Raw genomic sequence first — 72,089 nt, forward strand, 5'->3', positions numbered from 1 at the left:
CGTGTGGTATCCATCACTGACAAAAGGACATCATTTTACTAAATCTTCACTTGCCTATAGGTAATGACCTCGCTCTGATATTTTAGGCAGAAACATTGTCATAGTCTACCAACTTCCTAAGTAGGAATTTAAGCCTTTGTTTAGATCAGGATTTTTTTATTTTCTTGTTGGAAAAAAAACTAGAAGCAACTATTGGGGCCTGGGGGTAAGGCAAGACAGAACTTGAGTTCTAGTTCTCTAAAGGTGCTAGGAGCCTCGTACCATTTAAAACAACAAATAGAGCAGACATTTTCACACAATGCAAATCCAACGCCTGATTCGTCTACTCCATACCTTAGCATTACTCAAGTTTTATACAGGAAGTTCCAGGCTCACTATCAAATTCTTAGTGACAAGAAGAGCAAACAAAATGCAATGACAGGAAGTATTGGCAAATGAAAATTCCGTCAATTTACAAGGATGGGAATAATTAAGATGTGGTAGTGATGTGAAGGGCGCACTAACCTTCATTTAGAGCAAACCAAATGCAATGGCAAGCAGCATTGGCAAATGAATAATTATGATGTAGTAGTGATATGAAGGGGGCTCTAACCTTCATTCAGAACAAAAATATATCACAAATATCTTTGGATCGATATGGAACAGTGATGGCAGATTGATGCTCTGCAGCTGCATGAATCCCTCCCTGCTCGTTGCACCACATATTAAATCTTAAGTACTCAAAACTCATATCGATATGGTTGACCCAACCCAAAATACATTCAGCCATTGCCCAAACGAAACAGAGTGCCACCCTGTGGTGGAGCCGCTGGAAATTCTGATGACTATTTGACGGGCAAATGTTTCCTATCAAGCAAATTATACGCCTCCAAAGAACGGAACTTACCAGAATAATTATAAATGACAGTATACAGGACATCGTCCACGATTGTCGCTGTGTCAGACCAGTAACAAAATTTTTGTTCGAGGCAAACCTATGATTTACGATCATAGTGATTAGCGTAAAGAGTATCACTGGCATGGCAGTGCACCAAAATCCGAGATCGGGAAGAATCTAGAACAGGAACACATATATCGATAGCTTCCGGAGGGGGCGACAATGGTTCCCAAAAATCCCCACTTATATCGTAAACCTCGCCAAAAGATTCAGAAACCAAATATTGGAAGACGTAAATCTTTCATTCAGCAGCAAGAACCAGGGGAAAAACCCGAGGGAACAACATAGAAGTAGTTTTTCTCCACCCACGTTCAAGGTCCTTCAAATCTAATTGGAAAACATCGTTTACTCCATCATAACCACGAAAATTAGCATCATTTTCGCGCATTCCCCCAATAACGTAAACGTGATTGCCACAGGAAACGGCAGTGGAACATGAAGGAGCATCAGGTGGCATCGCCTTAATAAAGACTTTATTGCTTTCCAGATCAATAAAGTGCAAACCGTGCGTTATTTTACCACCGATATCCGGCCATTTCTGGACGAGGGCCCTGACCAGTTCATCTGGCTCTCTCCCATCAAAGTAACTGGAGGAATCACTAGTATCGCCGCTCATGGTTCCCCCTCAGCTTCGCCTTTCCAGATCCAAAATCGCTTTTAGTTTTGGGTTTCTAACTTCGGGTTATTTCTTTTTTCTTTTTTCTTTTTTTAATTTGGTTTGGGTTTAATAGTCATTGAGAAAAAAAGATTTATAGTTAAATAAATTTGATGACAAGTTATTCAATTATCTGTTTCAAGAAGTAAAAGGTTGATAACTTTTTTTTAAAAAAATTGTAATTTGCTTGTTTTAGTTGTTAATTTCCAAACTAAAGATATTCTCAATATGTGACTGTTTGTAATTTAAAATTATTTATTAATTATGATTATTTTTAATGAATATAAAATATTATTATTTTGTATCAAATGTTAGAGATTTGTTGAAATTTGATCAACCATTGGATTAATTGAATCGGGAGTTAATAGGTATATTAATTTGAATGAAACAAAAAATCGGTTCGCATGTTTTGAATAAGTTGAATCGGATTAAATTGATGATTAATTTCTTTATTATTTACTTAATATGATGATTTAGAGTATTAAAAAAGATGTGGAAATGGGAAGCTTAAAGTTTTGGGTTTTTTGTTTAGTGAGTAAATAAAAATGTTGACTTTTTAAGCTTATAGCTTTGTGTGTGTGTGTATATATATATATAAATTTGCATATGCTTTCTGTGATAATTATATTTGTAGGTGTTGGGCTAGCTTCCAAAATCTAACATTATTTTTTATACGAGTTTCCTTTTCTGACTTTCATTGCACTTTGTCTCTATTCACATGGTTTCCTTCAATTAGTTAGATGCGTTGAAGTTGGACTCCCGGCTTTGATAGCAGTGATATCCCAATCTCAAAATTTTGACAGCAGCTGGTGCTTATGATAATAGTGTTTAAAAAACTGAGTTCACTTGTTGTCCTGATCGTTCTAGCCTCATTAGTGTTGCATCTTGTCCTTCGGGAAAGCTAGTTCAAATCGAGCACCCTTGTCGGCAATCGAATCGGGTCAAACATCTCTTAGAATCAAAGCTGCTAATGGGTTAGTAATTGCTACTGAGAAGAAATTGCCTTCGATCTTGGTTTAGTTGTTAAAAAAATAGTGTCTGACACCAACTGTTGAAGTTATTTACAATGTTGGGCAGGTTTTAGCATTTTGGATCAAGTTAACATAAGGTCTTTCTAAACTCGAACAAAACTTCAGGAAGCAAAGTAAGGCATTGATTGGTTCTCTTTCCATTTAACAATCAATCCATTAAAGCTATTTTAATTCGCTCAAATAACATTCAGGTCGCCTACTTGAGAAGGCCACAATTACAGAGACCATAACAATAATGAGAAGGGAAAGGGAGTCTCAGTCTCAAAGTCCTATGTCCAATACGTTAAAGGACCTTTTCTGATATCAACCATGACATCTTCCAAAAGAACCAACAGTTGCTCCAAAAAGCACCGTTGTCTCTAAAATGAAAAGACACTAAGTTCGGACATCGGATTGAATAGGGAGCAGCAAAATGATTTGGTGAAGGATGTTATCATGTAAATGACTAATGAAATCATTCGAGTCCATACTATTATTAATTTTCGGGATATTGACATGTTTGTACGATTTCTCTTGATTATTATGCATGCACTTGCATATCTTGATATAGGATAAGATATAAATAGCCTTTAAAGTTGGATTTTGCGAGTATAACTATGGGTTTCGAACTACTGTCGAATCTGCACTTGTTGAGATAGTCATATTTATGTTGGTATCACTTCATGCAAATATGTTTTCCTCCTGCGAGTTTGATTATCTATCACGATACCTTGGATTGGAACAAATGGTGTTATTGTACGTGAGCAACAGGAAAAAGCTATTTGGAAAACTGCACAATAAGGAGCATCCTTGGATTTTTTGCGCCACACCTCTTTAGTGATGGCGTTTTCCAAGTACAATTCATTGAAAATCAGACATTTAGTAAACTTGTAGATTTCCTAAACATTGCACCAGAAGATTTCGATATGAATAAGCATTCATCTGTTGACGATGAGGTTTTTTATGAGATAGATCGCCAAAAGACATGGAATATCCATTTGAATTATTCGTCTTTTCTGTAATCCCATAAAAGTTTTGATACTATGAGTTTGCAGTTGGTGTGGATCTTTTAGAACATGGTCCCAAATATGATCTGATATCGATGTTATGTGCTACAGTTTGGTTCTCTTCGCCTTCCTAAGGGACATTAGTTTACTATTCATGGAGTATCTTGATGCTTTATTCTTGCATGCTCTATGTGTGAGTATAGATCTGACTTATATCTTTTGGGTTGTCAAGTTGATTTACTATCATGATTTTTGGTTTCTTATGGTTCGCTTGATTTAATATCACGAACTTTGGCTTTCTGACAACTTATGGACCTACACTCCTAACTGATTATTAAGGTTAGCAGAGTTAAGCTCGTAACCTCCGATCTTTTGAGTTAACAGAGTTAATCTCGTAACCTCCGATTTAATTTATAAACAAATTCTATCTTACAAGAAATACAGTTCGCAATATTCTGCAATATAATTCTTGACTCCTGTATCACACTATCAAACAACAAAACTCACTCGATAAAGCTTCAAGTTAAAACCTGTATGATTAACACAAATTTGCCGCAAGGCATTTGCCATGGTGGATCACTTGAATACATCACAACAGATGACAACCAGCTTACTAGGTTAATCCCTCAACGGTTGAAAATTTGCACCAGCTTGAAGAGAGCCCACCTTGAAAAAACTGACTTAGAGGGAATATATCTAAATATTTAAGTGTTTACCCGAACCTAAAATTCATTGACTTGACAATGAATTTCAAGGTGTAGTGTCTTCCCATTGTAGGTTGTGCAAAAGTTGACATCTTTGGTTTATCTTGGTTTGAATGGGAACAAACTATCTGGTAATGTACCCTTGGAACTAGGACTTATGTCCAAGCTTTCGTATCTAGACTTGTATGCAAACCAATTGAGCAAGTCCATCCCTAAAACTTTCAGGTTAAAATAATCAGCAAAATATCTCTACTAGTACTTGTATTTTATGAAAGCTGCGGATTCAGGCCCAATACTGTAAATTGGGTTGGGTTTATAAATTATACTAAATTAGGTTTATTTTGGGTAGGACTTAGGAGTGTTGGGGTGAGCCGTTGGTTAGGGATTAGGTGGGCAGTACGCTAAGCCTAATACATGTAATATATGATATTAGTTATTAAGTTCGATTAATCTGTTTAATTACTTGCTTTCGAGCTAAATTAACCAATAATTAAACTTTTTAAAAATTATTAACTAACTTCTAATCGAATTAAATTAGTAAACTGACCGATTAATTTTAACCGAAATTTAAACACCCTTAAATCTGTTACTCTAATATGATGATCTTTAAATTATTTTTTTTATAAATGTATTTGTTTTAATAGAATATATATTTAAAATGGTATAAAAAAGTATGAATTTGTCAAATTCATATATACCTGATGAACCCAAATCAACTGGTTAGTAGGAATCCAACAAATTCTTATTTTTAAGAAATAATCACTCAATCTATATATATATATATATTATATTTTGTATATATATGTTATCACTCAATCTGTATTTTTTTTAAAATTCAAATCCAAAATTTAAAACTAAATTCCCAAATCCTACATAAATTGAATAGTAAAATACTTCTAAATATTTCATGATTATTTCTAAATCCATCGATTTGTTAAATGCTTATTTAGTAGAAAATTAAAATTTCTTAAATTATTTTGGGCTAATATGCAAAATTAAGTGAAATTTAAAATTTACCACTATACATCACTTTCACCAATATTTTAAAATTTTAAAATTTTTTATAGGGCCATAACAATTTTCTATTTTAGAGGTTTGGCCCCCCGTCAATCCCCAGGATTCGCTTCTGACTACAAAAGTTTAATTTAATTTTCAAATACATTTATTTAATTTAAAAAATAAAAATTCAAACCACTTAATGGGTGTTATTTGAAGGGCAAGAGAGATGGCCTTAAGAGAAATGAATAAAGTGCAAAATCACAATACTATATTGTTTTAACTTTGTCAATATTTCGATATCCAAAAAGAAAGCACCCAATTACATGAGCAACTTCAAAGTTCTAACCAAAATAATTGACCGCGTCTTCAAAGTCTCTCTTCACCATCAACATGGGTCTTGACTCAACTCCATGCACCAACACGTTCCAGCTGAGGCCTAAAAGGAAGAGAAAAAATATCTGAGATTAAGAATATAATTTTATATCATTGCAGCGAAAATTGAAGGCTTAAGGGACAAAAACCAAAAATTGAACCCCTAGACGTTAGAATTATAATAAATTAAGCCATTTTATCATTACAGTTATCCATCAAAGTTACAAAGTCAAAAGTGCCATTTTTTTTGCTGGTTGTTTTCACCACATGGCAAAAACTAGTATTTAATGTATAAAACATTAAAAAAATCAACAAACATTTAAAAAAAGTTATAGAAAATCGTATACACACATATCCATCAGCAGACCACATCAACAGGCCCGAAATGAGCCATAAAAATCAACATTGTTAATAATAATAAAAGCTTCCATGACCTTTTACAACAATGAAAAGTAAGTAAGATTATTATTATTATTATAGCTCACAACTACCAACAAAACAAACACATCGGAGAAACGATCTCCATAATCTATTAATGGTTTTTCAGATATACATCTGCAGTCTGCAGCATTCTATCTTCATATGTAATTCATTCCATTTTCATTTTTGACTTCTTACGTGTTGGAGCTTCATCAGTCAAGCACGCAAGAACAAAATCAAAGAAATGAGGAAAAAATAATACAGATATAATTATCACTCCCAAACCTTTTTACTTTCCAAGAAAGCATACGATTCATATGATATACAAAACCGGAAATAGGATGGCAAAATATTTAACAAGAATTTCCAAATAAACATTTTTGTCCCCTACTAATTACTTTTTCTCTACTTCAAATTCTCTACTTATAGGACTAAGTAATTCCCATTTATTAGAGTTATATTCTTAAGTAATATTTTGTCCACTCTCTTGCTGATTTCAACAAGCTAATAGCTCACTTAGTAATCACATTCACTATCTCAAATCAAATTCAGCCTATTGAATAAATCTATCCTCACTTAGTAATAGTTATATTTTCTGCACTTTCATCTTGCTTCTTATCATATGCATGTTGCAAAAATTTCTGTTCAGTAAGATCAGGAAAACTTGTAAACCATTAAAATAAGATGTTGCACGAAGACAGAAAGGAAGACTAAAAGGAACAAGTGCGGTGATGAAGGTTGTACGTTCCCAAGACCAGTTAAATCATGATGGTCGTACCAATTGTACAGAATTTCTTGAGAGCCAAACCTTCATCTCTGGGACAACTGTATAGCCTCTTCGAGTGAAGTTAAAAGGGTTGGGAATTTATTAGGAAAGCACTAATATGAAAGTAACACCAATCATGAGTAGTGGGAGAGACGGAGGTTATCAAAAGTAATTTTTGTGGGGAGGGTCGATGTCAAGTAGAAGTTACAACCTAAGTAATAGTTTCGTCATAAGTAGGTCTGCTCACAAGTCGAGCCTAGACAGGATACTAACACCTTTCACGTTTGGCTAGGCCCCTGACCCAGCACAAAATATGGGCAATATCATTCGACTAGACCCAACACTAATGACCAAAAGGGAGCCATTCTTGGCCCAACACAACCCACCGAATTTCTTTTTCTAATTTTATGTAAGTGGCAGTCAAGCTTTACTTTGTTTACTTATTGTTCAAGATTATCATAGTCCTTATCAATATTGACATTTTTACTGTGGTATCCATCACCGACAAAAGGACATCATTTTACTAAATCTTCACTTGTCTATAGGTAATGACCTCGCTCTGATATTTTAGGCAGAAACATTGTCATAGTCTACCAACTTCCTAAGTAGGAATTTAAGCCTTTGTTTAGATCAGGATATTTTATTTTCTTGTTGGAACAAAAAACTAGAAGCAACTATTGGGGCTTGGGGGTAAGGCATGACAGAACTTGAGTTCTAGTTCTCTAAAGGCGCTAGGAGCCTCGTACCCATTTAAAACAACAAATAGAGCAGACATTTTCACACAATGCAAATCCAACGCCTGATTCGTCTACTCCGTACCTTAGCATTACTCAAGTTTTATACAGGAAGTTCCAGGCTCACTATCAACTTCTGAGCGACAAGAAGAGCAAACAAAATGCAATGACAAGCAGTACTGCCAAATGAAAAATCCGTCAATTTACAATGATGGGAATAATTAAGATGTGGTAGTGACGTGAAGGGGGCACTAACCTTCATTTAGAGCAAACCAAATGTAATGGCAAGCAGCATTGGCAAATGAATAATTATGATGTAGTAGTGATATGAAGGGGGCTCTAACCTTCATTCAGAACAAAAATATATCACAAATATCTTTGGATCGATATGGAACAATGATGGCAGATTGATGCTCTGTAGCTGCATGAATCCCTCTTTGCTCGTTGCACCACATATTAAATCTTATGTACTCAAAACTCATATCGATATGGTTGACCCAACCCAAAATACACTCAGCCATTGCCCAAATGAAACAGAGTGCCACTCCTTGGTGGATCCACTGAAAATTCTGATGACCATTTGACGGGAAAATGTTTCTTATCAAGCAAATTATACGCCTCCAAAGAACAAAACTCACCAAAATAATTATACATGACAGTATACAGTACATCGTCCACAATTGACGCTGTCGTAACCATTTTTTAGGAAAATCGGGTATCGACTTGGATTTTGATAATGAAAATGAATAGAGAAGTCGCCACCGATCCTTTTTGACGAGGTGTGATCGGGTCACCTTGTAAAAGTGGTTGTTTTTAATAAATAGTTTGATTTATTTAAACAACAATTTTGGTCTACGCAAATCAAGAAAACAGGTTCGGGAGTCGGTTATGCACGAGGAAGGATTAGCACCCTCGATACGCCCAAAATTGGTACCTAGTTGATTAATTAGTGTCTTAGTGTCGAGAATTTAAAAACTTGAAAGAATTCTGAAATACGATCCCTTTTTTTATAAAAAAGTTCAAGTGTTAAAGACCTTCTCGTCTCAAAATATGAAATGTCACATCCAGTGAGTTAGGACACGACATCTTGAATTTTGAGAGCGAGCTTGCCTTTTATATAAAACTTACGTTTTTTAATTTGTTAGAAGGGTATTCGTTTATTTAGGGTAAACGAGAAAAATCAAAACCCAGTAAGTTAGGGTACGTTTTCCCGAGTTCTCAAACACCGAATATTACCTTTGTTTTAAAACAAATTCATATTTCAAGGTGACGAAATGTCATACCCGGTAAGTTAGGGCACAACACTTCGTATCTCCGAGAACGAGCATTTTCAAAACTCGTATAGCAATTTAAAAGAGTATTCCGTTATTTAGATTAAATGAGAAAAATCGAAACCGAGTAAGTTAGGGCACGATTATCTCGAATTATCAAATACGGAATATCACTTTTATGAAAGAATTATTTTAAGGCATTGAGTAAAAACATAAAGTGATTCATAGTAATATATAAAAGCAGATCATGATATTATTAACGTATAATAGTGAGTGATAATAACGAGTAATTTTGAAAAGATGACGTAGAAGCAAGGTTAGTAATATATAAATATAAACAAATGCGTGAGAAAAATGAAATGATCGAATACATAAGTAAATTAACGAGTAAATGAATATAAAGATGGCGAAATAAAATGATAATGATGGCGGTAATAATAATATAAAAGCGCATACATATACGTATCAAAGTACCTACGTAATAATAGAAGTAATAAGAAATATAAAAAATATATATACATAACAATAATAGTACGATATTAAAAGACACATATGCATGGTATATATAAAAATGTACAAGTAATATAATAAAAATTACATGGTATATATACATGTTAGTAATAATAATTATGATGATACAAATAATGAATGATTTAAGGTTTGAGAGAATTTACAAAGGTATAAATAAATAGGTGACGAAACGATAATAATGAGAATAATGATATATATAAGTGACATAAGTACGTTAAAATACGTATATATATATTTTCAATTAGTTAATATAAAAACAATAGCATATAGTTAATTACATATAAAAATGGTTATAGTAATAAAAGTAATAATGCAATAGTGATAACAGTGAGAGGTACAATAGTAATTATAGTAAAAATGCAAAAATAATGATAATAATAATAAAAACATTACATAAATATATGGAAAATAAATATATGATAAAATCAAATGTATATACATAACATGTACGTGTAATACAAAACAAAATATACACATAATATATTAAAACATATACATGACATACATAATATACATGGTAGAACATAATATTATATATACAATATATAAAAATTATAACAAAATGACATACATGATATAACATTAATTTACATGGGCATAATGTGAAATATAATATACAAATATATTTTAAAAGTATGTATATATGACACAAATGTATTAACAAAATAATAATATCAAAATTAATAATAATAATATATAAGCGTATACGTATATATGTTAAATATATATAATAAAACATATATTGATATTAATAATAAATATAGAGGTAAGAATAGGCATAACAAAATGTACATAATAGAGTATTTGAATATGTATACATAAAACATATATTAGGAACAATAATAATATATATAAAACAACTATAAAATATATATATGTAATATTAATCTAAAAAAATGCCTAAATAATAATAAAATATGCTAAAAATAATAATACAAGAAAGGTAAAATAGAATAATGAATAATATTAAAATAACAAAGAGTAAAAATAATATGAAAACAGTATTAAATATGAAAAAGGGACTAAATTCGGAACAAATATTAAGTTTTGGGGTCGATTTTAAAATAAATATGAAAGAAGGGACCCCTTTGAATGCGCGCGCAACTGCAAAGGATCAAAAGGGTAATTTACCCGAACCCTTAAAACGACGTCGCAGGAGGTAGGATTAAATCACAAAACATGATGAATTTTGAGGCCAATTTGAAAGAAATAAGAAGCTAATTGCAAAACGTGTGAAAAGCGGAAGGACCGCGCGCGCAATTAGACCATCATACGAAAACGCGTGGATCTTGAGGCGGGTCGGAGCCGGGTCTCGGGTCGGGGCAGCTAAACGGAGCCGTTTCTAGATTGAAAAGGGTCGGGAACAACGGTGCGTTTTGCCGGCCTATATAAACTAATTATTATTTTTATTTCATTTCCTTTCTCCTCTTCTAAAAAAACTTCTAATCCTCTCTTCTCTCTCTGCAGGTACCAAAATCCGGCGAGGAGTGGGCCGGTATCCGTCGTGTCATCCGCCATACCGGCCGTCGCTCCGACCACCGTACACGGTGGCTGAAAATCACCCGTGGATAGATTTTTCTCCTTTTTTTATATTTTTTATTTATTTAATATATGTGTTGTTTTATTAAAATGGGGATAATATATGTGAATAAATTCAAAAAGAAAAAAAGAAAATAGACCTTAGATTTGCTGTTTTCGGTTTTCCGGTCTCTAATATGGGGCTATTCCTTTCTTTTGATGTTGCTAAAGTCTCTGTTTTTTCTTGAAATCGAATGTTGTTCGCTTTTTATTTTTAAAAGAATGCCCCCTACAATGGTTTTTGATTTGGCTTTTAAATAGCCATTACATTTCTTTTTCTTTTAATATTTGTCTATTCTTCTGTTGTTGCTGCAGGCAAACGGTGGTGGAGCAGAAGCCACTTGCAGGCGTTGGTGGTGGATGGGGTGGGGAGCATGTGCTGATGGCTAGGGTTTCCTTAGCTTTTTCTTTTGTTGTGTGTGTGGGCATGGGTAGGTTTAGGGTTATTGGCTTAGTGGGTTTAGGGGTTTTGGGCCCAAAATTGGGCTTGTACAGCTGCCCCTCTTTGCTTGTTGTCGTGTAACGAGAACAGAGCAAAGACTTAAGAAAGACCAATTTTGCCCGGTCTCACTGTGTCTGGACTTGTTTAGCGCTCCTTTTCTCCAGGTAGCTTTATTCCAATCTTGTTGCTTCGCTTCACTTCACTGCTCTACTGCAACTTCAAGAAGGTAAGGTTTGTTTTGATTTGCTCCACTGCAACTCCATGGAGATAAGACACGTGACTTCAATCAATTCCACTGAAACTTCAAGGAGATCTGTTGTAGCTTCGCTTAATCCACTGAAACTTCAAGGAGATCTGCTGTAGCTTCGATCAATTCCACTGAAACTTCAAGGAGATCTGTTGTGGCTTTTAGCTTCTCCAACGCCATTTCAGGGTGAAGATATTTGATTTTCAACCTGTTACCCTACTGCTTAGGGGGTTAAGGCTTGTCATCATTGATCTGTTTCCTTACTGCTTAGGGGTTTAGATCTGTAAACTCAACCTGTTACCCTACTGCTTAGGGGTTTAAAGTTTGAAAATTTGGCTTGTTACCCTATTGTTTAGGGCAATAATATCTATAAACTTCAGCTTGTTACCCTACTGCTTAGGGGGTTAAAGCTTAGTGGTTTGAATCTGCTTCACTGCATTCGAAGAGGCAAAATTCGATGTATTTGATCTGCTCCACTGCAACTTCAGGGAGGTGAGATCTGTGATTTTTAGCTTATTACCCTACTGCTTAGGGGGTTAAGGCCCATCTTCTTTAATTTGCTTCCCTACTGCTTAAGGTGATAAGATCTGCAAATTCGGCTTGTTACCCTACTGCTTAGGGGGTTAAAGCCCTTTGAATTTAATCTATTACCCTACTGCTTAGGGGTTCAAGGTCTGTACATTTAGTCTGCTCCACTGCGACTTCAAGGAGATGAGATTTGTAACTTCAATCTACTCCACTGAGACTTCAGGAAGACAGGATTCGCTGGATTTGATCTGTTCCACTGCAACTTTAGGGAGACGAAATCTGTAATTTTCAGCCTATGACCCTACTGCTTAGGGGGTTAAGATCTGTAAATTTAACCTGTTACCCTACTGCTTATGGGTTTAAGGCTTGGCGAATTCACTGATTCTAGGGACATGACCTGTAGAATCAGTTCCATGTATTTATGCTTATGCCAAAGAATTAGGATGCTATGATCAAAGTGAATCAAATGCTCCTAATTAGATGCATTACGAATGATCTATAAATGTATGGGTGCAACATGTGGTGAGCGTGAGTCCCTTTTAATGTTTAGGTTGCTATTGCTCTTTGTTCATCAAGGTTCTTTCTCTTAAAAGGTACTCTATCTTCTTGTTCAGCTTAAATTTTGAACAGAAAGCCCGAAGAGGTGGTCCCAATTTATACTCTTTCTTCTCAGATGCTTCCAATCTTTGAGTTTGGTTAGTTCTAAATAATAGTCCTGTTTTAGGTTCCTGTACTATTTAAAACTTTCAGAGTAATGTGCAGAACTCTTTTTGCAAAAATGGTTTTAGTCCATTAATCATCAATGCAAAATGCTTGAAAAAGATCATAACAATGACAAAACTGAAATTTATCAGAAACAACATTTGAAGGGAATATATTAATCACAGTCAACAAACATTACTGGAATACAAAATGAATAAAAGGGACTAGGTGCCCCAAATATCGCAGCGTGAGTTTCTCTGTACTGACTTCTTGAGGACTCCCCTTTTTTGCCCAATATGTGTTTAGGGGACCTAGAGTACTCTTGCAGATGCCCCAAGATGTAACATCTCTCGTTCTTGTTAATTTAGGTACCATAAGACCATCGCATGCCCCACATTCGATCAAAATTTGAATTGCCTTTTATGGGTTTTCAATTCAAAATCCCTTTGGTCTCAAGGTGCTCTTCGCGAGTTTTCACCCTGGCCTCTCCCTTTTTTTTTTAGGCGAAGTATTTCTTGACCGAATCTGAATTCACGGGATTGGATAAGGTCTTGCCATCCATTTCAGCCAATATCAATGCTCCGCGAGAAAAGGCTTTCTTCACCACATAAGGCCCTTCCCAATTCGGCATCCATTTTCCTCTGAAGTCTTTTTGTATGGGCAGGATCTTTTTCAGTACTAGGTCTCCCTCGTGGAACTCACTGGGACGAACCTTTTTGTCGTAAGCTCACATCATTCGCTTTTGGTACATCTGACCATGGCGAATAGCCCGTAGCCTCTTTTCTTCAATAAAATTCAACTATCGTATCGGGACTGGATCCATTCTACTTCATCCAACTTTACTTCTGACAAAACTCTGAGGGAAAGAATCTCGACCTCGATAGGTAAGACTGCCTCCATTCCATAGACTAATGAGAAAGGCGTTGCCCCAGTAGAAGTTCTGATAGACGTTCGATAAGCATAGAGGGCGAATGGTAGCTTTTCATGCCAATCTTTATAAGTTTCTGTCATCTTTCCTACAATCTTCTTGATGTTCTTATTGGCTGCTTCGACTGCACCATTCATCTTCGGGCGATACGGTGACGAGTTGTGGTGTCTGATCTTGAACTGACTGTAGACATCCGCTATCGTGTTATTGTTCAAATTCAATGCGTTGTCAGATATGATCCTTTTCGGCATTCCATATCGATAGATGATTTCCTTTTTCAGGAACTTGCTAACTGCTGATTTAGTGACATTGGCATATGAAGCGGCTTCCACCCATTTGGTGAAATAATCGATGACTACAAAGATGAAACGATGCCCATTTGAAGCTTTTAGCGAAATTGGCCCAATCACATCCATGCCCCACATTGAGAAAGGACATGGCGAAGTCATGACATGCAGAGGTGAGGGAGGTACATTAATCTTGTCTCCATAGATTTGGCACTTATGACATTTTTTGGCGTAGTTAATACAGTTTCCTTCCATGGTGGACCAATAATAACCGAACCTCATAATTTGCCTGGCCATTGTAAAACCATTAGCATATGTCCCTCAGACGCCCTCATGGACTTCCTCCAAGATTTTCTTAGCCTCAATGGCGTCTACACATCTTAACAGTACCTGATCCTTTCTTCTTTTGTATAGGATCTCCCCGTCTAAGACATAGTCACTGGCCAGTCTTCTCAATGTTCTTTTGTCGTTCTCAGTAGCTTGGTCGGGGTACTCACGATTCTTCACATATCGTGGTACCAAGGGTGATCATCATTTTCTTCTTCTTCTTCGAGGTTGTAACAATGAGCCGGGGCCTCGTAAATGCTCATTTAGATTGGTTTCACATTCTCTGTTTGGTTCACCTTAATCATAGAAGCTAAAGTTGCTAGGGCGTCAGCCATCTGATTTTCTTCTCGTGGGAGGTAGTAGAAGACAATATCATCAAACTCTTTAATTAACTCAAGGATCAACCTCCGGTAATTGATCAATTTGTCTCTTGTCTCCCATTCCCCTTTGAGTTGATAAATCACTAGAGCAGAATCTCCATATACCTCTAACACCTTGATTTTACGTTCTATGGCCGCACGTATTCCCATGATGCATGCTTCGTACTCTGCCATATTGTTCGTGCAGTCAAAATCTAATTTACTAGTGAATGGATAATGATCTCCGTTCAGGGACACCAGAACTGCCCCGATTCCGTTACCCACAGCATTTGATGCTCCGTCAAAGTTTAGCTTCCAAGGGTGACTTTCTTGAGGGTCTTCTTCCATGGTTGCTATGCACATTAGATCTTCATTTAGGAAATAAAAGTTCAGAGGCTCGTAGTCCTCTAGGGCTCTGCTGGCTAGGAAATCTGCTATCGCACTTCCTTTTACGACCCTCTGGTTCACATAAACTATATCGAATTCAGAAAGTAGAATTTGCCATCGGGCCATTCTCCCGTTCAAGGCAGTCGACTCCATCAAGTATTTTAGAGGATCCATTTTAGAGATCAGCCAAGTTGTATGGTACAACATGTATTGTTTCAGTCTTCGGGTTGTCCAGATCAAGGCACTACACAACTTTTCAATGAACGAGTATCTCGTCTCACACTCAGTAAACTTTTTACTGAGGTAATATATCACTCTTTCTTTCCTTCCCGATTCATCGTGTTGGCCAAGCACACATCCCATAGAATTTTCAAATACCGTCAAATACAGCATCAGTGGCTTATCTGGATTAAGTGGTGTCAACACTGGGCATTAGACAAATATTGCTTAACTTTGTCGAAAGTCTTATGGCATTCCTCGTCCCAACCACCAGGGTTGTGTTTCTTAAGGAGACGGAATATGGGGTCACATTTCTCGGTTAGTTGTGAAATAAATCGAGCGATGTAATTTAGTATTCCTAGGAATCCTTGAACTTCCTTCTGAGTACGTGGTGGAGGTAACTCTTGTATGGCTTTGACTTTGTCTGGGTCAATCTCAATCCCTTTTTCACTGACCACGAATCCTAACAGTTTTCCTGACTTGGCTCCGAAGGTACATTTTGCGGGATTGAATTTCTATTGGAATTTTCTCAACCTCAAAAATAATTTCCTCAAGACTTGCACATGCTCTTCTTCAGTCCGAGATTTGGCTATCATGTCGTCGACATAGACTTCAATTTCTTTATGCATCATATCATGAAATAGGGTTACCATGGCTCTCTGATATGTTGCTCCCGCATCTTTCAATCCGAACGGCATTACTTCATAGCAAAAGGTTCCCCACATGGTCACAAATGTAGTTTTATTCATGTCTTCAGGATGCATCTTGATCTGATTGTACCCCGAGAAACCATCAATGAAGGAGAAGAGTGAGTAACCTACTGTGTTGTCCACTAAGGTGTCGATATGAGGCAACGGGAAATTATCTTTCGGGCTGGCCTTGTTTAAGTCTCTGTAGTTTACACACATCCATACCTTTCCATCTTTTTTAGGGATGGGGACGATGTTGGCTACCCATTCCGAGTACTTAACTACTTGTAAGAAACCAGCATCAAATTGCTTCTTGACCTCCTCTTTTATTTTCAACAGAACATCAGAGTGCATCCTTCGAAGCTTTTGCTGAACTGGCTTGCATTCTTCTTTGATGGGGAGCCTATGTACCACAATGTCAGTACTTAGCCCAGGCATATCCTGATATGACCATGCAAAGACATCCTTGAACTCTTGGAGTAACTCAATAAGGTCCCGCTTTGTCTCTATGGTGATGCAAGCTCCGATCTTTACTTCTCTCCTTTCTAGTTCATCTCCCAAGTTCACGACTTCTACGGTCTCTTTGTGGGGTAGAATCTATTTTTCCTCGTGTTCTACCATCCTTAACAAATCAGGGGATAAGTTACAGTCTCCGTCATCCTCAAAGTCTTGGGATCCCTCCAGACACATATCTCGCTCAAAAGGAGATTCTGAATTAGTAGCAATGTCACTCGCATCATTGATATTTGGAGACCTATTGTAGGTGTGAAGGAAGATGCAAAGAACAAGAGAACCTAAGAACAATGATATGTGTGGTATGATCATGAATGAAAGAATAAAAGAATATTTGCACGGAATAAGTCAAAAGGATGCATTTCATTGAAATAACGATTTCGAACATAAGCCTATTTCACAAAAGGACACTTGTTACTCCTAGGCCTAGAGCAATAAGTGTGTTTTGGACATTACTCTGAGTTAGTTCTAAAGACTACAGGAATCTCTTCCGCAATCCAATTATTCAGAACACTTCCCGGCTCATAGGGGCGAATGCCTGACAAATTCTCTACCTCCGTCCCTTATTCATATGTGGCGTTGATGTCCAAACTCTCCATCATTCCTTCCAAGATTTCCTTTCCCGACATCTTCTGCTCGGAGTGAATGACCCCTCCAGACACAAAAGTCTTCGATATATGGGGGAAGATCATTGGTTCCCATTCGATTTCTCCCCCGCTCAATCGCGTTCTCCTTCTTTCTTGCTTCTTCTCAAGTTCTTTCTTTATTTGTTTCATGATCGGCTTAAACCCTAACCCAAAATGGTCTTGATTTTCCTTCATCATTGGTACATTAATCCTTCCTTGAAGATATCTCCCGAGTCCTCTTCCGGGTAGAGCCCCTTTTCCAATAGTTAGCCGTAGTCCCATTCTTGTAGTCTCAGATAACCCGGGCATTGGAATCTTATTTCCTTCGATAATGAACGTCGCGTTCACAAACTCTAAAGATTGAAAAGAGCACTCGATTGCTTCATCATTTGCCTCCAGATATGGGGCATCACTGGTTATTGCCGCGATGATGTCCTCTTCAGCATTGATTGTTACTAACCGACCTTCGGTCACTAATTTTAACTTTTGATGCAGCGATGAAGGGACTGCCCCCGTCGAGTGTATCCACGGCTCCCCAATAGGCAATTATACGAAGGATTAATGTCCATGACCAAGAAATCTACCTCGTATGCACTCGGCCCGATTAAGAGGGGTACTTCAATTCTCCCCATTACCTTCCTTTCCGTCCCATCAAATGTTCTCACTACATTTTGGCATGTCTTCATATGGGAACTATCCACTGGCAACCTACTCAGCGTAGATAGGGGTAGGACATTCAGTGCAGACCCATTGTCATTCAATACCCCCGGTAACGTGTACCCTTTACAACGAGTCGTGATGTGCAAAGCTTTAGTTGATCCTCGGCCTCCTGGCGGTACCTCATCGTCATTGAAGAATATGAAGTTGTCGGCACTTATATTGTTGACTAAGCGGTCCAGTTTGTTTACAGAGATATCATTAGCAACATAAGTTTCATTCAGCACCTTCATCAATGCGCTGCGATGGGTTTCGAAACTTAAAAGTAAGGTCAGTACCGATATACGCGCTGGCTGTTTGTGCAACTGTTCTACGACACTATATTTGCTGTGCTTTAGGAATTTTAAGAATTCTTTGGCTCATTTTTCAGTCACTGATTCATTAACAGTTGGTTCAGGCTCCGCCGGCTTCTCTTTCTTTTGCTCAATTGCTAATAATTTTCCTTTAACCTGTTCGACTTTTGTATTTGGGGTATAACGCCTTCCGCTACACGTATAAAAACCTTCGTCTTGAACTTTCTCTGATGCATTAATCGGGGTCTCCTCTCCCGGGAATGTCACATTGCAGCTATAGTTCCACGGTACCCTTTTGTTGTCTTTATAAGGAAAAGCAACAGGCTTTTGGATCATGACCTTTGGCGCAACTCGTGGCCCAGCTTCATTCATTCTCGGACGTGATATGATAACCACTGGGTGGTTGACTTTGTAAACATCCTTCGTCGACCTCTCTTCGGAGGCACACACATCTGCTTCTTCTAGGCTCCCATATATTCGAAGAATTCCAGCTCCTTATTATCCATCAATCCTTGTACTAAAGCCCTGAATTGGCTGTATTTCTAAATCTCATGACCCTCTTGATCATGGAACTCACAATAATTCTTCACTTCTCGAGGTCTGACCCCGAATTCTATGCTATCAAACCTCTTTCCACTATTTTCTTCCATACTTCTTTCAACGGGGTATTCACTTCTGCAATATTCATCTTAATTTCTTTCCCCGAACTCTCGATTATTGCATTTATTCCCTTATTCCCATGGTTAGGTAATGGATTCTCTGTATTGGATGCACCATCGAATTTCACAATCCCCATGTTGATGAGTCTATCAACCAATTTTTTGAAAGTGGTACAGTTTTCTATCGAGTGTCCTGTGGCTCCCGCATGGTATTCGCATTGGGCATTTGCGTCATACCATTTGGGGTATGGAGGTTGCATTGGCTTCAGATAGAAAGAAGACACGACATGTGCATCAAATAAACTCTAGTATAACTCCTTGTACGTCATTGGAATGGGCGTAAATTGAAGTTTCTCCCTATTTTGTTTTGTGTTGGGCTCTTGTCTGGGTGGGCCCTGCTGTCCAGTAGTTGTCGACCTTGGTTGGCTTACGGTGATCGATTTCGAATATGAACTCACATTATTCACCTCGTGCTCTTTCTTTCTCGGCGCTGACCTCTTAGTGTTTTCCCCAGCCTCTATTTTCCTACATCTTATGGCATTTTCTATCATTTCTCTAAACATTACTATGTCCGAAAAACTCTTGGTTGCGCTACCCAGCATGTGGTTAATAAAAGGTGCCTTCAGGGTATTGATGAAGAGCATAGTGGTTTCCTTTTCAAACAGAGGGGGTTGGACCTGTGTGGCCACTTCTCTCCATCGCTGGGTGTACTGCCTAAAGCTCTCATTATGCTTCTTCTCCATATTTTGTAAAGTGATTCTATCAGGGGCTATGTCTGCCACATGACCGTACTGCTTCATGAAGGCTTGTGCTAAATCTTTCCATGAACTGATCTGGGTGCGACTCAGCTGGTTGTACCATCTAGAAGCAGCCCCAACCAGACTTTCTTGGAAGCAGTGAATTAATAGTTGGTCATTATTGACATGGCCTGCCATTCGTCTGCAGAACATAGTGATGTGAGCTTCGGGACAGCTAGTCCCGTTGTATTTCTTAAATTCCGGAGTTTTGAACTTGGGAGGGATTATCAAGTCCGGAACCAAACTTAATTCCTTAGCATCGATTCCACCACGATAGTCGGTGCTTTCCATTTCTTTAAATTTTTCTTCCAACCATCTACACCTTTCTTCAAGCTCTCTCGGGAGTTCTACCCTTGCCTTTTCTGCTTCTGTTACTTCATCGAGATTGAGGACCACAGGATTGGTCAGGTTATCCCCTGGATTAGAGCCCGAGCTGGCCTGATAATTTATCGGTGCCGAAATACCGGCCTGAAATGGTTGGGGCCTAATTGTGACCGATGGCCTTCTTGGGTACATATCAGGTTGTATCTGAACGTCCGCTGGGGCAAAACCCGGAGGGTAGGTAGGATCTTCATTATCTTCTCCCGCATTGATCAAAGGGCTTTTCCCTTTTTCTAATCCACCGGCCAATAGACGAGTTAATTGGTCCATCATGCTTTTCTGAGACTCCAACATGTGGTCCATCATATCTTGCTGGATTTTGGCAAGCTGTTCTTGCATACGTGCTTGTAATTGATCCTGCATCTCTTTTTGCATTTGTTCCAATCTCTCTAGCCTTTGGTCCATTGCTCTTGTTTTTCCCCTTGTACTGTAACGATGTTCCAAGGTAACGGCCATGATTTTTAGGGTTCCTTGTGAGTTTTAGTGCGTATGATGCAATGCTGATGCATGAATGCAATGAATACGATGAATGCAAAAGCGTTGATTCCAATTCGATTTCATTAGAGTAACTTTTCTAGAAAACAAGCTGATACTTAAGGCCTTGACCTGCCTAAGAAGCCAAGCTACTTTTCGTCCTCGGTCCGATTCTGACTCGTATTTTAAACTCAGCACATCGGCTTGTACTGCTAATGTTTGCAAGTGATCAGCCACTTCTCGCACTTGAGTCAAAGCTTCGCCCATGACGTAGTCCCTGCTCCTGACTTGGTATTGAGATTGATGAAGTTGCTCCTTCCATCGCTCGTTATTTACCTCGAGGAGTTCTATCAGAAGTTCACGATTTTGCAGCGCTGTTTTGAGTTCTTCTATATTCTCTTTTAATTCTTCGATTCTGTTCTGACTAGCTTTCAACTCGATTGCAGAGTTACGCGAGCGATACTGATACAATGACCTCTCTAACTTTGATACTCGGATCTTTAACCATTCTTTCTCATTCTGGCTTTCTACCAAACTTCTTTTCAGAGCACCTTCTCGAGCTTGAGCATCGCGAAATTTTTTCTCCCACTGGTTGGCTTTGCTTTGTTCTTCTTTAACTTCATGTCGCCATTGTTTGGATGTTTTTCCCAACCCAGCGGTTCTTATTGATCTGCGCAGCTTCTTATAGTCCGTTTTCAAACTGTCTAAGTCCTCTTCAGCCTTGTTTTTCCCTTTTCTGAGTTTTTCAGCTTCTAATTTCTGGACATCGACATCTAACCCTAACTGCATCTTTTCTTCTTCTAACTACTCGATCCTTTTTTCTAGCTCCAGACTCTCTCTTGAAATCTTGCCTAATGATTTCTAGCTCAGATGGGATTACTTTCAAATGCTCTTCTATCGACTGAGGATTCCCTTGATCTGATGTAGGGATGTTGTCGTTAATCCTCTGATTCCACCATCGGTCGTACTCAGGAGTAGTCATGGGATTGGCAGCAAACTTCTTCATTCTACGAGTCTGGTTCCAGGCATTTGATATCTCGTGAACTTTCTTTTTGTAATTATTCCCCGTGAACACGAACTCGCACTGGGCTAACCCGTATGTTGGTGGTGTGAACTGTCTGGATCTGTATTGTCGCAATGCAAGCAGAGGAGCATACGCGACGGCCCCCCATACTCCTAACAAGGGAACCTAATCGAAGTCTCCGCATCGGTATAATATTTCATCAGGAACCATCCATGGGGCTCTCCATTCAACATCTTCTTCTTGCAGATTTTGGAGCACCGTCATCCAATTTTATTCTGTCACATCATCTTGCCTCGGTGTAGCCACTAACTCATTCAGCGGAGAGTAATTTTCAGAGAAGATGCGATACGAGACCTTTTTCACTTTCCAAAAATGGTTGTGGAACCAGGATAGCAAGAGCTGTGCACATCCAATAAATCTCCCTTCACCCGCTCTTCTACAAGCATTTAATGATCTGAAAGTCTCAGCCAAGATTGCGGGTACAGGTGTGGTTCCTTTACCAAGCCTGTCAAAAAGGTCGGCAACAGCCTCGTCTACATGCCCCAAAGCCTTGGGGAAGATGACCAGTCCATAAATGCTCAAGGCGAAGACATCTACCCTTTTCTTCATGTCGGGGTGCGCTAAGATTAGATCCCTCAGGTTCCTCCAAGGAATGCATTTACAATCTCCTTTTTGTTTGATCCGAGTTGTCACCCACTGTTCGCTTATCCCTGTGATGTTCATCATCTTTTTCGAAAATGCTGGGACGTTAACAGGTCTGGCATAAATTCTGTCAACCTAAATCTTTGGGCAATGGAGCAAAGTCGTGTATTCTTCTATAGTAGGTACCAAATCTACTTTCCCGAAGGTGAAGCAACTGTAAGCAGAATTTCAATATTGGGCAAGGGCTCGAAACAGATGTTCATCTACCTTGTCATCGAGCAGATAAGGTAAATCACCGTAATGACAATAGAATAGCTGTTTGACCTCATCATCCCACTGACCCCAAATTTCTTTCATCTCTTGGAGATTGTTCTGAGTTACGCTGATCCGAGTAAAATTCCACAATTCTGACACGTACCCCTCGGTAAGACTGTCACCTTTCTTTTGTTGTGTTGTCTCAGCCCATATCCGGACGGTCGCGTTGCTTCTACTTTATCAAAAAACTCATTTTCCATGATAAGCTATCTATTTAAGAACCGAATGCGAATCAACACCTTTTACAATGAAAATGCCATACAAATACAATCAAAGTAAAACAAAGCAAGTCAGTAATTTATACGCAGTTCAAAGCAAACAAAGAATAATAAATATAGCACTTGCTCAGGTGACCACTAGGGTTTCGAAGTGGCTCTACCTAGGGCGGGTTCTTAAGGCTCGCTACATGGGGTTTAGTTCTAGAGTAAGGGTACCTGAACCAACAGATTCCTCGATCTTCACCCATTATAGGCTCATACAGACCGAGTTCAGTTCAGGGGAATACATTTCCCTATGGCTGCACGGAGATGAAAATCTTACGAAGACATAGGTACGGATGTATCCCGAAAGCGATCCACTATCCTGCACGAAGGTGAAAACCTCACGAAGGAGTAGTTTCTCACTCCCACTTAAAGGGGTGTGACCACAGCGGCCATGCAATGCAATATGCAAAACTATTTAAAAACTCAAAACAACGCAACAGGTATTGTACCACAAAAATAGCAAATGAAATGTAATGAAAGGATCATGTTTCAAAACCAAATTTTCAATTTTTGATAAAAAGATAAGAGTTAATCAACTTGTGGCTTGACTCTCTCATTCGCATCCCCAGTGGAGTCGCCAAGCTGTCGTAACCATTTTTTAGGAAAATCGGGTATCGACTTGGATTTTGATAATGAAAATGAATGGAGGAGTCGCCACCGATCCTTTTTGACGAGGTGTGATCGGGTCACCTTGTAAAAGTGGTTGTTTTTAATAAATAGTTTGATTTATTTAAACAACAATTTTGGTCTACGCACATCAAGAAAACAGGTTCGGGAGTCGGTTACGCACGAGGAAGGATTAGCAACCTCGATACGCCCAAAATTGGTACCTAGTTGACTAATTAGTGTCGCACCCTCGATACGCCCAAAATTGGTACCTAGTTGATTAATTTGTGTCTTAGTGTCGAAAATTTAAAAACTTGAAAGAATTCTGATATACGATCCCTTTTTATAAAAAAGTTCAAGTGTTAAAGACCTTCTCATCTCAAAATATGAAATGTCACATCCAGTGAGTTAGGACACGACATCTTGAATTTTTGAGAGCGAGCTTGCCTTTTATATAAAACTTACGTTTTTTAATTTGTTAGAAGGGTATTCGGTTATTTAGGGTAAACGAGAAAAATCGAAATCCAGTAAGTTAGGGTACGTTTTCCCGAGTTCTCAAACACCGAATATTGCCTTTGTTTTAAAACAAATTCATATTTCGAGGTGACGAAATGTCATACCCGGTAAGTTAGGGCACAACACTTCGTATCTCCGAGAACGAGCATTTTCAAAACTCGTATAGCAATTTAAAAGAGTATTCCGTTATTTAGATTAAATGAGAAAAATCGAAACCCAGTAAATTAGGGCACAATTATCTCGAATTACCAAATACGGAATATCACTTTTATGAAAGAATTATTTTAAGGCATTGAGTAAAAACATAAAGTGATTCATAGTAATATATAAAAGCAGATCATGATATTATTAACGTATAATAGTGAGTGATAATAACGAGTAATTATGAAAAGATGACGTAGAAGCAAGGTTAGTAATATATAAATATAAACAAATGCGTGAGAAAAATGAAATGATCGAATACATAAGTAAATTAACGAATAAATGAATATAAAGACGGCGAAATAAAATGATAATGATGGCGGTAATAATAATATAAAAGCGCATACATATACGTATCAAAGTACCTACGTAATAATAGAAGTAATAAGAAATATAAAAAATATATATACATAACAATAATAGTACGATATTAAAAGACACATATGCATGGTATATATAAAAATGTATAAGTAATATAATAAAAATTACATGGTATATATACATGTTAGTAATAATAATTATGATGATACAAATAATGAATGATTTAAGGTTTGAGAGAATTTACAAAGGTATAAATAAATAGGTGACGAAACGATAATAATGAGAATAATGATATATATAAGTGACATAAGTACGTTAAAATACGTATATATATTTTAAATTAGTTAGTATAAAAACAATAGCATATAGGTAATTACAAATAAAAAGATTATAGTAATAAAAGTAATAATGCAATAGTGATAAAAGTGAGAGGTACAATAGTAATTATAGTACAAATGCAAAAATAATGATAATAATAATAAAAACATTACATAAATATATGGAAAATAAATATATGAAAAAATCAAATGTATATACATAACATGTACGTGTAATACAAAACAAAATATACACATAATATATTAAAACATATACATGACATACATAATATACATGGTAGAACATAATATGATATATACAATATATAAAAATTATAACAAAATGACATACATGATATAACATTAATTTACATGGGCATAATGTGAAATATAATATACAAATATATGTTAAAAGTATGTATATATGACACAAATGTATTAACAAAATAATAATATCAAAACTAATAATAATAATATATAAGCGTATACGTATATATGTTAAATATATATAATAAAATATATATTGATATTAATAATAAATATAGAGGTAAGAATAGGCATAACAAAATGTACATAATAGAGTATTTGAATATGTATACATAAAACATATATTAGGAACAATAATAATATATATAAAACAACTATAAAATATATATATGTAATATTAATCTAAAAAAAAAGCCTAAATAATAATAAAATATGCTAAAAATAATAATACAAGAAAGGTAAAATAGAATAATGAATAATATTAAAATAACAAAGAGTAAAAATAATATGAAAACAGTATTAAATATGAAAAAGGGACTAAATTCGGAACAAATATTAAGTTTTGGGGTCGATTTTAAAATAAATATGAAAGAAGGGACCCCTTTGAATGCGCGCGCAACTGCAGAGGATCAAAAGGGTAATTTACCCGAACCCTTAAAACGACGTCGCAGGAGGTAGGATTAAATCACAAAACATGATGAATTTTGAGGCCAATTTGAAAGAAATAAGAAGCTAATTGCAAAACGTGTGAAAAGCGGAAGGACCGCGCGCGCAATTAGACCATCATACAAAAACGCGTGGATCTTGAGGCGGGTCGGAGCCGGGTCTGGGGTCGGGGTAGCTAAACGGCGCCGTTTCTGGATTCAAAAGGGCCGGGCAAAACGGTGCGTTTTGCTGGCCTATATAAACTAATTATTTTTTTTATTTCATTTCCTTTCTCCTCTTCTAAAAAAACTTCTAATCCTCTCTTCTCTTTGTGCAGGTACCAGAATCCGGCGAGGAGTGGGCCGGTCGCCGTCGTGTCATCCGCCGTGCCGGCCGTCGCTCCGACCACCGTACACGGTGGGCAAAAATCGCCCGTGGGTAGATTTTTCTCCTTTTTTGTATTTTTTATTTATTTTATATATGTGTTGTTTTATTAAAAATGGGGATAATATATGTGAATAAATTCAAAAAGAAAAAAGAAAATAGACCTTAGATTTGCTGTTTTCGGTTCTCCGGTCTCTAATATGGGGCTATTCCCTGCTTTTGATGTTGCTAAAGTCTCTGTTTTTTCTTGAAATCGAATGTTGTTCGCTTTTTATTTTTAAAAGAATGCCCCCTTACAATGGTTTTTGATTTGGCTTTTAAATAGCCATTACATTTCTTTTTCTTTTAATATTTGTCTATTCTTCTGTTGTTGCTGCAGGCAAACGGTGGTGGAGCAGAGGCCACTTGCAGGCGTCGATGGTGGATGGGGTGAGGAGCATGTGCTGACGGCTAGGGTTTCCTTAGCTTTTTCTTTTGTTGTGCGTGTGGGCATGGGTAGGTTTGGGGTTATTGGCTTAGTGGGTTTAGGGGTTTTGGGCCCAAAATTGGGCTTGTACAGACGCTAAGCCAGACCAGTAACAAAATTTTTGTTCGAGGCAAACCCATGATTTACGATCATAGTAATAAGCATAAAGAGAATCATTGACAAGGCAGTGCACCAAAATCCGAGATCGGGAAGAATCTAGAACAGGATTACTTAGAGCGATAACTTCCGGAGGGGGCGACAATGGTTCCCAAATATCCCCACTTATATCGTAAACCTCGCCAAAAGATTCAAAACCCAATTGTTCGAAGACGTAAATCTTTCCTTCTGCAGCAAAAACCAGGGGAAAAGCCTGAGGGAACAACATAGAAGTAGTTTTCTCCACCCATGTTCAAGGTCCTTCCAATCTAATCGAAAAACATCGTTTACATCATCATAACCACCAAAAGTAGCATCAGTTTTGCTTATTCCCCCAAGAACGTAAACGTGGTTACCCGAGCGCTCTTCAAAAAACAGTTAAATTTTTGTTCAAACTGGATCCAAATTATATATGTTAAACTCGGGCTCGACCCAAATTTTTTTAAAGCTACATATACCAAATCAAACTATGTATTTGACTTGGACCTGTTATTATGAAATGCAACTAATATGATTTGGTCTGGTTATAACTCAACAGCTTTGTATTATGCTAGACAATAGCTGGTGGCTTTATAACTGTATACTCAATAGAGACTCAAGTACCAAACAATATTAAAAACGCCAAAAGTACCTAAAATTACTCAAGTAACAAGTTTACCAACCTAGTTACATACCTTAAGACTCAACATACAAAATAGTAACAAAATGACTTTCGAGTTGAGCTGGAGAAAATGGATGCTTGACCATGTATTTACTAAAGCTCCCATCCGATACCTACGCACAAAAATAAATATAACTGTACGCTTAGTAATATATACTCAATAGTACTAACATAATTTAAATTCAATTATAAACATAATAAAATTGAATAAACAAATAAGTAAGAAGATTAAATATATTATTAACATGCATGAAATTAATTAATATCAACATGCATGAAATTAAATCTTTAACATAGTCTAATTTCTAGCGACTTGTTTTAAGAAATCGAATTTCTCAATTTCAATTGAAGTAATTTGCTTCAATTTGATCCTCAATTGCAATTCTAATCTCACCTAAGCTAATCCAAAGTTCTAGTTACTACTCTCTAACCCGTATTTCTCTTACCTAGATTTTCTAAACTCATATTTTCTTTTCTTCCTCTTAATCACGTGATTTTTTTTATTCTTTTCTTTTTCCTACTTCTAGTCCAGACTTTGAGGTGTGATAGTTTCTAAATATATTTAAAGAGAAAACCAACTTGCTTACCTTTCATATATTTTCGGAAATAATTGATTTCGAAAAAACTGGGTGCCTATATCAAAACAATAAAATAACAATATTCATTTAATATGAATTAAAAAAACAATTTTGCAATGATAATATAATTTTTCTATATTCCTTACCTGCTTTTATTGCCTATTGCATAATTGATTAGACCTTCAAATAGATGAAGATACAGTTTTGGCAGTAGCGTACTCAACTCACTCTCAATGTTAATGATGCTAATCTATAAAATAAACAATTTAAGTATAAGTTAATAACAAAAGTAAATAGAATATCATAATAAAAAATATTGAAATCTTACTTCTACTGTTATTTGTCGTTGTAATGAAGGTAAACATTAGAGCAGTACTGTACTACAGAGGACAAGGAATTAGTTGGGTAATGAGATTCTGGATGCTCTAATACAGATTTAAGCACCGGATCACATTTCACCACCGACATCCATTTATATGAATATTTCTTTCGCAAGAGAAATAGGCATCTATCAATAAAACCCTGCATAATCTCTCCACGCTTCATCATGTGATCCAGATTTATAATAAAATGGAACTTATCAACAGGTCTCCAAAATAAAGGCACATCCAGTAGAAACACGGGACTCATCTATTTCCTGTCCATTTGGACATAGTCAAATAAGAAAACAAAAAAATTATAAAATTAATGAAGTAGAACATATGAGTTATTGAACTTTAAAATAAATATATGAAACATAACTTACAAGTTTTGAGATTTGAGCTAGTTAAGAAACAATGATAATTCATTCGGCATATTGAAATTCTCATAATTTCGGATAATAGATCCAAATGGCATATTGACGATGTAGTTCATCAAATATTTCAACTCATCAATATCACCTTCTATTGGTTGGTCAGATGCATTCAAATTGGGTAAAAACTTTACCCCCCACTGAAATTAGTGATGAATATAGGCTTCGTCGGATCTTGCGTGTAAATGCTCTTATTACTTTTAGCCCGAAACAAGCAATATCCTTTAAGATCTTAATGAAATCCTCACTAATATAGTTGAACCATTCATGCTGATTTAGATCACTACTTTCCCACACCTCCATCTTTTCTCTAAAATATGTTACAATATTTTTAGAATATTCTAGTCCAACCAGCCATTCATCTTGATACCGTACAAGATGATGGCAACTTAATATCCAGTTATCGTGATGCTCCACTAAATGTGTGTATAGCTCCAAAGCTTTCTCTTCGTCTTTAAACGGCAAGAAAGTGGAGCTAATTTCTTTTCCTGAAATCTTTAGCACTCCATAATACACACCAGCATCCTCTTTCATATTCTCACAATATGGTTCCGACATAACTGTTGCAAACCAAAAATAAAAATTAAACTAATAAAGGAGACAATCTTATGCTAATACTACTAAAACAGAATATATTGTAAACAGAAGAGGAATTGAAAATTTTGAGCAAAAAACCAAAAAGAAAATTTGATTTACTGGCAACTTCAAGGACAAGTAGCATTGAATATAGAAGGGATTGAAAAAAACATACCTGGAATTGGATGAGATTGACCAGCGGCAGGACGGAGACAGTTGAAGGTTGGAGCGGAGAAGGAGACGAAAGTAGTGAGCGGAACAACGAAACCTAGGAATTTTTGGTGAAAATAGAAACTGATCATTAAAAATATTTAATCCCGGGCTAAAAAATGCTTACATAAGAGTTTAGTAGAACAATTTATAACACTAGAACGCATTTCCCAGGATTAAGTTATGAGATAACAATATAGAATTCGCCGTACCACTGCACAGTCACGTTCCTGCTAACACAATTCGAACAATTTTTCGGCTTCTTAAACATAATTCAGGATCACATTAGATTGAGTATCCCCACTATAGATAATCTCAATACAGTACACATGTATACAGTTCGCAGAACACAATTCTAGCAGTAAAACAGAAAGAAAAACTTAAACACCCTCGTAATTCCTCCTTTTTGGCCGACCATCTCTATCTCACCACCATTCAGCCATGGCAATTGACTTTCGATAATGAGAAGAGGCTCCGTTTAATCTCCGTTTAAGGCCAATCCCGAAGGTCTCGGTGCTCACCACCCCAAAGCCACTCTTTGCTTCGATTTTAGCTAATACTACTAAAGCAGAATATATTGTAAACAGAAGAGGAATTGAAAATTTTAAGCAAAAACCCAAAAAGAAAATTTGATTTACTTGCAACTTCAAGGACAAGTAGCATTGAATATAGAAGGGATTGAAAAAAACATACCTGGATTTGGATGAGATTGACCAGCGGCAGGACGAAGACAGTTGAAGGTTGGAGCGGAGAAGGAGACGAAAGTAGTGAGCGGAACAACGAAACCTAGGAATTTTTGGTGAAAATAGAAACTGATCATTAAAAATATTTAATCCCGGGCTAAAAAATGCTTACATAAGAGTTTAGTAGAACAATTTATAACACTAGAACGCATTTCCCAGGATTAAGTTATGAGATAACATTATAGAATTCCCCGTACCACTGCACAGTCACGTTCCTGCTAACACAATTCGAACAATTTTTCGGCTTCTTAAACATAATTCAGAATCACATTAGATTGAGTATCCCCACTATAGATAATCTCAATACAGTACACTTGTATACAGTTCACAGAACACAATTCTGGCAGTAAAACAGAAAGAAAAACTTAAACACCCTCGTAATTCCTCCTTTTTGGCCGACCATCTCTATCTCACCACCATTCAGCCACGGTAATTGACTTCCGGTGATGAGAAGAGGCTCCGTTTAATCTCCGTTTAAGGCCAAGCCCGAAGGTCTCGGTGCTCACCACCCCAAAGCCACTCTTTGCTTCGATTTTAGCTAATACTACTAAAGCAGAATATATTGTAAACAGAAGCGGAATTGAAAATTTTGAGCAAAAACCCAAAAAGAAAATTTGATTTACTGGCAACCTCAAGGACAAGTAGCATTGAATATAGAAGGGATTGAAAAAAACATACCTGGATTTGGATGAGATTGACCAGCGACAGGACGGAGACAGTTGAAGGTTGGAGCGGAGAAGGAAACAAAAGTAGTGAGCGGAACAACGAAACCTAGGAATTTTTGGTGAAAATAGAAACTGATCATTAAAAATATTTAATCCCGGGCTAAAAAATGCTTACATAAGAGTTTAGTAGAACAATTTATAACACTAGAACGCATTTCCCAGGATTAGGTTATGAGATAACAATATAGAATTCCCCGTACCACTGCACAGTCACGTTCCTGCTAACACAATTCGAACAATTTTTCGGCTTCTTAAACATAATTCAGGATCACATTAGATTGAGTATCCCCACTATAGATAATCTCAATACAGTACACATGTATACAGTTCACAGAACATAATTCTAGCAGTAAAACAGAAAGAAAAACTTAAACACCCTCGTAATTCCTCCTTTTGGCCGACCATCTCTATCTCACCACCATTCAGCCACGGCAATTGACTTCCGGTGATGAGAAGAAGCTCCGTTTAATCTCCGTTTAAGGCCAAGCCCGAAGGTCTCGGTGCTCACCACCCCAAAGCCACTCTTTGCTTCGATTTTAGCTAAGACTACTAAAGCAGAATATATTGTAAACAGAAGAGGAATTGAAAATTTTGAGCAAAAACCCAAAAAGAAAATTTGATTTACTGGCAACTTCAAGGACAAGTAGCATTGAATATAGAAGGGATTGAAAAAAGCATACCTGGATTTGGATGAGATTGACCAACGGCAGGACGGAGACAGTTGAAGGTTGGAGCGGAGAAGGAGACGAAAGTAGTGAGCGGAACAACGAAACCTAGGAATTTTTGGTGAAAATAGAAACTGATCATTAAAAATATTTAATCCCGGGCTAAAAAATGCTTACATAAGAGTTTAGTAGAACAATTTATAACACTAGAACGCATTTCCCAGGATTAAGTTATGAGATAACAATATAGAATTCCCCGTACCAATGCACAGTCACGTTCCTGCTAACACAATTCGAACAATTTTTCGGCTTCTTAAACATAATTCAGGATCACATTAGATTGAGTATCCCCACTATAGATAATCTCAATACAGTACACATGTATACAGTTCACAGAACACAATTCTAGCAGTAAAACAGAAAGAAAAACTTAAACACCCTCGTAATTCCTCCTTTTTGGCCGACCATCTCTATCTCACCACCATTCAGCCACGGCAATTGACTTCCGGTGATGAGAAGAGGCTCCGTTTAATCTCCGTTTAAGGCCAAGCCCGAAGGTCTCGGTGCTCACCACCCCAAAGCCACTCTTTGCTTCGATTTTAGCTAATACTACTAAAGCAGAATATATTGTAAACAGAAGAGGAATTGAAAATTTTGAGCAAAAACCCAAAAAGAAAATTTGATTTACTGGCAACTTCAAGGACAAGTAGCATTGAATATAGAAGGGATTGAAAAAAACATACCTGGATTTGGATGAGATTGACCAGCGGCAGGACGGAGACAGTTGAAGGTTGGAGCGGAGAAGGAGACGAAAGTAGTGAGCGGAACAACGAAACCTAGGAATTTTTGGTGAAAATAGAAACTGATCATTAAAAATATTTAATCCCGGGCTAAAAAATGCTTACATAAGAGTTTAGTAGAACAATTTATAACACTAGAACGCATTTCCCAGGATTAAGTTATGAGATAACAATATAGAATTCCCCGTACCACTGCACAGTCACATTCCTGCTAACACAATTCGAACAATTTTTCGGCTTCTTAAACATAATTCAGGATCACATTAGATTGAGTATCCCCACTATAGATAATCTCAATACAGTACACATGTATACAGTTCACAGAACACAATTCTAGCAGTAAAACAGAAAGAAAAACTTAAACACCCTCGTAATTCCTCCTTTTTGGCCGACCATCTCTATCTCACCACCATTCAGCCACGGCAATTGACTTCCGGTGATGAGAAGAGGCTCCGTTTAATCTCCGTTTAAGGCCAAGCCCGAAGGTCTCGGTGCTCACCACCCCAAAGCCACTCTTTGCTTCGATTTTAGCCAAGGAAATGGGTTCCGACGGCTCAAATAAGAGGTAATCTCCTATTTCTCTTTTTTATTTTCGAAACTTAAAAGCAAAATAAAAAAAAAACAGAAATCGAAAAAGATAAAAATGCAACCTTTTTAAAAAAAATGCTTCTGTTTGTATTGTTCTTCTCTATTCAGATTTCTAACCTCGTTACATTCGTTATATTCGGTCTTTTATAGCCTAAAAGAAAAGGAAAAAATACAATTTGTTTTTTTTTCTCTTTGCTTTGCTATCGTTTGTCCTTTCGTTGTGCAGGTACGGAGGTTTTTTTCTGGCATCTGGTGGCGTACGGGAGCGGCGGTAAGGAGGTGCGCTGGAGAGGAAGAGTATGCCCACTATAGATAATCCTCAGACCAAGTTTGAACAAAAATTTAGCCTTTTGTTTTTTTTGCCAGGTCGAGTTGGGCTAGGCTGGACTTATATAACAGTCCAGAAATTTTGTTACAACTATCGCATAATCATTTCTAGTGCAGATTAAGTTAAATTCGAATTCTTTCAAACTCATTTGAGTTAAATTTGGGTAGAAAAGTAACGTTACGCTTTGAGTAAAGTCAAGTTCAATCAAATAACATGTTATATTTTATTTAAATTTGACCAACGAATAAATTTAATGTTTCAAGATTGGAGTGAAATGATTAAATGTAAAGGTGAGCAAAATTCGATTCGATTCGAAAAACTCCATAAAAATTTAAAGTTTTAGTAGAACAATTCAAGTTAATCAAGTTATTTAGATCAACTCGAATAAAATAAATGAAATTTTTTAGTTTAACTCGGATGTGAATTACACAATTCGAGTTATCCAAAAATTCGACTAAGAAAATGCAAAACTACGTCGTTTTGATAAATGTTTACATTTTTTAAAGTTAAAAGTCAAAACCATTAAATTAAAAGACAAAACTATTTCATTTTGATAAATGTTTATCTACTAACTTAAATGGTAAAATCATTATATTGTTTATGTAGTTAAATAATCATATACTTTGTCTACTAGTTAAATAATTGGTCTATATAAACACAACATTGAGCATAAATAATAGGATTTGTTAACTCGACTCGACTTGACTCAAAATTTTTTGACTCGACTCGACTGAATACTCACCCCTAGTTGAATGAACTCTAATAAAATGCAATAGAAGTTTATGCCTAATAAAATTAAATTTGTTAGTTTGGTATCCTATACACTCCAATTGAAATTGCTTTTAAAAGAAAATGTTTTAAAATTGTTGAGGCACTTGTAAGAGCAACGACACCAAGTATTTACAATTATGTCGATAACTACCCAAGGTTTTATAAGTTGTCGTGTTTGAAGTTAGCAATTTTTTAAAACAGTATAGTTGGGCCATGAATTAGTTGATATTATGGACATGTATTAGTTCATATTTGAAGATTGCTATTATGAAGCAACAAATTTTTAAAAATTGGATTTATTTAAATCAAGCAAATTAGATCTACTGTTTCGCGAAGATTAATTTGAATGGCTTCAAAACATATCTTAGAGATTTTTTATTTAAATCAACCAAAAAATATTTTTATAACACTTAATTAAATCAAATAATTAATCTATATGCAATAAATTAATATGGGAAGTCACTAAATTAAAAAATAGATAACAGCTACTTACCCATTTGAAGTTGTGAGAAGACCATTGCAATTGAGTTCCAGTGTAATGCCCCTAACCCGTATCCGTCGCTAGAACAGGGTTTGGAGTATTACCAGTAAATACAGAACATTTACAGAATAATCATGTCATTTACTATTCATTTAACGAGAACAATCATAACATCCCTTGATTGGACCCTCGAAGCCCAATACAAACATTAGAAGCGGGTCGGGACCAAATCTGAAACTCAAAGAATTTTTTGCAAAATTTTAAAATTTTTCTTATGAACAATACCCACATGCCTGTGTGGTCAGGCCGTGTGGCTAGTGACACGCCCATGTCTAGCCCGTGTGATGCGAGAGATAAGTCACACGGTCGTGTTGCTAGGTCACATGACCATGTTGTTGGTCACATGCCGTGTCGCTAGCCTGTGTAACTCTCTGACTTGTAAATATTAAGGTGCAATTTTCACATAGCCAGGCTACACGTCAATTTCTTTTTCAAAAATTAGGTGCAGACTTCATACGACCATGACACGGAAAACCATGACACATGCCCATATTCAAGGCCGTGTCATCCATACGGCTGAGACACACGCCCGTGTCTCTGCTCGTGTGCTCAATTTTGAGCATTCTGTTTTGCAAATTTGAAATACAGAGGACACACAGCCAGATAACATGCCCATGTATTGTGTCTACCCGTGTAGAAAAATAAGGCCATTCCTAGCCTCATTTCTCACCCAAAACTTGTCATTTTTCCTGCACCAATATTTACAAGTAGAATCCAACCAATTCAAACATAATTTTAATTAATATACATCAAACAAATTGTTTCATCATCTCATATATCCACACTTATAAGCTTACCTTATATAGTTTGCATCATTGATTGTCATGTTGAACTTACTTAACATGTGATATTTATCATATTAAGAACTCACAGCATACCAAAAACAACTATTACTAGCCATCCCAATGGCTAGTTTATATTCATCATTTACAATTTAGACCATATAACCTATACATGCCATTATACCAAAATCAAGTTTATCATTTATACCAAAATCAAAGGGTGGATAGTGTGATGATTTCCTCCGACCAATCTCCAACCTTCGCGAGCCTTAGAGCACTATAAAATAGGGAAAATAAAACCTAGTAAGCATTTCATGCTTAGTAAGCTCGTATAACAAGAATTATACTTACCATTTATATTCAACATATTAACCATACATTTCATGTTTTTCAACAACTTGGCAATTTGCCTAATCACATACACTCAACCAAATAAGTTAGTTTCAAACACCAATATGCATAGATGAGCTCATCATGCCACATTCACAATCCATTTCATCTTTTCCATGTCACTTATTTACTGTTTCCATTGAATTATCGACTTTCCGATGGATATTTCCAATTGTACAGATGAGGTGCACAATTTCATTATCCGTTAATTCATATCCAGTAGTACCTTTTAGGTACACTCTCGAGCCACATATTATATAGTAGAATTACCATCCAGGCTAAATTCTAACTGTAACACATATACTCTAAAGGCTTTGTCGGATTACCAGTCCAGGCTAAATCCTTGTATGACAATGAATTCCCTATAGAGTCCAATTTGGATTACCAATCCAGGCTAAATCCTCAGTCAATTAGGATTACAAGTCCAGGCTAAGTCCTAATTGAAACACATATTCTTGAGAGCCCATTTCAGAGGATTACCCGACCAAGCTAAATACTTTTAAATGATGAGAGCAATAGATTACCTGTCCGAGTTAAATCTTTTCTGCAACTCATGCAGGATCTCATTTCACATCAAGAATCATGTATCCATCGGGATTCTGTATTCAAACGGATTATAACCCTTTTTCAATCATTTTACAATCTCTTACATATTTCTTATCATTCCATATTCATGCTTCATGTACATATAATTCACATATCAAGTCATATACAATTCAACAATCAAACCAACACATTTTCATGCTTATTTAAGTTATACGAACTTACCTTGATAATTGTTCGTATCTACTAATCCGAAACTTTCTCTTTCCCTCGATCTTTCTCTTTATTTGGTACTTCTGGATCTATATAAATTAATTTAATCATCAATTCCATACATTTCACATTCAATTGAATCCAATTCACATTTTAGGCAAAAGTATCATTTTTCCGTTAAACTTTTAATTAATTCCAATAGGCTCGGAAAATAAAGTTCATGCAATTTACTCCTTATTCCAAGCCTAATCAAAATTCTAATATAACTTTTACAGCACATGTAACATCCCGAAATAGGGCCTAAACAGAATAGTGGTTGCGAAACCACAAATTCGAGATAGAAAAAATTATTTTATTATTATTTTGAGGTTCATGGTATGATTGCATGATTGTGTAAAAATTTCGTGATGAAATTCTATGCATAAAGTGCTTAAGTTGAGGTTAGGGACTAAATCGAATAATTTGCAAAACTTGCATTCTAGAAGTTTTTAGTATGAAATTACTTTGGAATATTAATTAGGAGGGTTTAAATAACAATTTGACCAATTTTAAGTTCATGGACAAAAATTAGGACATGGAAGGAATTTTTGAAAGTTTAGTAAGGAGGGGTAATTTGGTCATTTAGATATTAAATGAATTAAAAAGGGAAAAATAACACAAAAATGGTCATCTTCTCAATTAGTTTCTGCCGATTTTTGCTCTCCTCCATAGCTGGGGTTTCTTCAACTTTCAAGCTTCATAGTAAGTGATTCCAAGCCCCGTTTTTAATGATCTTTACGTTTTTGGAGTCCCGGTAACTTGATTAAGCTTATTCTAGCAATAATTCAACCTAGGGTTCATATTTGGAAAAATACCCATGGCTGAAATTTGTGTATTTTGGTGTTTTATGATAGAATATGAGGTTTTAAATTATGTTAAACAACTTATGCTACTCGGTTTTAAGTGAAAACGAGTAAAATGGCTTAAATTAGAAAAAAAAATACCAATAGTCATAAGTATATGTTAGAGTGTGATTTTGATATTGCCATAGAAGGGAAAAATGATCAGCATGTCATAAAACATAAGAAAATAGGATGAAGTTTAATTTACGAGCCTTGGGGAAAAAGTGCAAATATGTGAAAGTTTAGGGGTAAAAATATAATTTTGCAAAAGTTTGGGTCAAGGACTGTTTTAATAAATGTGAATATTAAATAAGTTAAATTTGCTATTATAGATCAAGAAGAATGAAATTCTGGAGTAGATCGGGGAAAAGAAAAAGTAAAGGACTAAATTGTAAAGTTTAGTCACATTTTGTATCAAGGTAAGTTACAGTAAATAAATGCAATATTCTTTTATTTTACATTATTATTGTCAATTTCCAGCATTTATATATTTATGTTATGAAAATATTTAAAGTTGAATTTAAGGTGAAGTGACAGAGGAAAAGTGTTAGAAAGCCCCGGTTGAACCTTAGGAATGTTAGGATATTAGGGTTGACAGGACAGAACAGAAATGAGCCATGTAAGTCCATATTATATATGGCATTGGAGACAGGAATAATTCATGTAAGTCCATGTCAAAGACATGGCATTGGCAGGATATTGATAGACAGGAACGACCCTAGTATCCTTAGTATTTCGAGTGGTTCAACGGGTCAGGATACGAGTTAAATTACAGTGAATTAACAGCAAAGGAAAAGTATATTATACTTATGAAAAAGGAAAGGTCAGGTAAGAAAGAAGGTAAGGGAATAAAGAAGAAGATAGAAATTGAGAAGTAAAGAAATTTATGGTGTTAGATGATATTATGCATAATTATCCATTATGTTGAATGTTGTGATTTATTTGCTTGTAAGCTTACTAAGCCTAGTGCTTAATCTCTTTATTTTCTTCTTCTTATAGTACTTATCTAGTCACTCGGGGATCGAAGGAAACGTTGGAGGCCAATCACACTATCAAAGAAATAACTCGATATAACTAGACGTTTTGTTTTGGATATGGCATGTATAGAAACTTAGCTACTTTTGGTATAATATGAATAATGAATGATGTGTAAATACTTGCTAGTGATTAGCTAATAAAATAGCCGATGATATACATGTTTATTAATATGTATAATTGAATGATGATTATCACATGAAAATTATGAAAAATGTGAAAGTAACCTAAAAACAAATTCAAGTAATAGAAATGACGTAACTTTGAAAAATCACTAAAAATTGTAGAAATATAGTTTTAAGATGAATAATATATTAAATTAAATATTATTATGTATATTTTCTTATGGAATAAGCAAAATAGGTAAAGATATTATATTTTATGAGATATTTGAGTTTTAGTGAAACAGGGTCAGAGCGATTTTTGGATCCCCTATTTCAACTTTGGAAATTCACCATAAATTGTAAAAAACTAATTAGAAGGTTTAATTTATATGGTTAGAATCCTTGTTGAATCTAGTTTTGAGAGAAACAAACGGCTTAGTCATATGAATTTTGTACAGGAATAAAAATTGTTTGTAGTAAGAAGAGGTCACTGCAGTTGAGTTTTGAAACAGGGGAAACTTTAACTAATAAACTGTACTAATTGGACAAGTCAAAAATTCTAGAAAAAAATTAGTAGATAGATATATTAGTCTAGTTTCAGGAAAAATTTATGGATCTTAATTTTGAATTTTGAAACTCAAGAAATGAATTTTTAAGCAACCATGACGCAGAAAAACAGTTTACTCCAAAAATTAAAATAAGTGGTTTAGAGTTGTTTAAAAGGTAAGATAAGTTTAGTAACACCTCAAGCCTGACTCCGGTGACGGTTTCGAGCGTGGGGGTGTTACAGCACACATATTTAATAAAATACAGAATTTTTCCATGAATTTCATCACTTATCAATTTAGTCTCTAAACATGTTTCCATAAAAAAAATCACTTTGGAAAAGTTGTTTATCTATCAACAACCTTTCAATTTCTACCATAAAATTTTTCTACCATAAACTTTCAATTTTCAGCATATTCATCCATGGAAAATTTTCTATACTTTAATTTCTTTTCAAATTAAACCCCAAAATAGAGAAATTAGACTTTCTCAATTCCAAAAATATGAAAATTACAAAAACCGAGACTAGAAACTTACCAATTCAAGCTTGAAAAGTTTCTTTTCTCTCTCCTAGGGTTTCCATGTATTTTTTATGAAGAATATGATATAAAATGATATTAATTTCATTTTAATCATTTATCAACTTTTAATTATTTTTATTTCCAATTTAGTCCTTGCCCTTTTTCTAATTTTCCATGGATGATTCACCAAAAATATCTATATAGTTTTCATCAATGGTCTAATTGCCACACAAGGACGTTACATTTTGAATTTCATAGCTATTTGATCCTTATAGCCACTAGAATTCAACTTTAACATTTTATGCAATTTAGTCTTTTTTGCAATTAGACACATAATCAATAAAATTTTCCTATCAAAATTTTCATGTAATCTTCTTATCATATTACCAATCATTTCATGAAATTAAAATAATTTTATTTTTTGGACTCGGATTTGTGGTCCCGAAACTACTATTCTAATTTTACTAAAATTGGGCTGTTACATCTAGCACACTAGGCTGGGCTAATTCCTAGATTGCTACAACTAAGTGGATATAAAGCTTTTAATAAAATCCTCAAAATTGTTTCTAAAAAATTTAATGGTTTTCTAATTGTGACATGGGAAGCAACACCAGAACATGGGGAGTTCATCTCACATTTATGTTTCTATTCTGTTATAAAGTTTTAATGAGTGTGATTATGGGTAAGGAAATGTAGTTGCCTCCGGCTATCAGACTCATTGAGCTAAATACTACATATGATGGTGAGGGGTGGGGCTAGAATAGTTGGAGTCTGGGTTGATTTTATACGTGGTATTAATATTATATATAACCATTTAAAAATATTTGGTTAGATAAACCTCAATTTATACTAAATTTGTCCATATCAATATATAATTAACACAAATTTGCCGCAAGGCATTTGCCATGGTGGATCACTTGAATACTTCACAGCAGATAACAACCAGCTGACTAGGCCAATCCCTCAAGGGTTAAAATTTTGCACTAGCTCGAAGAGAGTCTGCCTTGAAAAAAACTGACTTAGAGGGAATATATATAAATATTTAGGTGTTTACCCGAACCTAAAATTCATTGACTTGACAATGAATTTCAAGGTGTAATTCTGCCCATTGGAGGTTGTGCAAAAGTTGACATCTTTGCTTTATCTTGGTTTGAATGGGAACAAACTTTCTGGTAATGTACCCTTGGAACTAGGTCTTATGTCCAAGCTTTTGTATCTAGACTTGTCTGCAAACCAATTGAGCAAGTCCATCCTTGAAACTTTCAGGTTAAAATAATCGGCAAAATATCTCTACTAGTACTTGTATTTTATGAAAATTGCGGATTTAGTTCCAATACTGTAAATTGGGTTGGGTTTATAAATTATACTAAATTAGGTTTATAGTGGGTAGGGCTTAGGAGTGCTGGGGTAAGCCGCTGGTTAGGGATTAGGTGGGCAGTAGGCTAAGCATAATACATATAATATATGATATTAGTTATTAAGTTCGATTAATTTGGTTAATTGCTCGCTTTCGAGCCAAATTAACCAATACTGTATTTTATGAAAATTGCGGATTTAGTTCCAATACTGTAAATTGGGTTGGGTTTATAAATTATACTAAATTAGGTTTATAGTGGGTAGGACTTAGGAGTGCTGGGGTAAGCCGCTGGTTAGGGATTAGGTGGGCAGTAGGCTAAGCATAATACATATAATATATGATATTAGTTATTAAGTTCGATTAATTTGGTTAATTGCTCGCTTTCGAGCCAAATTAACCAATAACTGAACTTTTAAAAAATTATTAACCAACATCTAATCGAATTAAATTAGTAAACTGACCGATTAATTTTAACTGAAATTTAAATACCCCTAAATCACTTACTCTAATATGAAGATCTTTAAAATTTTTTTTCTATAAATGTATTTGTTTCAATAGAATATATATTTAAAATGGTATAAAAAAAGTATGAATTTGTCAAATTCATATATACCTTAGGAACCCAAATCAACTAGTTATTAGGAATCCAACAAATTCTTGTTTTTAAGAAATAATCACTCAATCTGTATATATGTTATATTTTGTATATATGTTATCACTCAATCTGTATATATATATATTTTTAAATTCAAATCCAAAATTTAAAACTAAGTTCCCAAATCCTACATAAATTGGATAGTAAAATAATTCCAAATATAACATTCATGATTATATCTAAATCCAGCGATTTGTTAAATGCTTATTTAATAGAAAATTCAAATTTCTTAAATTATTTAGGGCTAATATGCAAAATTACGTGAAATTTAAAATTTACCACTATACATTACTTTCATCAATATTTTAAAATTTTAAAAGTTATTATAGGGCTATAACAATTTTCTATTTTAGAGGTTTGACCCCCTGCCAACCCCTGGATTCGTCTCTGCGAACCCCTGGATTCGTCTCTGACCACGAAAGTTTAATTTAATTTTCAAATGCATTTATTTAATTTAAAAAATAAAAATTCAAACCATGTAATGAGTGTTATTTGAAGGGCAAGAGAGATAGCCTTAAGAGAACTGAATAAAGTGCAAAATCACAATACTGTATGGTTTTAACTTTGTTAATATTTCGGTTTCCAAAAAGAAAACACCCAATTACATGAACAACTTCAAAGTTTTAACCAAAATAATTGATCGCGTCTTCAAAGTCTCTCTTCACCATCAACATGGGTCTCGACTCAACTCCATGCACCAACACGTTTCAGCTGAGGCCTAAAAGGGAGAGAACAAATATCTGAGATTAAGAATATAATTTTATATCATTGCAGCGAAAATTGAAGGCTCAATGGACAAAAACCAAAAATTGAACCCCTAGACGTTAGAATTATAATAAATTAAACCCTTTTATCATTAAAGTTATCCATCAAAGTTACAAAGCCAAAAATGCCATTTTTTTTGCTGGTTGATTTCACCACATGGCAAAAACTAGCATTTAATGTATAAAACATTAAAAAAATCAACAAACATTTATAAAAAGTCATAGAAAATCGTATATACACATATCTATCAGCAGACCACATCAACAGGCACCAAATGAGCTATAAAAATCAACATTGTTAATAATAATAAAAGCTTCCATGACCTTTTACAACAATGAAAAGTGAGTAAGATTATTATTATTATTATAGCTCACAACTACCAACAAAACAAACACATCAGAGAAACGATCTCCATAATCTATTAATGGTTTTTCAGATATACATCTGCAGTATGCAGCATTCGTCTTCCTATGTAATTCATTCCATTTTCATTTTTGACTTCTTACGTGTTGGAGCTTCATCAATCAAGCACGCAAGAACAAAATCAAAGAAACGAGGAAAAAACAATACAGATATAATTATCACTCCCAAACCTTTTCACATTCCAAGAAAACATACTATTCATATGATATACAAAACCGGAAATAGGATGGCAAAATATTTAACAAGAATTTCCAAATAAACATTTTTGTCCCCTACTAATTACTTTTTCTCTGTTTCAAATTCTCTAGTTGTAGGACTAAGTAATTCCCATTTATTAGAGTTATATTCTTAAGTAATATTTTGTCCACTCTCTTACAGATTTCAACGAGCTAATAGCTCACTTAGTAATCATATTCACTATCTCAAATCAAATTCAGCCTATTGAATAAATCTATCCTCACTTAGGGTGTGTTTGGACATAATATGTCTATTTTAGACATAATATTATAAAGTAACAAATATGTATTTAAATAATGTTTAAATTAGTTAATATTATGATATTTTAGTAATAATATAAAATAATTTATTATAACTTATTGTTAAAAAATTAATATATAATATTAATTTTAAATATTTCTATATAATTAATATTAATTATTTATTAAATTTAATTAGAATATATAAACTATATTAAAATATTATTTGTAATTAAATATTGATAGAATTGTATTATTTTAAAAATTATTTTTTTATTTTTAATTAATGTTTTTAACACATTTGTATTATTTTATTTTAAAATATACTATGAATATATAATTCATATTAGATATTAACATAATATAGAAAACATAAACCTAACAAATTAAAATATTACATATATTTGGATTAAAGTTTCAAAAATGGATAATATTTATATACCAAATATAAATACTAAAAATTTTACAATAGCATCAATTTAAAGTGAATTCATTAAACTAGAAGCTATAGCATCTCTTGTTAATTCCATTTCAAAATCACTTGAATTGTTTGATTCACCGTCATCACCATCATCATCGTCGTCGTCATCATCATCACTTTCTCGACCATGCGCTTTTTCACCTTTCTTTTTTGCTCTATATTTGTGTTTAATAATAGGAAAGATAAAGATGGGAGCTCTTTAGACTTCAAATGATTTAAAAATAATATTCTTGCAGGATATCAAGACTAAACCATGGCCAGCTAGTCAAAAATCATGAAATTGCAGCACCACTGCTCATTGTCAAACAAACAAATCAAACGTATTTGAATTCCACAATGGTTAAGAATATACCTTTTTCCTCGTGTTCATAAACTGCAAAAACAAAAAAGAGGCACCTAAATTAATAGTGTACATTAGTTGACTTGTAAAATGAAGTTTTCCTTTGTTATTTTTAGTGCCATCATAACACTTACAAAAGCAATATCTTAGACACAGAGCACTAAAAATACACATCTAACCATTCCAGAAACCACAGTTTAACATTCAGGAGGTTATATTTGTATGCAGTCTAATCTCATGTCTCATTATAAACGCTTTTATGGATCATTACTGCTATATGATGGACACTGATAAAAGTTGGTAAGTGGTAAGAATTAGCAGTAATACAAAGCAAACAACCTAATGTGAACCATTTACTAGCTTAATTCCATCCTTACTTAGCTTAATCTTACAACATTTACTAGCAATTTCAAGGTCAAAGCAGATTTGGTCAAAAGCATTTTATCAATTTTCCTTTTAAGTTACAATTAGCATTGAAGCTGACAAGTAACACCTTCCGATTTAGTTAACTCAATACTCCCCTTAAATCCATACAATTAAACCATGATTTCAACCATTAATACGAAGAAATATACACATTAACAATTAAATATGAGGCATAAACTTTATCATATTAAAAATAAATCGAAAGAAAAGCAAAACAAAACTTCACCCACATCGTCAATCAACCCTACACTGCACCCTCGTCCTCCCCTTTTCTATTCAAAAAAGTGCCAAGGCAGTGACTTGTCGAGTAGCTAATAATAAAACAGAGCACAACAAAAAATAGCCAACATACTAGAGAAGAGTTCCAATACCAGTACCAAGACCATAACAGTGCAAAAGAAACTCGGGCTCTCAAATCAGAATGAAAAGGATGAGCTGCTGAGCAAGGGAGCGAAGGCAGAAGAAAGGTTTACAGAGAAGAAATATGCAGATCCCTTCGAGAAAGAACAAACGGATGGGAAATCCAACAAGTTGGTGAATAATAAAAACAAAATCACGCCCAATTTATTAAGGTGCCGACTCAAAAATCACAATCCCAACAACTTAAAAAAGATCATACAGCTGGGTGCCACGTGTTAGAAAACAAAAATATGGGTAAATGAAATCACCAGGAAATCGTGCCCTCCAGACCCCAGCAGTGCAGAAAATAAAAACAAAAGCATAATGAACAATTAGAAAAAGAAGAGAAGAAAAAGATAAACTCACCGGTGGAGAAGAGAAGAGGAACAAAGAACCAAACCAAAATGGGTAAAAGCAAAAGAGAAAAGCTGAAAGAAATGTGAAAAAATTAGAGTATATTTCATAATTATTTCATAAAATCAAACAATCAGAAAATAAAAACTAAAGCATAATGAAAAATTAGAAAAAGAAGAGAAGAAAAAGATAGTACCAGTGGAGAAGAGAAGATACAGAGAACAATTTCAGACAAAGAATTGGGAAAGTTCTACCGTGAAGGAGATAGGTTAAAACGGTAAAATACCAACCCAAATGAACTTCAGGCTTGGAAAAGCTAAAATAAATGGCTTTTTCATCTGTAAAAAAGGCCTTAAATTAAGTTAAAAAAGTTGCCAAACTGATAGTTGTTCTTCATTGCTTTTCAGATAAAAGCACTTTTTTGGGAAAAAGTTCATCCCAAAAGCAATGAAGAACAAGGCCTTAGTAATAGTTATATTTTCTGCATTTTCATCTTGCTTCTTATCATATGCATGTTGCAAAAATTTCTGTTCAGGAAGATGAGGAAACCTTGTAAACCATTAAAACAATATGTTGCACGAAGACAGAAAGGAAGACTAAAAGGAACAAGTGCGGTGATGAAGGTTGTACGTTCCCAAGACCAGTTAAATCATGATGGTCATACCAATCGTACAGAATTTCTTGAGAGCCAAACCTTCATCTCTGGGACAACTGTATAGCCTCTTCGAGTGAAGTTAAAAGGGCTGGGAATTTATTAGGAAAGCACTAATATGAAAGTAACACCAATCATGAGTAGTGGGAGAGACGGAGGTTATCAAAACTAATTTGGGGGGGATCGATGTCATGTAGAAGTTACAACCTAAGTAATAGTTTGGTCATAGGTAGGCCTGCTCACAAGTCGAGCCTAGACAGGATACTAACACCTTTCACGTTTGGCTAGGCCCCTGACCCAGCACAAAATATGGGCAATATCATTCGACTAGACCCAACCCTAATTACAAAAAGGGAGCCATTCTTGGCCCAACACAACCCACCCAAATTCTTTTTCTAATTTTATTTAAGTGGCAGTCAAGCTTTACTTTGTTTACTTATTGTTCAAGGTTATCATAGTCCTTATCAATATTGACATTTTTACTGTGGTATCCATCACCGACAAAAGGACATCATTTTACTAAATCTTCACTTGCCTATAGGTAATAACCTCGCTCTGATATTTTAGGCAGAAACATTGTCATAGTCTACCAACTTCCTAAGTAGGAATTTAAGCCTTTGTTTAGATCAGGATATTTTATTTTCTTGTTGGAACAAAAAACTAGAAGCAACTATTGGGGCCTGGGGGTAAGGCAAGACAGAACTTGAGTTCTAGTTCTCTAAAGGTGCTAGGAGCCTCGTACCCATTTAAAACAACAAATAGAGTAGACATTTTCACACAATGCAAATCCAATGCTTGATTCGTCTACTCCGTACCTTGGCATTACTCAAGTTTTATACAGGAAGTTCCAGGCTCACTATCAACTTCTTAGCGACAAGAAGAGCAAACAAAATGTAATGACAAGCAGTATTGGCAAATGAAAAATCCGTCAATTCACAAGGATGGGAATAATTAAGATATGGTAGTGATCTGAAGGGGGCACTAACCTTCATTTAGAGCAATCCAAATGTAATGGCAAGCAGCATTGGCAAATGAATAATTATCATGTAGTATTGATATGAAGGGGGCTCTAACCTTCATTCAGAACAACCATATACTAGAAATATCTTCGCGATATGAAACAGTGGTCGCAAATTGATGCTCTGCAGCTGCATGAATGCCTCCCTGCTCGTTGCACCAAATATTAAATCTTATGTACTCAAAATGCTCATGGAAAAGGTTGACCCAACCCAAAATAAGCTTGCCATTGCCCAACCGATACAGAGTGCCATTCGGTGGTGGATTCACTGAAAATTCTGATGACCATTTGACGGGCAAATGTTTCTTATCAAGCAAATTATACGCCTCCAAAGAACGGAACTTACCAGAATAATTATAAATGACAGTATACAGGACATCGTCCACGATTGTCGCTGAGTCAGACCAGTAACAAAATTTTTGTTCGAGGCAAATCCATGATTTACGATCATAGTAATAAGCGTAAAGAGTATCATTGGCATTGTAGTGCACCAAAATCCGAGATCGAGAAGAATCTAGAACAGGAACACATAGATCGATAGCTTTCGGAGGGGGCGACAATGGTTCCCAAATATCCCCACTTATATCGTAAACCTCGCCAAAAGATTCAGAACCCATACCTTCGAAGACGTAAATCTTTCCTTCAGCAGTAAGAACCAGGGGAAAAGCCCGAGGGAACAACATAGAAGTATTTTTCTCCACCCACGTTCAAGGTCCTTCAAATCTAATTGGAAAACATCGTTTACTTCATCATAACCACGAAGACTAGCATCATTTTCGCGTATTCCCCCAATAACGTAAACGTGGTTGCCACAGGCAACGACAGTGGAACCTGAAGGAGCATCAGGTGGCATCGCCCTAATAAAGACTTTATTGCTTATCAGATCAATAAAGTGCAAACCGAGCGCTGTTTTACCATCGGTACCTGGGGATTTCTCAACGAGGGCCCTGATCAGTTCATCTGGCTCTCGCCCATCAAAGTAACTGGAGGAATCACTAGTATCGCCGCTCATGGTTCACCCTTAGCTTCGCCTTTCCAGATCCAAAATCGTTTTTAGTTTTAGGGTTTCTAGCTTCGGGTTATTTCCTTCTTGTTTTTTTTTTTGTTTTTTTAATTTGGTTTGGGTTTAATAGTCATAGACAAAAAAAGATTTAACACCATGTTTGGTTTGATGTATTGGCATAGCCAATACACCCCTAATCGGTGGGCCCCACCTAATCCCTTTCTAATCTGCCGTTTGGTTCAATGCATTACTAATCCCCCTCTAATCCGTTACTTTCCTAATCCCCGAAATTCTCTGTTTTTCAATCCCTGCCTTCTCCTCAGTTTACAGCCGTTTTACATCTCACACCCTAATTTGCCCTCCCAACTTGAAATCCATCTCTAGCCTCTCCCTCCCAACATCAAAGAGAACCTGCGAGCAAATTCACCTCCACCCTCCACCGTCTCAGGTCTCCGGCCCATTGTTTCGGTTAGTTCTTCTTCACTGTATCTTTCCATCCCCATGTTTGGTTTGGTTCAAAGCCTATTCAAAGCCTAGATTTCGCAAAGTAGTAGTAAAGCCAGTAGCTTTCATATAAATGATTCTTTTCTCTGCTTGGCTAAATGCAGTATTATTCGAACTCGTGATTTTAGAAGGGTTTTCTATTAAAAGTTTAAGAATCTATGGATGGGGTTTTCTTGCTGAGCCAAAGAAAAAAGAATTGGGATTTTTTGTTTTTCAATATTTCTTTAATAGCTTAATGCAGTATCTTTGGCTATCAATTTATTCCAAGAAATGGGATTTTTATATTCACTTTCTTCTTTCTGTCCAGATGGTCTTTGTGAATTTCTATTTATTTATTTATTTTGGTTATTTTTGTGAGAACTTTGCTATCATTATTACACTGCTCTGTTGAGGTTTACTGGTTTTGCTTTTGTTTCGACCCCCGGCCGATCGGGTATTTCACTTTCCTGCACCACATCACACAGCATTGTACTGGTATGCTTAGATATGCCAAGAGTGTTAAGTCCTGGTATTTGTTGAACATTGGCTGGAGTGACCATTGATCCTACTTGGTTGGATGTAATTCCTGGAATGTTGAGCCCTGAAATATATTGCAAAGATAAAGTTTCAAAGAAAACAAAGAACTAAAGAACACACCACCATCTTTAGTATCATTAAGTACCAAACCTAAGCTCGATTAGATTCTTCTAAGAATTGTTAGTTTATGAGGGGTGAGAAATCTAGTTCGAAAGCATGTCTATTTATAGATTCTAGCCACACTGCAGGTCCATTATCATTTTCATTCTTTAATTCCATTTTTAAAAATGGAAACAGATGAAAGATTCGCCAAGGCTGTAATGAATTACTGTTTTCTAAAGAAATGTGAATGACTCATTCTTCGATCACTATGTCCCATTATACATTGCAATGGAACTGGTCTTCTTTGTTCTCTAAATACTCTATTGACTTAAAAAAATCCAATTATGGTGTTTCCACTTTCTAGCTTAAGTTTTTGAACTGGATTAGGGTGTCCATGTATATCTTTAGGTTGAACGGTTCATAAAACCACAAGTATTGAATCTTTCTAAGGTCCTTTCCTGCAAATACTTCTTAACTCAATCCTGCTATTTTATTTGAATTAATTAATAGATCCCAAATGTGGTTAATAAGTAGGCCTGGAAACACAATTTCTCGAATTCGTTGTTACAATAAAATAGAGGTAAATATACGTTCATACAGTCTTGCATGCATGAAAATCCTTACAGGGCAGCATCCTATCGTAAGAATGACAGTAAAATATGCAAATTCTGTATTTGAATGAAGGGATTATGTTTGAACACTGCCAAATGGCAAAACGTAGTCAACCTGGACGTGTTAACATTACTTAAATTACATTTTTATATGACCTGGAGTGATATTCTTGCTAGAGCCAAAAATGGAACTGGAAAAACTGTAGCATTTTGCATTCCTGCATTGGAAAAAATTGACCAAGATAACAATGTTATTCAAGGTTAGATTTCATCTACATTTAATTTCTTGATTGTGTGTGTTTGTGTTACCAATTCAAGCCCAATAAAATGGTAGTGGGTACTGAAAGTAGGATTCTTTGGCCATTTCAATTATTTATTGTTCTTCTAGTTGTCTGATCTGCTTGTCAATCTGATATTGGAGAAGTGTGAGTGTCATTTGTTTCATTTCTTTTAACTGATATTTGAATTATGGGCTTTGGCATGGACGGACTTAGTTGACTGACGATCAAATCTTTGTAGCAGTTCCTTAAACATGTGCATTAGGTCCTCCATTTTGTAAGTTGGTGCAACTTTTTCCATCAGTCCAAGCAGAAATTTTCACTCATCTTTCTGAAACCTTCCAAATTAAGTTCTTTGTTGACTCTTATGCTGTAATTTGAAATATGAGTTATATTAGGTGCAATGCCGAGGGATGTTTTCAACACACTACCATCGTTTAGCTGTGGACTATAGGAACAATTCCAAGGTGTGTCTGCTTTCTGTTGGATAATATATTTTTTAAACTGAAGTTTATAGCATTTATAATTGGCAAATTATATTAGGTGCAGAGAGAGTGAATGAGATATTTTGAGTTGTACAGCATCAGTTTGAAGTCTTATCTGCCAATTTGTTTAGTGAAAATTTGTAAAATGCAGGGCTCATTGCTATTTTAGTGTTGATTTTTCCTTGAATTTAGTTCATATTCTCAGATTATTGAAATGTGCATTAATCAATACCTTCTGTCATTGAGAACCTTTAGGACAAAAAGATGTAGATATATTTTGTTGTATTTATCTACATCTTTGTTTATAGAGAATCGACTGAATTGCAAAATTTTAGCATCTGCTATGATGAATGTCACCTGACTGGTAATCATTTCAGGGCTTCCTGACTCAGTACTACGAACAACTGCCAGTAAGTCTAGAGAATTTGAGGTTGTATAAGGGAAACACCGAAGCAAGGGATCTGAAGACAAGTTGCCAATGCAAAGTAGTCTTGTAGTTTTTATTCGGGAACTAATCAGCCTTACACGCTTAAAGACATGCGAGGAGGGCACTTGTATTAGGTCATTGACTCAACTTCAACAGAGGGCAAGGATGCTTCTACATCAACATTGATTGAATGAAATCCATGTAATATTTGTAATTTTTCCCAGGGTCATTCATTTTCGGATATAATTAGTGATGTGAATATCATTGTGACTAATATGCTATCTAGCATTTTGTAAAGTTTGGGTGGGCTAGAAAATTGGAAAACATATTAGTTGGTAGCTGGAAGGTTGAAATGATCTGACCGGCATTTTGTACAATGCAGTTTGAATTAAGTAATTAACAGTATTTGTGAAAATTTGGGTGATCAAGTTCAACATTGCTTAAAGGTCATAATGCTTGGCACTGGTTAAATGTATAAATTATATATTATTATTAAATTATATTTAATATTAATTATTTTAAATTATATAAATTCATATAAGAAAATTTATTATCAAGAATTTTATGAAATTATATATCATTATTAAATTATATTTAATATTAATTATTTTAAATTATATAAATTCATATAAGAAAATTTATTATCAAGAATTTTATGAAATTATATATCATTATTAAATTATATTTAATATTAATTATTTTAAATTATATAAATTCATATAAGAAAATTTATTATCAAGAATTTTATGAAATTATATATTATTATTAAATTATATTTAATAATAATTATTTTAAATTATACAAATTCATATAAGAAAATTTATTAGGTATAATTATTATAAATTTTATTAAATCATATATTTTAATTAAAATATATTTAATATTAATTATTTCAAATTATATTTTATAGTATCATATATTATGATTTGAGTAAATTCATATAAGAATATTAATTATTAAGAATTTTATTAAATTATATATTTTAATTATAATATATTTAATAATAATTATGTTTAAATATGATTAAATTATTTATTATTGATAATAATAATCTTATTAAAATTTAAATAACAATAACAATAATCATTTACCAAAACAAATTTATGCTAAGGGTATTCTAGTCATTTTAGTTTTTTCCATTATGCTATTACACCTCTATTCCATTCAACCAAACACAAGATTACTATTACGCCTCTATTCCATTACATTCAACCAAACAGTTGATTTGCTATTACACCTCTAATCCAAAACACCTCTAATCTAATACATCTCTAATCCAATACACCTCTAATCCAATACAGCGAACCAAACGCACCCTTATAGTTAAATAAATTTGTTGACAAGTTATTCAGCTATCTGTTCCAAGAAGTAAAAGGTTGATAATTTTTTTTAAAATAGTAATTTGCTTGTTTTAGTTGTAAATTTCCAAAGTAAAGTAAAGATATTGGCAATATGTGACTGTTTATATTTTAAAATTATTTACTAATTATGATTATTTTTAATGAATATAGAATAATATTATTTCGCATCAAATATTAGAGATTTGTTGAAATTTGATCAATTATTGGATCAATTGAATAAGGAGTTGATAGGTATACTAATTTGAATAAGATAAAAAATTGGTTGGCATATTGATATGAACAAGTTGAATAGAATTAAATTGATGATTAAACCAAGTTTTATAATTCTTTATTATTTACTTAATATGATGGTTTAGAGTATTAAAAAAGATGTGGAAATGTGAAGTTTAAAGTTTTGGTTCTTTTTTTTGTTTATTCAGTAAATAAAAATGTTGATTTTTTAAGTTGATAGCTTTGTATATATATATATTGCTTTGCATTTGCTTTCCGCGATAATTATATTTGTAGGTGTTTGGCTAGCCTCCAAAATCCAACATTATTTTTTATACGAGTTTCCTCTTGTGGTTTTCACTGCACTTTATCTTTATTCACATAGTTTCCCTTAATTGGTTAGATGCGTTGCATTGGACTCCCATCTTTGATAGTAGTGTTATTCCTTTCTCAAAATTTTGACAGCAACTGGTGCTTATGATAATAGTGTTTAAAAAACTGAGTTCACCTGTCATACCGATCGTTCTGGCCTCATTAGTGCTGCATCTTGTCCTTCAGGAAAGCTAGTTCAAATCGAGCACGCCTTGTCAGCAATCGAATCGGGTCAAACATCTCTTAGAATTAAAGTTATTAATGGGGTGATAATTGCTACTTAAAAGAAATTGCCTTCAATATTGGTTTATCTGTTTAGAAAATACAATGTCTAACTCCAAGTGTTGAAGTTGTTTACAGTGTTGGGCAGGTTATAGCATTTTGGATCAAATGTAACATAAAGTCTTTCTAAACTCGGACAAAACTTCAGTAAGCAAAGTAATGCATTGATTGGTTCTCTTTCCATTAAACAATCAATCCACCAAAGCTCTTTTAATTCGTTCAAATAACATTCAAGTCGCCTACTTGAGAAGGCCATAATGATTTCTTTTACAGAGATCATAACAACAACGAGAATGGAAAGGGAGTCTCAGTCTCAAAGTCTCATGTCCAATGCGTTAGAGGACATTGTCTAATATCAACCACGACATCTTCCAAGAAGAACCAACAGTCGCCTCAAAAAGCACTGTTGTCTCTAAACTGAAAAGACATTAAGTTTGGACATCGAATTGAATAGGGAGCAACAAAATGATTTGGTGAAGGATGTTATCAGGTAAATGACTGATGAAATCATTTGGGTCCATACTATTTTCACTTTTTAGAATATTGACATGTTTGTACGATTTCTCTTGATTATTATGACTGCACTTGCATCTCTTGATATAGGATAAGTTATAAATAGCCTTTGAAGTTGGATTTTGCAAGTATAACTATGGATTTCGAACATTGTCGAATCTGCACTTGTTGAGATAGTTATATTTATGTTGGTATCACTTCAGTCAAATATGTTTTCCTCTCGCGAGTTTGATTATCTGTCACGATACCTTAGATCGGAACAAAATAGTGTTATTATACGTGAGCAATCGGAAAAAGCTACTTGGAAACTGCACAATAAGAAACAACCTTCGATTTTTTGCACCACACCTCTTCAGTGATGGCGTTTTCCAAGTACAATTTATTGAAAATCAGACATTTAGTAACCTTATAAATTTCTTAAATATTGCACCAGAAGATTTCAATATGAATGAGCATTCATCTGTTGACGATGAGGTTTTTGATGAGATAGAATGTCAAAAGATGCGGAATATCCATTTAATTATTCCTCTTTTCTACAATTTCATAAAATTTTTGATACTATGAGTTTGCAACTAGGGTGGATCTTTCAGAATATATGGTCCCAGATATGATTTGATATCGATGTTATATGCTACTATTTGCTTCTCCTCACCTTCCTAAAAGACTTTAGTTTACTATCTGTGGAGTATATTACTGCTCTATTCTTGTATGCTCTATGTGTGAGTACAAATCTGACTTATATCTTTTGGGTTGTCAAGCTAATATATGATCACTATTTTTGGCTTTCTTATGGTTCGCTTGATTTAATATCACGACCTTTGGCTTTCTAACAACCTGTGGACCTACGCGCTCAGTTGATTATTAAGGTTAGTAGAGTTAAGCTCGTAACATCTGATCTTTTGAGTTAGCAGAGTTAATCTCTTAAACTTTGATCTTATTTACAAACAAATTATATCTTACAGGAAATACAGTTCGCAATATTCTGCAATATAATTATTGGCTCCTGTATCACACTATCAAACAACAAAACTCGCTTGCTAAAGCTTCAAGTTAAAACATGTATGATAAGTCATAAATTACATAACTTTCATAAATGTCAGATTGTTTGAAAAGAGTCATTTTATAACTATTATTCGATCATATGGGAGACAAATTCTTATATATTTATAATTAAAATGACCCGACTTAAAATCCAATTTGGAATCCGACCCTATATAATAAAAGTTTGAAAAGAGTTTTTGGGATTTGCTGGTTACTACAGACGGTTTGTAAAAGGTTTTTCGATGATAGCTACACCAATGACGAAGCTACTTCAGAAAGATGTTAAGTTCAAATGGTCGGAAAAGTGCCAGAAAAGTTTTGACCAACTAAAGATCTATTTGACTGAAGCTCCAGTGGTAGTACAGCCTGAATCTGGTAAAGAGATTGTCATTTACAGTGATGCATCTTTAAATGGGCTGGGTTGTGTGTTGATGCAAGAAGGTCGAGTTGTAGCTTACGTGTCGAGGCAATTAAAACCACATGAGAAAAACTATCCGACCCATGATCTCGAATTAGCTGCCATCGTATTCGCTTTAAAAATCTGGCGACATTACTTGTTTAGAGAGAAGTGTCATGTGTATTCAGATTACAAAAGCCTCAAATATTTGATGATTCAAAGAGATTTGAATCTGCGGCAAAGACGTTGGCTTGAGTTGTTGAAAGACTACGAGCTTGTCATTGACTATCACCCGGGAAAGGCCAACGTGGTTGCCGATGCTTTAAGTCGTAAAACACTGTTTACTTTACGAGCAATGAATGTACACCTGTCCGTGTCATCCAATAGTGTGTTAGTAGCAGAATTAAAGGCCAAACCATTATTAATTCATCAAATTCGTGAATCCTAGAAAGTTGACGATGAATTGGTTGCTAAACGAACTGAATATGTTTCAAATGTGGAATCAGAGTTTCAAATTGATGATGATGATTGTTTGAGGTTCAAAAGTCGATTGTGTGTTCCAAAAAATTCGGAAATTATTTTGATGATTATGAATGAGGTTCATAATAGTCGAATGTCAGTTCACCCGGATAGTACAAAAATGTACAACGATCTGAAACGCCGATTTTGGTGGTCCGGTATGAAGCGAGACATTTTGACTTTGTCTCGAAGTGTTTAATATGTCAACAAGTGAAAGCGGAACATCAAGTGCCTTCAAGATTACTCCAGCCGATCATGATACCCGAATCGAAATGGGATCGTGTCACGATGGATTTTGTATCTGGGTTGCCATTGTCATTAAGTAAGAAAGATGCGATCTGGGTTGTTGTCGATAGATTGACAAAGTCGGCTCATTTTGTTCCCGTACGTATGGATTATCCACTTGACAAGTTAGCCGAACTGTATGTTTCTCAGATTGTAAGGTTACACGGAGTACCTGCTTCTATTGTGTCGGATAGAGACCCGAGGTTCACATCGCAATTTTGGAAGAAATTACAAGAAGCATTGGGTACCAAGTTGCATTTTAGCACCGTTTTTCATCCCCAGACCGATGGTCAATCCAAGCGGATAATTCAGATACTCGAGGATATGCTGAGATGTTGCATCCTTGAGTTTAGTGGTTCGTGGGAACGGTATTTACCTCTGATTGAATTCGCTTACAACAATAGTTTTCAGTAAAGTATTAAGATGGCACCTTACGAGGCTTTGTATGGTCGTAAATGCCGTGCACCGTTGTTTTGGACCGAGCTTAGTGAAAATAAAATCTTCGGGGTTGATTTGATTAAAGATGCTGAGCAGAAAGTAAAAGTAATCCATGAAAGTCTGAAAGCAGCTTCAGATCGTCAGAAGTCGTATGCAGATTTAAACCGAAAAGACATTGAATATCAGGTCGGAGACAAAGTGTTTCTTAAAGTTTCACCATGGAAAAAGGTGCTCAGGTTTGGCCGTAAAGGCAAATTGAGTCCGAGGTTCATCGGGCCATATGAAATATCCGAACGAGTTGGACCGGTCGCATACAGATTGATTTTACCCCCTGAGCTTGAAAAGATTCACAACGTCTTTCATGTCTCGATGCTTCGACGTTATAGATCCGATCCATCGCACATAATTAATCCATCAGAGGTTGAAATTCAATCTGATTTGAGTTATGAAGAAGAACCAATTCGTATCCTAGCTCGCGAGGTAAAAGAGTTGCGAAACAAAAAGGTTCCGTTAGTAAAGGTATTATGGCTCAAGCATGGGATCGAAGAAGCTACTTGGGAATCCGAGAACTCTATGAAAGAACGATATCCTAACTTATTCACTGGTAAGATTTTCAGGGACGAAAATTCCTTATGTGGAGGAGAGTTGTGACAGCCCTAATTTGACCCTAGTCAGAAAGTGGTTTCGGGACCACAAACCAAGTCATAAAAATAATTAATCGTTATATTCTATGCTTATAGTATGTGTACATGCAAGTGTAAAAGTTTCATGTTTTAATTTTGTCATTTGTATGTGAAATTTATTAAATAGGACTTAGGTGAGACAATTGTGAAATATGTTAGGTTAATTTTAAAGTGGCCTATTAATGCATAAATACAAAAAGATGGACTTGCATGTCAAATATCTATTTTTGTTGTGTAATGGCCGGCCATGATGTGGTTTTATTTAGAATATATGTATTGTTTATTAGTGAAATGGCTTTATATTTTATAGTATTAATGTATATAAAAAAATAATAGAAAAAGAAGTGATGAAAACAAAGCTTCATTTTTTGGTTCTTCTTGGTCGAATTGAAGAAAGAAAAAGGGGCAAGATTTTCGGTCACTTTAAGCTTAGGGAAGGTTAGTAAATTATGTTAGTTTTTGAAATTTTAAGCTTGATTTAAGTTAATTAGATAGTTTCATACATAGCCCATGACAAAATTTTGAAATTTGGTGATGATTTGAGCATTCGGTTTTGGTTATTAAAGGAGGAGATTGGATTATAGTCTTTATGTTTTATGAAGAATTGTTGAAGAGAAAGGTTGGAGGTAGTTAAGTTATAAATTTTTAATACTCATGAGTACTATAGCCGAACATAAATTTACTTAATGACTTGAACAAATACCGTGTGGATGTTTGAAATGAATGAATTTGAGGTTTGTTCATATTAGGGGCATAACTTTTAAGAGTTTGATTTTGAATAATATGAGTATTGGAATGTAAGTAATGTTATGCATAGGTTAAATTTCTGTATTCGGCTTTTGTAGTATATATGTATGATTAATCCATTTTTCTTTTCTTTTGCAAATGATATATATAGGGTGATAAATATTAAGACTATTGTTGACTTGTGTTTAGTGATATTCGGCCAAGGACTAAATGTGCTTGCTTATTCGGTTTAAGTGAAATAAATGTGATTGGTGGATATGATTAGGTTGTGGTTTATTATAGACTTGTTTTGATTGTATAAATTAGCTTATAAATTGGTTTGGAAATAATAAATAATGAGCATGCTTTGTGGCCGTAAGGATTATATGATAGTGTTTCATGACATTAACTTAGCTAGTCGAATGGATGAGAAATGAATTGGATATATAGATAGGTAACATTGACGAGTTGTTTAGCATATGGGTTTTGTATATTGGTTCGGCAACTAAGCTAGAAAATAATTTTTGGTAACATGGTATCTATGCACATATATAGATATATATATATAAGGTATCTTAAGTATATTTGTCCATTTGATAAGGTTGACTAATAGTTCAAGTAAGGATTACTCCATTCGATATGTACATGAAGTGAAGTAATAGGTTCGGTAATCAGCTTATGACATACGGGTCATATCATATGTTCGATTATAAGTTAAATACTCGATAGTTGTGGTTCATTGGATATAATGTTTGAATATCGTTTTGGAAAAAAAAAATATGATCGGTTGCCTATTAATTAGTTTGAAATGAATCATAAAAAAAATTTTGATATTTGTATTTAGTAAAGTTGAATAAGTCATTAAATAAATCTATTTGTTTTAATTAAGCTCAAGAGCAAAGAGGGTCTAAATCAGATAAGGGAAAGGAAAAAGCAGTCGAGTAGCCTATCCGCAACTGTTCAAAATATCCAAGGTAAGTTTTGAGTAGTTTCCTTTAATATATAATTGATGCTGGTTTATAAGAGTATAATAGGTGAATTGAAATTTAGTTAGAACTTGTACAAAGTTGTTTAATAAACAATGCGTGTATATGACTTTGAGGTCGATGGTAACTTTGAGTTTAAGCTTGAATGGCGAAATGATTGTGTGATATTAGGTATAATTTTTGAGTTGAAATGTTAATGATGATGTGCCTATTGAACTTATATCCGAATGTATTAAATAATTACTAAGTGATAGGTTGATTGAGATGTGTTAAATATATAACTAAGTATGCATGGTATTGGAAAAATATCCGGACTTAAAGTCCGCAGGCTTTATGCTGGAAATATATCCGGACTTGAAGTCCGCAGGCTTTATGCTGGAAATATATCTGGACTTAAAGTCCGTAGGCTAAGTGCTGGAAAAATATCTGGGCTAAGAACCCGCAGGCTCATGCTAGTAAGGTATTCCGAGCTCTGAGATTTGACAGAATCGATGCCAGCAATGTAAGTGAGATTGTAAGCTCGAACGTCCGTGGTAAAACTCGTTGCGTAGGTACATGTATTTTACAAGTTAATATTCGCGTTACGTACTCAGATTTGAATTGATTTCTATGTGAATAACTAGAATCAAAGTACGGTATAAATATATATATGTGTGTGAATGAATTCGGTATTTGAGGATAAGGCAATGATATAATTGGTTAATGTAAGTTATCATATGAAAGAATGTGGTTAAAGGTATTAGTATAAGCCTTATAAATAATGGAATATGTGCTAGAAGTTTTCTTATGTGTATATATATAGACATACATATTCGGCCAAGAGATGACCAATTAGAATATTAATAGGTGAATTTATGTACTCGATTTTAATAACAAGTTTCAAATTTTTTGCATTACTTAAAACTTATTAAGCATCAATATGCTTACTCTGTTGTCTTAATCATTTGTTTTATAGATCCTGCTCGTTAACTATCGGATTCAGGAGTTTCAAAGTCAAAGTTGTCCATACTATCTAAGCCCTTTCGGTAGTTTTGTAGCTGAACTTTGTTAATGGCATGTATAGGATTGACTTTTGATGTTAATTAAGTATCTTTTTGATAATGTATATATGTATAGCCATGCGAAGATGGCTTGTTAAATTATTATATGTATTCCATATAGTTGATGTGTATGTGTGGTTGATATTCAATTAATGTTTTAAAATGTTTTGATGTGAATTGAACTTAGGAACTATTGGTATAGTGTTAAATGAAAATTTCGTGCTTGTTTTGTAACACTCCTTAATTCCTCCGGCGATGGGTACGGGTTAAGGGTGTTACAAAATATGTAACACCCCTTACCCGAGACCGTCTCCGGAATCGAGTACGAAATGTCATCCAATTTAACTTATCGATTCGGAGCATAAAAATTTGCTTTTAAAATTAAATTCACTGTTCATAACAACACTGTCCATCTGCGCAACTGTCACTAATTTAATTATAACTTGAGTTACGAAACTCAAAATTTAAATCCGTAAATTTTCCGTGAAACTAGACTCATATTCCTACTTACCATAAAATTTTCAGAATTTTTGACTTAGCACATTAGTACAGTTTATTCATTAAAGTATCCCCTGTTTCACAGCTCGACAGATCTGACCTCTTGGCGCTAAAAATCAAATATCTAATTGTATAGAATTCATATAAGGTTACCATTAATTTATTTTGAAAATAGACTCACTATGGAATCTAAACATATAAATTATGACCTATAATTATTTCTGTACAATTTATAATGATTTTCTAAAGTTAGAACAGGGGACTTCAAAAACCATTCTGACCCTGTCTCACTAAAATTTAAATATCTCAAAATATAAAATTCCTTTGCCTACACCGTTTCTTTCATGTAAAAATAGACTTGATAAGATTTAATTCTATATATCATTCACCCTCTAATTCCATTTCTACTATTTATGGTGATTTTTCACATTCACGTCACTGCTGCTGTCAAAGAAACTGCTTCTTTGAATTAGTTACCATTTAAACATACATAACTCCAAAACATATTCTTTAATAACTACTTCAATAGCTAACATTAGCCATATCATTTGGACATGCTCAAAATGATTAAGACTCTATACATGCCATAGTTTAAACATTTTGAAAAGCACATAATACCGAGATGGTTATGATAGTGTGATACGAGCTCCGACGGTCCACTATTCGATCAAGTTCAAATCACTATAAAACAAAGGAAAGAAAGAGATGTGTAAGCTATAAATAGCTTAGTAAGTTACATGTAAACAATAATTACTCAATTAATAATTAACACTTTTAACATATAACTAATCAAAACATTTCTTAGCAATTTCAATCACTTACACATACACAATCTTACCAATTCACTTGCATATACATTTTCACACTTAACATTTCATATTCACTTTAATTCATTATTAATCCCGTTGAACACTTGGAATATACACGGATACGTAGAGATTTAGCACATAAGTGCCACACTGATATGTAGCCGAAGCTACCACTGATATGTAGCCGAAGCTACCACTGGATGTAGCCAAAGCTACCACTGAAATGTAGCCGAAGCTACCACTGATCAATAACACTGGAAATGTCCACGGGCCTGCTCACACAAGCTGTCAGGTGTCTGCAACACATGCTAGATCACCCAGCACCCGGGACTCACTGTAACACTGTAACACTGGTCTCTAGTGACATGTCACTTGTATCCAATTCTATTCCTAAGTTCAACCGGGAATTTATACTTAACACTTTATTTTCAACACTTTATCACTTAAATAATTCATGAACAACTTTCCTTCCACATTCAATATTAATTCACATATCAAATATAATTCACAATTTATACAAATATAACTATTATTTACATATAACTTACCTCGGATGCAAAACAACTATTTTTGTAATTTAGTCGATAACTTTCTCTTTTCCCCGATCACTTGCACTATTTCTTCTTTCTTGATCTATATTAACACAATTTAATACATTTTATCAATATTCCATTCAAATACAATTCATACACAACATTTTGACACATTTACATTTTTCCCCATAACTTTTCAAAAATTCCACTTTTGTCCCTAAGCTCGTAAAAATAAAATTCTCTAAATTCTTAAATTTCAAACTTCACTAAATCATATTTCATGCTCATAACGGGCCTCAATTTCACAAAATCACAACTTTATGCACACTTTACCATCTTTCACAATTTAGCCCTTTTTCAACATTTTTCATTGAAATTCATCTAGTAAAACTTGTAATTAACACTTCAAACATTCATTATCTAACATCACTAATCAATTTACAATTATATCATGAATGGGTCAATTTTTAAACTTTAATTTCATTTAAATTAAATGGTAGAAACATGAAATTCGAGCTTCAATAAGCATAACAATACGAAAATAATTAAAAACGGGGCAAGAAATCACTTACAATTGAGCTTAGGAAAATCAAAACCCTTAACTATGGTAACCTGAAACTTTCGGCAGCAAGCTTCTGATTTTTTTGAAGAAGATGGACACTTATTTTCTCTTTATTTTGTCTTTTACCCAATTTGGACAAAAATGCCCTTGACCCATTACTTAGATATTTTTCTAGAAATACCCTTTTGTGTCCATAACACTAATTTATGGTCTAATTGCCACATAAACACTTCCAATTTCATGCAATAATTCAATTAAGTCATTTAATCACTAATTAGACACACTTTGCATTTTTCTCAATTTAGTCCTAAAAATTCAATTAAGCACTAAAGCATTAAAATTTCCTATCCATATTTTCACACAATATTTCAATAAATCAGTAACTAATAAAAATTTATAAAATTAAACTATTTCACTTCGGATTTGTGGTTACGAAACCACTATTCCGATTAGGCCCTATTTCAGGCTATCACAATTCTCCCCCCTTAGGGATTTTCGTCCCCGAAAATCTTACCAGTGAATAAGTTGGGATACTGTTTCCTCATAGCCTCCTCGGTTTCCCATGTTGCCTCCTCCACCCCATGTCGTTGCCATAACACTTTCACTAAAGCAATTTCTTTGTTTCTCAACTGTTTCACTTCTCGTGCCAAGATTCGAATCGGTTCTTCTTCGTATGTCATATCCGATCGAATTTCCACTTCAGTCGGTGAAATCACATGTGATGGGTCCGATCGATATCGCCTCAACATAGAAACATGAAACACATTATGAATTCTTTCCAATTCCGGTGGTAAAGACAATCGATAAGCCACTGGACCAATTCTTTCTATCACTTCATACGGACCAATAAATCTTGGACTTAATTTGCCTTTACGGCCAAATCTCAAAATTTTCTTCCATGGAGACACTTTCAAAAATACTTTATCTCCCACTTGAAACTCAATCTCTTTTCTTTTCAAGTCCGCATACGACTTCTGTCGATCCGATGCAGCTTTCAAACAATCACGGATTATCTTCACTTTTTCTTCGGTTTCTTTTACCAAATCGACTCCATGTAACTGATTTTCATTAAGTTCAGTCCAATATAATGGAGTCCGACACTTTCGTCCATACAACGCTTCATAAGGTGCCATTTTTATGCTTGACTGATAACTATTATTATAAGCAAATTCCACCAAAGGTAAATATCTTTCCCAATTACCTTCAAATTCCAATACACAACATCTCAACATGTCTTCGAGTATTTGAATTACTCTTTCAGACTGTCCATCGGTTTGGGGATGGAATGCTGTACTAAAATTCAATTTAGTACCCAATGCCTCTTGTAATTTCTTCCAAAACCTTGAAGTAAATCGTGGATCTCTATCAGATATAATAGACATAGGTACACCATGTAATCGGACTATCTCAGCAATATACAATTCAGCTAACTTGTCAAGTGAAAAACTCATTCGCACAGGAATGAAATGAGCCGACTTAGTCAATCGATCAACTATAACCCAAATTGAGTCTTTCTTTTTCGGTGACAATGGCAATCCATAAACAAAATCCATAGTAATTCTATCCCATTTCCACTCGGGCACCATAATAGGTTGAAGTAATCCTGAAGGTACTTGGTGTTCAGCTTTTACTTGTTGGCACACTAAACACTTTGTCACATACTCGGAGATATCCCGTTTCATACCCGACCACCAATAAAATTTCTTCAAATCATTGTACATTTTTACACTACCGGGGTGAACTGCCAAATGACTATCATGTGCTTCTTGCAAAATTTTCTGAATTAAATCAACATTTTTTGGAACACATATTCTATCACGAAACATTAAACATCCATCTGAATCAATCTGAAAATCAGAATTATTGTCCACTGCACACTGAGTCTTTCTTCTTTGCAATTCATTATCCACTTTCTGAGCCTCACAAATTTCTTGAAGAAACAATGGTCTAGCTTTTAACTCTGCAAACAATGATCCATCTTTAGTCAATGTTAATCTCGTATTCAAAGCTCTCAAAGCAAAGAGAGACTTTCTGCTCAAAGCATCAGCAACTATATTAGCTTTTCCCGGATGATAATCTATCACAAGTTCATAATCTTTCAACAATTCCAACCATCTTCTTTGCCGCAAATTCAGATCTTTTTGTGTCATAACATATTTCAAACTTTTATGATCTGTAAAAACACGACATTTCTCACCATATAAATAATGACGCCAAATCTTCAAAGCAAAGACAATAGCAGCCAACTCTAAATCATGGGTAGGATAATTTCGTTCATGCGGTTTCAATTGTCGAGAAGCATACGCTATCACCTTTCCTTCTTGCATCAATACACATCCAAGCCCATTTAGTGACGCGTCACTATAAACAACAAATTCCTTTCTTGACTCAGGTTGCACTAACACTGGTGCCTCAGTTAAACACTTCTTTAATTTCTCAAAACTTTGTTGACACTCCTCGGTCCATTCGAACTTAACATCTTTTTGCAACAATTTTGTCATCGGTGAAGCTATCATCGAAAAACGTTCTACAAATCGACGATAATATCCGGCTAAGCCCAGAAAACTCCTAACTTCAGATACATTTCTTGGAGGCTTCCACTCAACTATTGTCGATATCTTATTCGGATCCACTCGAATGCCATCTCCCGAGACAATATGCCCCAAAAATCCAACTTCACTAAGCCAAAATTCACTTTTGCTAAATTTAGCAAACAATTTCTTTTCTCGCAGCGTTTGTAGCACAATTCTTAAATGTTCAGCATGCTCGGCTTCACTTCGGGAATAAATAAGAATATCATCTATAAACACCACAACAGATTTATCCAAATAGGGCCGGAAAATTCGATTCATCAAATCCATAAAAATAGCTGGAGCATTAGTCAGACCAAAAGGCATTACAAGAAATTCATAGTGGCCATATCGGGTTCTGAAAGCAGTCTTTGGCACATCTGACTCTTTAACCCTCAATTGATAATATCCGGATCTCAAATCAATTTTGGAAAACACTGTGGCATCCTTTAACTGATCAAACAAGTCATCTATTCGGGGTAATGGATACTTATTCTTCACTGTCACTTTGTTAAGTTGACGATAATCAATACACAATCTCAATGTCCCATCCTTTTTCTTCACAAATAGCATGGGAGCACCCCACGGAGAGTAACTTGGTCTAACAAATCCTTTATCTGTCAGCTCTTGTAATTGCACTTTTAATTCTTTTAATTCAGTTGGTGCCATTCTGTAGGGAGCAATCGATATTGGAGCAGTACCTGGCATTACTTCAATACCAAACTCTACTTCTCTAATCGGAGGCAAACCTGGCAACTCTTCTGGGAACACATCTACATATTCACATACCACTAGCACTGATTCGATCTTTATTTCAGACACTTTTGTGTTCAACACATAAGCAAGATATGCTTCACAACCATTTTTCAAACATTTCTGAGCAGACATGGCAGAAATCACAATTGGCATCACATTTGACTTATCTGTTTCAACCCAAAGAACTGTACCACTACCACACTTCAACTCAAGAATTTTCTGACTGCAATCTATCTTGGCCTTATGTAATGTCAACCAATCCATTCCCAAAATAACATCAAATTCATCAAATGGCAACAACATTAAGTTGGCAGGGAAACACTAACCTTGTATAATCAAAGGACAATTTTTGCATATTTTATCAACTATCATATGCTTGCCTAAAGGATTCGACACTTTAACCACATACTCAGTCAATTCAACACACAAATTCTTATCAGACACTAAATTCATGCATACATACGAGTGAGTAGAACCAGGATCAATCAATGCAAGAACATTAGTGTCGTAAAGAGAAAATATACCAATGATCACATCAGGAGAAGATGCTTCCTCTCTAGCTCGGATGGCATAAGCTCTTGCTGGAGCTCCCACTTCAGATCTTACAGTCGTGTCTTTTGTTACGCCTCTACCACTAGTTCCAATCCCCACATTTCTCTGTGGTCTTCCTCTAGTAGTCACACTGCTCGATCTCACATTCTGAAACTTTTCTATCTCTTCTCTTTCCGGACAATCTTTCACAAAATGATCTTGAGATCCACATTTAAAACAAGCTCGGCTGATTAAATAACATTCCCCCAAATGTCGTTTTCCACAATGTTGACATTCCGATCTAGTAGGTTTAACACTACCTGTACTTGCCATAGAAGTTGCCTGAGCTTTAGAACCTGAATATTGTCTTCCTCGATCTCTTTGGAAATTCACACTAGAAACATTCGATCGAGTATTCATTTCTTTAAACTTCTTCGCTTGAGACTGAAATGGCTTGCCCATTGATCTTTTTCTTTCATCTCTTGCTTCACTTTCCACCTTTCTTTTCTCTTTGCTCAATTCTTCAGCCTTGATAGCTCTTTCAACTAGTACCACTAACTCTTTAATTTCAAGAATTCCCACTAGCAATCGGATATCCTCGTTTAATCCATCTTCAAACCTTTTACACAATGTAGCTTCATTAGATACACACTCTTGGGCATACTTGCTTAATTTGACAAATTCTCGCTCATATTCGGATACCGTCATGCGCCCTTGTTTCAATTCAAGAAACTCTTTTCTCTTTTGATCAATGAAATGCTGACTCACATACTTCTTCCGGAATTCTTCTTGAAAGAAGTCCCATGTAACTTTCTCTTTAGGCACCACTGACACTAAAGTTTTCCACCAATTATAAGCCGAATCCCTCAGCAATGAGATAGCACATTTGAGACTTTCTTTTGGAGTACAAGATAATTCATCCAACACTCTGATAGTATTATCAAGCCAGAACTCTGCTCTTTCAGGATCATCATTTACATTAGCTCGGAACTCTTCGGCTCCATACTTTCGAATTTTGTCCACTGGAGGCTTTGACAATTTTAACACTTCAGTTTGTTGAGGAGCTATGGGAACAGCTTGAGGAATAGGAGGGGGCGGAGGAGGTTGAGCATTAGGATTAGTTCTAACAAACTCAGTGTACCAATTGTTCATCATTTGGAGAAAAGCTTCTCGAGCCTCATCTCCTTGACCCTGAGTCTCGAATCGACTTTCAACAGGCACATTACTTTGAGCATCATCAGCTGTATCTCGGTTAGAATCCATTACTATAAAAAAAACATTTTAAGATGTTAGGAGTCGTCACACTATCATTATTCAATTATGGCATGTATAGATAGTCTATTACACTCGCTACGTTAGTCCGAGAATCGACTAAACCGTAGCTCTGATACCACTAAATGTAACACCCCTTACCCGAGACCGTCTCCGGAATCGAGTACGAGATGTCATCCAATTTAACTTATCGATTCGGAGCATAAAAATTTGCTTTTAAAATTAAATTTACTGTTCATAACAACACTGTCCACCTGCGCAACTGTCACTAATTTAATTATAACTTGAGTTACGAAACTCAAAATTTAAATCCGTAAATTTTCCGTGAAACTAGACTCATATTCCTACTTACCATAAAATTTTCAGAATTTTTGACTTAGCACATTAGTACAGTTTATTCATTAAAGTATCCCCTATTTCACAGCTCGACAGATCTGACCTCTTGGCGCTAAAAATCAAATATCTAATTGTATAGAATTCATATAAGGTTACCATTAATTTATTTTGAAAATAGACTCACTATGGAATCTAAACATATAAATTATGACCTATAATTATTTCTGTACAATTTATAATGATTTTCTAAAGTTAGAACAGGGGACTTCAAAAACCATTCTGACCCTGTCTCACTAAAATTTAAATATCTCAAAATATAAAATTCCTTTGCCTACACCGTTTCTTTCATGTAAAAATAGACTTGATAAGCTTTAATTCTATATATCATTCACCCTCTAATTCCATTTCTACTATTTATGGTGATTTTTCACATTCACATCACTGCTGCTGTCAAAGAAACTGCTTCTTTGAATTAGTTACCATTTAAACATACATAACTCCAAAACATATTCTTTAATAACTACTTCAATAGCTAACATTAGCCATATCATTTGGACATGCTCAAAATGATTAAGACTCTATACATGCCATAGTTTAAACATTTTGAAAAGCACATAATACCGAGATGGTTATGATAGTGTGATACGAGCTCTGACGGTCCACTATTCGATCAAGTTCAAATCACTATAAAACAAAGGAAAGAAAGAGATGTGTAAGCTATAAATAGCTTAGTAAGTTACATGTAAACAATAATTACTCAATTAATAATTAACACTTTTAACATATAACTAATCAAAACATTTCTTAGCAATTTCAATCACTTACACATACACAATCTTACCAATTCACTTGCATATACATTTTCACACTTAACATTTCATATTCACTTTAATTCATTATTAATCCCGTTGAACACTTGGAATATACACGGATACGTAGAGATTTAGCACATAAGTGCCACACTGATATGTAGCCGAAGCTACCACTGATATGTAGCCGAAGCTACCACTGGATGTAGCCAAAGCTACCACTGAAATGTAGCCGAAGCTACCACTGATCAATAACACTGAAATGTCCACGGGCCTGCTCACACAAGCTGTCAGGTGTCTGCAACACATGCTAGATCACCCAGCACCTGGGACTCACTGTAACACTGTAACACTGGTCTCTAGTGATATGTCACTTGTATCCAATTCTATTCCTAAGTTCAACCGGGAATTTATACTTAACACTTTATTTTCAACACTTTATCACTTGAATAATTCATGAACAACTTTCCTTCCACATTCAATATTAATTCACATATCAAATATAATTCACAATTTATACAAATATAACTATTATTTACATATAACTTACCTCGGATGCAAAACAACTATTTTTGTAATTTAGTCGATAACTTTCTCTTTTCCCCGATCACTTGCACTATTTCTTCTTTCTTGATCTATATTAACACAATTTAATACATTTTATCAATATTCCATTCAAATACAATTCATACACAACATTTTGACACATTTACATTTTTCCCCATAACTTTTCAAAAATTCCACTTTTGTCCCTAAGCTCGTAAAAATAAAATTCTCTAAATTCTTAAATTTCAAACTTCACTAAATCATATTTCATGCTCATAACGGGCCTCAATTTCACAAAATCACAACTTTATGCACACTTTACCATCTTTCACAATTTAGCCCTTTTTCAACATTTTTCATTGAAATTCATCTAGTAAAACTTGTAATTAACACTTCAAACATTCATTATCTAACATCACTAATCAATTTACAATTATATCATGAATGGGTCAATTTTTAAACTTTAATTTCATTTAAATTAAATGGTAGAAACATGAAATTCGAGCTTCAATAAGCATAAAAATACGAAAAATAATTAAAAACGGGGCAAGAAATCACTTACAATTGAGCTTAGGAAAATCAAAACCCTTAACTATGGTAACCTGAAACTTTCGGCAGCAAGCTTCTGATTTTTTTGAAGAAGATGGACACTTATTTTCTCTTTATTCTGTCTTTTACCCAATTTTGGACAAAAATGCCCTTGACCCATTACTTAGATATTTTTCTAGAAATACCCTTTTGTGTCCATAACACTAATTTATGGTCTAATTGCCACATAAACACTTCCAATTTCATGCAATAATTCAATTAAGTCATTTAATCACTAATTAGACACACTTTGCATTTTTCTCAATTTAGTCCTAAAAATTCAATTAAGCACTAAAGCATTAAAATTTCCTATCCATATTTTCACACAATATTTCAATCAATCAGTAACTAATAAAAATTTATAAAATTAAACTATTTCACTTCGGATTTGTGGTTACGAAACCACTATTCCGATTAGGCCCTATTTCGGGCTATCACAAAATACCCCCACACTTAAGCCTTTGCTTGTCCTCAAGCAAAATCTCAATCCCTAAATAAGAATCATTCCTCTCAACTTACAACCTTTATCAATAATGTTTCAAACTAATCTACAAGTAGTCATACAATGAAAATTCAATCAAAGGAACATTAGAGACTCAGTCACTCTAAGTTGAGAATTTTATCATTGAAACATAAGTTTTCTCCCTTCTCCTAAGTAATTATCTCTCCATCTTAATTAACAGGAGTTGACATCCTCACTAAGGATTCACTCTATCCACTCGAAGTGTTTAGGGTTCAAAAATTAAGCACTCTCTGGTCAACCTAAAAAGTTATTACCATAGGCTTGCTAGAAAATCAAATCTCCACCATGTAGGCTGATATGATACATCGATCAAAAGGTCTTTCAAGGGTTGTAACGGGGCTTGGTTAAGGGTGTTGTCATAGGCTGCAAAAGAAGGTTAGAATCGAGATTAAACTGAAAAATTATCTAGCTAGAAAAATCTCTATCACTGGAACATATTTCTCAAGCTAATTCTTATGATAATATCAACTTTGCCTTGGTAGCTTTAAACTAGAAATATGCAAAAACTTATTGAACTACTATAAATTACAACTGAATACATATGTTTTTTATATATTTTTTATTCTATTTTTTTATTTTTTTCTTCTTTTATTTTTTCATTTTTTTATTTTTTTAAGAACAATTCATAATAACTTGAATATTTACAACTGTACATGCTGGAAAAGAGAACAAAGCTAGATAATAATTTAAACTCAAATCTAGACAAAAACAAGGGTCAAAGTAATTGAATGAAATTCAACAAAAAATGGGTTATTGGTTAGTAATTAGAAGGTAAGTCAAAGACTGGGTTGTTAGGCTCAACGGGGTTCACTAGGGGTTAATTTGTGGAGGTAGGCCCTTTTGTGGAGTAAGTGGGTTAAATCCTAGGTGCCTTTATCATTTCGGTATATCAAATCAATGATGTGGTCTTGACATGTATAATCAAAGCAAGTTCTAGAATAACAAATCAGTATTGACTCACTCAAAGCAATAATAAAAATGAGCATGAAAGAATGTATGCTCAAAAAGGCTCAAAATCTCACCAGAATTATGGCTTTTGATGTCAATCCTGTGAATTTCAAATCTCAAGATAACACTTAGAATTAGGAAAAATGACTTATGCAAAAAATTTGGGGTTTTCAAAAATTTTAACTTATCATGCCTGATACCCTAATGTTTTAAAGTCTGAATAATCAGAGCACAAGCACCTATATCTTAATTCTCAACATATCAATAAAATCATAAATCAATTAGAATTAATCCCTAATAGGAGACTAAGAATTATTTGAGAACAAAGCATAATGAAAAATTTCAGGGATTTCACAGATAATGAGCTTCCCCCTCACACTTAAGATGTACATTGCCCTCAATGTACAAAGATATGTAAATAGCAAGAGAAGTATAATATCATAAGATAGGGAGAGAATTGAAACCCTGAATTTAGGATGAATTTGTGAGGAAGAGTCGGCAGTTTGGGCAGGGTGTTCCCATTTCCGTTTGAATATGAGCTGTAGAGCTCCTTTTTGAAACTGCGAAAATATTAATTAGTCGTGGGAATTTTCGATTAATAGAGATTACTAGTTAGGGATTGGCCGATATAAAAGATAGTAAATTAAATAATAGAAATAATAATAAACTAAGTTCTAAGAATACTAATACTGTAATGATTAAAAGGATTAAACATAAAAATAAAATTTGAAATAAAAAGGAAATTAATAAAGGAAAATTAAAAATAAAAAATGAGAAAAATAGAACCGAATGGGAGAATAGAGGTACATGCCCGTGTGGCTCGGGGTTAGCCCGTGTATTTCAAAATTGGCGTGCCTGGTTCGAATAGCACGCCCGTGTGGAGTAGCTCGCACGGCCGTGTACGAATGGTTTCGCTGCTCCCACAGGCGTGGGATATTTCACACGGTCGTTTTCAATTTGGCAGTGTTGGCCATGGGCGTGGGGTTTTGTGCAAGCCCATGTTGATA

General features: G+C 34.8%; 2 protein-coding genes and 1 long non-coding RNA gene across 9 annotated transcripts; 1 reads left to right on the forward strand and 2 right to left on the reverse strand.

Annotated features, from left to right (window-relative positions):
- Positions 1–5,571: 5,571 nt before the first annotated feature.
- Positions 5,572–48,127, reverse strand: LOC107962441 (uncharacterized). Of its 4 annotated transcripts, none has more exons than XR_001701618.2 (2): positions 7,949–8,030; positions 5,572–5,748 (listed from the first exon to the last, which is right to left on the reverse strand). XR_001701618.2 is itself a non-coding variant. In XM_016898838.2 (2 exons), the coding sequence occupies exon 1, from the start codon at positions 47,703–47,705 to the stop codon at positions 47,085–47,087; it is 621 nt and encodes a 206-aa protein (XP_016754327.1). In that variant the 5' UTR covers positions 47,706–48,127; the 3' UTR covers positions 5,572–5,748; positions 47,079–47,084. The 4 variants fall into 4 exon arrangements, 1 of the variants encoding a protein (XP_016754327.1); XR_001701616.2 differs by having other exon boundaries at positions 7,861–7,989; XR_001701617.2 differs by lacking the exon at positions 7,949–8,030 and adding an exon at positions 6,034–6,124.
- Positions 27,210–32,614, reverse strand: LOC121230353 (uncharacterized). Of its 4 annotated transcripts, XR_005928285.1 has the most exons (9): positions 32,377–32,614; positions 31,649–31,741; positions 30,922–31,014; positions 30,194–30,286; positions 29,466–29,558; positions 28,250–28,558; positions 28,068–28,171; positions 27,931–27,976; positions 27,210–27,456 (listed from the first exon to the last, which is right to left on the reverse strand). XR_005928285.1 is itself a non-coding variant. In XM_041114958.1 (6 exons), the coding sequence occupies exons 1-6, from the start codon at positions 32,501–32,503 to the stop codon at positions 28,817–28,819; spliced, it is 957 nt and encodes a 318-aa protein (XP_040970892.1). In that variant the 5' UTR covers positions 32,504–32,614; the 3' UTR covers positions 28,688–28,816. The 4 variants fall into 4 exon arrangements, 3 of the variants coding, with proteins under 3 accessions (XP_040970892.1, XP_040970894.1, XP_040970893.1); XM_041114958.1 differs by lacking the exons at positions 27,210–27,456; positions 27,931–27,976; positions 28,068–28,171; positions 28,250–28,558 and adding an exon at positions 28,688–29,274; XM_041114960.1 differs by lacking the exons at positions 27,210–27,456; positions 27,931–27,976; positions 28,068–28,171; positions 28,250–28,558; positions 31,649–31,741 and adding an exon at positions 28,688–29,274.
- Positions 48,128–50,434: 2,307 nt separating the features above from the next.
- LOC121230355 (uncharacterized) lies at positions 50,435–51,382 on the forward strand. Its single transcript, XR_005928286.1, has 2 exons — positions 50,435–50,503; positions 50,899–51,382. It is a non-coding gene; the product is annotated as an uncharacterized lncRNA (long non-coding RNA).
- The last annotated feature ends 20,707 nt before the right edge of the window (positions 51,383–72,089 follow it).

The sequence above is a fragment of the Gossypium hirsutum genome, chromosome A06 (assembly GCF_007990345.1).
Source record: "Gossypium hirsutum isolate 1008001.06 chromosome A06, Gossypium_hirsutum_v2.1, whole genome shotgun sequence".
Classification (NCBI taxonomy): Eukaryota; Viridiplantae; Streptophyta; class Magnoliopsida; order Malvales; family Malvaceae; genus Gossypium; species Gossypium hirsutum.

Coding starts and splice junctions, on each gene's coding strand:
- LOC107962441 (XM_016898838.2), bottom strand. CDS start 47,705: ATGTTGTTCCCTCGGGCTTTTCCCCTGGTTCTTACTGCTGAAGGAAAG.
- LOC121230353 (XM_041114958.1), bottom strand. CDS start 32,503: ATGATCAGTTTCTATTTTCACCAAAAATTCCTAGGTTTCGTTGTTCCG. Junction 31,015..31,648: donor TCAATCTCATCCAAATCCAG/GTATGCTTTTTT, acceptor AAAAATTCCTAG/GTTTCGTTGTTCCGCTCACT. Junction 29,275..29,465: donor TCAATCTCATCCAATTCCAG/GTATGTTTTTTT, acceptor GGTTTGCAACAG/TTATGTCGGAACCATATTGT.